At 44.3% G+C, this 72,089-nt stretch overlaps 1 protein-coding gene across 8 annotated transcripts; it reads left to right on the top strand.

Moving 5' to 3' along the window:
* The first annotated feature begins 20,223 nt into the window (after positions 1 to 20,223).
* Positions 20,224 to 61,630, top strand: LOC134919562 (E3 ubiquitin-protein ligase TRIM32-like). 8 transcript variants are annotated; one of them, XM_063920486.1, is made up of 4 exons: positions 21,130 to 21,542; positions 41,489 to 41,536; positions 44,105 to 44,644; positions 61,230 to 61,630. In XM_063920486.1, exons 3-4 carry the CDS (start codon positions 44,111 to 44,113, stop codon positions 61,590 to 61,592), a joined length of 897 nt encoding a protein of 298 aa, XP_063776556.1. In that variant the 5' UTR covers positions 21,130 to 21,542; positions 41,489 to 41,536; positions 44,105 to 44,110; the 3' UTR covers positions 61,593 to 61,630. The 8 variants fall into 8 exon arrangements, with proteins under 8 accessions (XP_063776564.1, XP_063776556.1, XP_063776538.1 ...); XM_063920450.1 differs by lacking the exon at positions 21,130 to 21,542 and adding an exon at positions 32,735 to 32,852; XM_063920476.1 differs by lacking the exon at positions 21,130 to 21,542 and adding an exon at positions 36,424 to 36,603.
* The last annotated feature ends 10,459 nt before the right edge of the window (positions 61,631 to 72,089 follow it).

Genomic DNA, 72,089 nt, shown 5'->3' with positions numbered 1-72,089 from the left:
ACACGGAGAGATCCGTGCTTAAAATCTAAGTAATCTGACTAGATTGCTTAGATTTTAAGCATGGATCTGTCATGTGTATACCCCCCAGCGATAGCGATGCGCAGCCCTGCGCATCGCTATCGCCAGTGCTAGATTGGCCTGCATGCACAATCTAGCACATCGCTCATTTCACCCGCTGAGTGAAATGAACGTCCCTCCCCCCCTCCCCTCGCTCAGCACACATTGTGCTGTGTGCTGAGCGGGGGGAGAGATGTGTGTTGAGCAGTCTGTGATAGATCGCACAGCACACATCTCCCTAGTGTGTACGGGCCTTTACTCTGAAGCATTCAGATAATATCAATAGGATCAAAATATAAACATAGTAAAAATCCATAACCACTAGTTAATATAGAACCCCCATACATCAGCAATCACACAAAAAATCTGCAGATTCTGACATTTTTTCCCAGATTTAAAGATTTACCAATCCACCAATCTGAACCCATACATTAAATTTTTTCAGTGATTTGCAGATCATTTTTCAGTAAATACAGATCTGCCAATCTTGAAAGGCTCATCAGTTTACTAGAAACAGTCTGCAAAACTGATGATTGTTACCATGCACTAGCAATCTACAGCCCCAATTAATATGTGATATCCTACATGATGGACAGTCTGATTTACTAATCCCAATCGATTTTTGGTCTGAACTGCAATCTGTGTACCCCATAAATTGCAAATGTATTTGCACTGGCGTGCGCAGCACATTTTATTAGGGGGTGCACTGTTGGAGGGGTGTGTCTAGCACCGCCTTTTGGGCGTGTTTAGCACCATCTATTGATGGTCAACGCATATAACATATCTACCTTTGTACCAATCCTAATAAAGCAGATACATTGTCAGATGTTGTGGTGTGCACCAAACACCCCTGATGGCACTCGCTGCAATTACACTGCTCCTCCTCAGCCTGGTCTGGCTCTCCCTCTCTTTCCCCTGCAAGCTGCAGCAGCTTACTTACAAGTCAGTAACTAAACTGACAGTCGCAGACTGGTATTGCTGCCGCTGCTGGAACGTGTCAATTCTGCTGCCATCCGCCTGCCAGTATTGAATTTGTCTTCCTAAGAGGAATGCTGGCTGCATGCTGCTCCTCATCAGTGGCTGGCGTTGGCATAGAATAGAAGGAGAGAGGTGTGTATGTGGTGGGTGTGACGGGTGGGCGTGCGAGCAGCATGACGTAATCACATCACATCACACTGTTTTTGTACATGGTGGTGGAGCTGGGAATTTGAAAGACGGTGGCAGTGGCACTCTCGATTAACCCAGGCGCCTGGTCAGTAATGCAGTCCTGACAGGGTGCAGCGCAGAGGAGACAGTAATCAGCCTGCTCTTCGATCGCTGCATCAGGCATGTGAGATCGGGGTGCCGGACATTAGGGGGTGCCTGTGCGCACCAGGCACCCCCCCTGCGCACACCTATGTGTATTTGCACAATCATCTGCAAAACACCAAACTGCCTCTATTGATTGCCGATGTATGGGGGCTTTTAAGTCTATGTTTTTTTTTTCCAGATTTGTTAGCAAACCAAAGAAGCAAACTAATGGGCAAAACCATGTGCACTGCAGGGGGGTAGGGGGGGGGGGGGGGGGGGGCAGATATAACATTTGCAGAGCGAGTTAGATTTGGGTGGGTTATATTATTTCTGTACAGGGTAAATACTGGCTGCTTTATTTTTACACTGCAATTTAGATTTCAGTTTGAACACATCCCACCCAAATCTAACTCTCTCTGCACATGTTACATCAGCCCCACCTGCACTGCACATGGTTTTGCCCAATAGTGTGCTTTTTTGGTTTGCTAACAAACCTGAATAAGACCCTACATCCACAATGTGTTAACATTCATTGCTCAATGAATAGAAGAGGTGACAGATCGCAATGTAGTCTTTATGCTCAAACTCTTATAGTAGCAAAAACATGGTCTTTGCATGTACTTTACATGAAATTAAACATTTTAAGTGTTCAGAACATTAACAGTAAACTTTGTGAACAATTAAAGTAATGCTTCCGTGAAACTATTCTTTGTTAGTCACAAATAATTCTTCTATTTTATTTATTTATTTATTTTTCAAATAATCATGTCAGCCTCATCTAAAGAAATGCACCATCTGTACAGCAAATAAGTAACCCAATAATACCGCTTTCAGACCGCAAATTCCGGATCCCACCCGGTAAAAGAAACGTGTCCTTACCGGGTGAGATCCGGCATTTGCTCTACTATGTTGGCTTTTCGACCCGACAATATACCGGGTCGGTTGCCATAGCAGCGTGGGGCGCAGCAGGGGCGGGGGTGGAGGCGGCGCTGGGAGATGAGCTCATCTCCTGCGCCGCCTCTCCCTATGCTGTGAATGGGAGCCGTGTTGCATCGACACGGCTCCCATTCACACTGCGCCTGACCCGGTATTCAACCCGGGTATAACCCTTCTTTTATACCGGGTTGAATTACCGGGTCAGGCGACCCGCTAATTCAACCAAAGTGCTTTCACATCGCACACTGACCCGTGTCAACACGGCAATATGCCGTGTCGATACCAGGTTATTTGTGCGATGTGAAAGGGGTATAAGTCACCTAAAGCTGGTGTCTGACCATCATTCTCCTGCAGTGAGTGCATTATGCACAGTTCATTGTTCTACAACAGAGTTCTATACAGCGTGAAATACAGTATTGGTGGACTAAGGAAGAGTACACAACAGGACACTGTGTTTTTTAGACGACGGCATGGCCGATGCACCGATATATCGCACAACTGTACACACTGCATAATCTGGGGAATGGCTGCGTGATATAGCGATGCATCCTGCATTGTCCTGCATGCGGTCATCAGTGGGGTCATCACATCTGACGTGCAGCATGCATGATTGAGCATTGTTCTGATTCACACCAGAACGATATATTATACAATATATAGCTTAATGTGTACCCCACCTTGGTCTGCCAGCACTTTGTTTTTTCAAGAAGGAGTTGTAGAATTTAAGACAACAGACTTATCTGCACATGGCACTGGGTTCAGCAAGGAGAGACAATCCAAAGGCAATTACTTTTCACCCAAGATATAGTACGCTTTGCCACTTACCCTATGAATTCTTAGCTTAATTAGCCTCCAATTGGCTAAATAATTGATACTATTGTGTTGTTTTCCTTTTTTTTTTTAAAGTATTTTTTTTGGTTTCCAAATACAGCCAATCAGTAACAGGAAAAAATTTTGTACAAAAGGTGTGTTGCTTTTTTAACATAATGCTTCATAGGAAGTCAGTGGCAAATGGGAGCAGAGAGTTCTTTCCCAGGTAAAACAGATCAGGTATGTGTGTCATTTCAGTACAAGTTCACAAGTAACAGGTTTCCAGGCCTTGTACACCCCTTCCACCAGTACAACATGCTTTCCATCTTCCCACTATTGTTATACGTATGTGTTGGATTCATTAATTGATGTAAAAACTTTCACAGCAAAGTAACAAATTAAGCAAAGATAACTGCAACAGTAAACTAAGTGGGAAGTTTGGGAGCATGAAGGGGCATGCTGGATGACTGAGTTCCCTCCTGCACTTATTTACCCTCTCCGCAGAACTGCTATATGTGCCCTTGTAACAAATTTACAAAATTGCAAAGTGGTTGGGCCACGTGACTTTTGTGCACAATTCCTCAAATGCATTTCATGTTTTGCATAAAACATAACTGTTAACCCGACGTCCTTGGTCAGAGCAATAATAATAATAATCTTATTCTGCTTTTCCCATTTACTTACCAATTGTAATAATTAATCAGAACAATGAACACAAGTTGAATGCATTTTCTTCAAAATATGGGTAATATCACACAAATCTTTAAAATGCTGGTTCTTAATGTGATGCTTAATCACTAAAGGACAGAAACAGTAATGACTAGAAACTCAGCACTAGCAATTGTAAAGTGCTAAACTTCTAGATTTTCTTTAAATATAGACATATAAATAAAATATAAGATATTACAGGATTAATATCACCACTATTTAAATTATAATACATTCAAAGTCACCAAGGAAATTGGTGATCATATTCTGTGACTTTACTTATCGACAGCTGGGGCATAATATTCATTTTTAAAGTCATAATACTATTAATTTGTGATAAATATGCTCTAATGACAATTTACATAAATTGCAGAACCTAAATACGCACTGTAATTTGAAGTGCCCTTAAAGTGAAAATAACAAAATATACAAACACATGCACACTATAGTACATTTGGGTATATCTTTTACTGACACAAAAGTAAAGTAAGAAGAGGTTTGACCATTGATCTGTTAAACTCAATTCCTACCTTACTGAATTTACTCTGGACTATTCTGGGTAGTACAGTCATTTGTCATTACACACACCGTTTAACTATCAGAGAGAATGAAACATAACTTATACTCTGCAATACACTTTACGTGTGTGTGGTACATACACATGTATGTGTAGCCACATCAGGCTTACCTGTGATAGTGAACATGAAAAACATTCATATGTATTTGTCTCTATCCTTGTATAATGTAAATGTCCTTACAACGATGAGTCAATTGGATTACTATGCAATTTACTAGCTTATCCTTTCATAAGCTAGCTTGTAATGTAATGTTTATTTGTTATTAACTTTGATCCTCTTTGGAAAATGGTGGAAATCTTTTATTACTGGCAGGAGAGGCCCTAACAGCTTTAGGGCTTGTTTCTCTAGAATGTGGAGACCTGTGATTTTTATCTGGATGTTGCCTTTTTCCCTGGTGTTGATAAGCAACCTTATCGTTAGATAATTCACTTGAATGGTCTTTCATATTTTGAGATCCAATGGATTTACTTTGTTGAGCTTTTTCTTTATTATATTGTAATAATTTCCTTACGTTAAGTGGGGAAAAGCTAGGTGAAGATGGGACATCAATGGATTGTGAAGATTGTTGCCTATGCTGTTTATGCAATTCCTCTATATTAGTATTAGTTGGTAATCCTATTTTTGGTACATGTGCATCTTTATTTCTTTGTACTTTGTTGGAAATGTCAGGGCTCTTTGGTCTAATCCTTCGGTGTGACGATAAAGGGGAAGATGGGACATCACTGGACTTAGAAGAAGGTGAAGGCTGGTGTCTATCATTTAATTCTTCTTTCTTAGGAGAAAATACTTTAGTTCTTGTGGCATTTTCTTGATTTCTTTGAACTTTGGGAGAAACGTCAGGACTTCTTTGACGATGCCTTGGAGGTGATGAGGAAGAGGAAGATGGTACATCACTGGACTGTGAAGAAGGTGAAGACTGGTTACTATGACAATTATGTAATTCCACTTTCCTAGAATAAAATACATTTGTTTTTGATGTGGAATGATCCTGATTCCTTTGAACTTTGGGTGACATATTAGGACTTCTGTGACGATGCCTTGGAGGTGACGAGGAAGAGGAAGATGGTACATCACTGGACTGTGAAGAGTGATAGTTTTGCCTTTTATGTACTTCCTCTTTATTTGCACCAGAAGAAAAGGTTGCCATTGGTAACAACTGGTCCTGATTCCTTTGAACTCTGTGAGAAGTATCAGGACTTCTTTGATGATGCCTTGGAGGTGATGAAGAAATAGCTCTTTTTCTACTGATAGGGGGTGAATGATGAAGTTTATTGTCCTGTCTAATTTTCTTTGCCCTTTCTGGTGATTGCGTGTTCGGAGCATGAGTAGGAAGGGCATCCACTAAATCTGCTTTCTGAGCGTAAGATTTGGGTGATTCAGAAACACCCTTATCAGTAGACAATGCTGTAATTTGGTGCTCATGTCTTTGATCATGTTTGTGACGTAATGCATTCTTTCTATAAGGCAAATGAGTTTTTGTATTGTCACTAACAAAGTCTCCGGAGTGCTGAGTAATTTGTATATCGCTTTTCTGAAGTCCTAGCAGTTTCCTTGCACTAACTGGAGAGGCTTTCAGTGAAATTGAAGAATCCTTGTGTACAGCATTTCGCGGAGAAATTTCATGTCTTTGTTGTAATGTAGATTTCCTGACAGCAGGAGGAGATGCAGAATTTGTATGTATCAAACCTTTCGCCCTCTGAAAATTTTCCTGGCTTGTTTGTGTTTGTTGTACTTGAATGTGCTTTCTGACATGTGCTGGTGATCCAGCAGGTGATCTGTGCCGCTCTGAACTTGCTGCTGCACTGGAACTATCATGATGCTCATGATTGTTTTCAGGTGGTCTGTCTGTCTGTGCACTGGATGAGTGTAAGGACTCCTGGGGAGCTTCCTGAGTTTTCCTTTTAAGTGATGGTGCCTGTGACTTTTCTGTACTTTGATGGTCTCTTGTGTAAGTCTGAGTGTTGCTAGGTGTTTCTTTTTGCTGGTGTAATTCAGGCTTTTCTGTGATAGAGGTAGCTGCATCAATAGAATCTGAAGGAATGTTTTCTGTTGTATTACTGCTATGTTGAGGAACAGCTCCAGATTTACTTTCTTGAATGTCAAGGGATGAATCCTTCTTATTACTACAAGCAGAGTCAGTGCTGGCAGGAGAAGGGTAGTCCTCATGTGGCACCTCCACATGATGAGTTTTATAATGCACTTTTCGTTCCCTTTTTGGACTGGCAGAAGATGCAATGTCATTTTCATCCTGCTTAGAGTGACCATTTTTATCATGGTCTATGTTCTCTGTCTCCAGAGGTTCTTCAGTAGCCTTAGGATCAGCTGATTCGGCACTTGTATCCTCATTGACGTTTACATCATTATTTGTCTGTGTCTGAGGTGCAATGTCAGGAATGCCATTCCCATTGATGCCACCATTGCAGTCTTCTTCTTGCGATATGTCCACAGCATTAGAGTCATTATCATGGATTTCTGCTGGGTCTAGTGAGGATGCTTGATGTGCTGGACTTTTGCCATTTATCTTTTTTGCTGTATCTTTTGGTGGCAGAGGAATGTCTGTTTTTCCCCTCACATCATTTAAGTTGGTTGTGGGAAAAGGTAATTCATTATGTATCCTGTAGCTAGGTGTGGTGGGCACCTGTCCACTTATATTAGGGTTGGCAAAAGCAGTAGGAGTCGTCCTGGGTGGCTTTCTGGAAATAATTTTGAATGATAGAGGCTGCATCCCGGGATATTTCTTCTCCACCCATAAACATGCTGCCACTAAAAAAAGTATTGCTCCAAAATAAACAACAGTTCCAACTCCTAATATAGCGAGCCCAACTGTTCCAAATGGATTTAAATATCCTACTGTAAGCATGGCTGCTGACCCCAGGAAAAGTAAACATGTGATGATACCGATACAGCTCAAGAGAATACGTGGGGGTTTTCTCCTTCTGATATATCTTCTTGCGGCTGGATAATTTCCAGGGACAATTTGAGGTTCTTGCTGTTTTCTCATATTCACTTGTTCTTCCTTGACAGCTCTTTCTGCACTGGTGTCTACATACTGAATTCATGAGATGTGTAATCACCAACCATACAGGCAGAAGTCTGCCCATCCCAGCAGAAAACACCTTCACGTGAAACAGGAAAAACTGGCTCTAGATCTAAGCTGGTTGATTATTGCAAAGTTGCTCTGCTACTTTCATGCTCTATAATCAGCGTAAGGGGTTAAAGAGACTACTGCTCAAGAGTACAGTATTAACAATTGTTACAAATGTGCATTATAGTTCAATATTAATCTTAAATGAGCACCATAGTGGAAATATATTTTGTTAATGTGTAGCATATGTAGGAGTTTTTGTTTTTTTTCCACAAAGATACAACACAAAACTTGTTGTGGGCAGGTCATTACAGTATATAATGATCAGTCAAGTCAATGAAGTACAAATAGGGGGGAATTCTATTAGGAATGAGGATTAGCGAGCAAAGAAATCTTGTGGACCACGCACCCAATTTTGGAATACGACAGGTACTGTATGCGCACTTATGATACCTGGGTATCCAATAAAAATAAAAGGAGCTGAAAACCCTGTTATGTGAGCAAAAAAATAAAATTGATGCTTCATTGGTCTCAGGTGGTCTCTGAGGTTCCTGGTGGCCTCCCCTCCATCTGTGCACTGGGGAGGGGGCTGCTGGGAGGCTCGGGGCTGCTGGGAATTGTAATTCCCCCAGCTGCTGCCTACACTCACACCAGGGATCAGGGGCCTAGGTTAGTCCCAGTAGGCTGGAGTCCAATTTGAGTTTGGTACCTTCCCCCTTTAATAAAAAAGAGAAAACAAATATGGTGTGTGTGAATGTGTCTGTGTGTGTATATACAGGTTGAGTATCCCTTATCCAAAATAATTCTGGTACCAAGCAATTTGGATATCAGATTTTTCCGTATTTTGGAATAATTGCATACCAAAATGAGATATCATGGTGATGGGACCTAAGTCTAAGCACAGAATGCTTTTATGTTACATATACACCTTATACACACAGCCGGATGATAATTTTAGCTAATATTTTTAATAACTTTATGCATTAAGCAAAGTGTGTGTACATTCACACAATTAATTTATGTTTCATATACACCTTATACACCAGCCTGAAGGTCATTTAATACAATATTTTTTATAACTTTGTGTATTAAACAAAGTATATGTAGTGTACATTGAGCCATCAGAAAACAAAGGTTTCACTATCTCACTCTCACTCAAAAAATTCCGTATTTCGGAATATTTGGATATGGGATACTCAACCTGTATATATATATATCTACCGGGACCGGAGCCCATGGTGAATTGTCAGGGCTCCAGTTACACCGTGTGACAAGGGACAATGGGTCAGAGTCAGACTCACCAGATTCAACCATCTGCAGCATGCAGGATCAGCGTTCACTGGAGGGTGCAATCTCGCAGTCCAGCAGCAGGGGCGGGTGCACCATTGCTCGCTGCAGTACAGGCTGAGCAGTACTTTATTGCAGGTGTTAGCAGGGCTCTTGGGATAATACAATACAATTAACTATGTAGCAGCAGCGGGTGCGCCGCAGAGCTCCATTGGAAGTGCAGCGGTCACACTTGGATCTCGCTGTACATGCAGGTGCCCCTTCAGGCCTTGGAGCCCGGAGGCAGGTATCTCCATTGCCTCTGGGTGTTACACCCCTGCCAGGAATTACACACACTTATGCACACACAAGCACTCACACACACCTCACATACTGCTGCTGCAGGAATCCGGTTCCCGACACTGTAGGAGAAGACACCACTTCAGAAGGTGAGCAATTATAGACTACTTAAGCTGATTGAAATCTTCCAATTGCTTAATTAGTCTTCTGGGGGATGTCGCCGGGGTGTCAGAGCTATGGCCCTCATTCTGAGTTGATTGCTCGTTGCCGTTATTCGCTGCGTAGCGATCATTTAAAAAAAGGCAAAACTAAGCATGCGTTTGAGCTGCAATGTGCACGCGCGTCGTATAGGTACAAAGAGCATTGTTTTGCACTGCTTCTAGCGACGATTCTATTCGCACAGCTGAATGCAAGGAGATTGACAGGACGAGGGCATTTATGGGTGTTAACTGATCGTTTTCTGGGAGTGTTTGGAAAAATGCAGGCGTGGCAGGGCGTTTGCAGGGTGGGTATTTGACGTAAATTCCGGGACCTTTGTCGCAGCAGGCATCGCACAGAATAAGTAACTACAGGGCTGGTCTTGTTTTGCACAAAATGTTTTTGTACCGCTCGGCTGCACAGGCGTTCGCACTCTTGCAAAGCGAAAATACACGCCCCGTGGGCGGCGACTATGCGTTTGCACGGCTGCTAAAAGTAGCTAGCGAGCGATCAACTCGTAATGAGGGCAAATATCCGGTGATTTTTCCTAAAATAACGATATTAGAAAAAGACATGCTCTGGAGATGCGAGAAAAAAGCTGCAGTGATTTTTATAGAAATTACTGCATCTAATTTTCTCTCCTCTAATTGAATAGCAAAACCCAGTAACTGTGAAAACCCAGCGCAGTAGTTTTTTTTTTAAAGATGCTGCTTTTAATTGGAATCCCCTATATGGTACAAGCAAGTTAACAAGACATTTTACTGATATATGTCACATCCATCCTCCAGCGTATAAGAATACTAACATATGAAAAAAATAAGCAATGTTAAACAAGGAGTAGTGCAGAAGGTGTGTAAGGGGGCCCGATGACCTCAATGGTAGTAGCTTTATAGTGAACGGGACACAAAAGAGACATCACCAATAAGGATTCAAAGTAAAAAGAATAGGATTTTAGTTACCTACCGGTAAATCCTTTTCTCGTAGTCCGTAGAGGATACTGGGGTCCACATTAGTACCATGGGGTATAGACGGGACCACTAGGAGCCTTGGGCACTTTAAGAAATCAATAGTGTGCACCGGCTCCTTCCTCTAGGCCCCTCCTACCAGACTCAGTCTAGAAACTGTGCCCGAGGAGACGGACAGATCCTGAGGAAGGATGTAAAATAACAGTGGTGAGATTCAAACCAGCACGCACAAACAAGAGGAAAGCCAAGCTAACCAAACTTGAACAGGAACAGCAACAGCTGAACCAAAAACATTACTTAACAAAGTAACAGTGCATGAAAAACTACGCACTGGGCAGGCACCCAGTATCCTCTACGAACTACAAGAAAAGGATTTACTGGTAGGTAATTAAAATCCTATTTTCTCTTACATCCTAGAGGATGCTGGGGTACACATTAGTACCTTGGGGATGTACCAAAGCTCCCAAACTGGGTGGGAGAGTCCTGAGATCAGCAGAACTGATTGACCAAACTGAAGGTCCTCAGAGGCCAAAGTATTGAACTTGTAGAACTTAGCAAACGTGTTTAAACCCGACCAAGTAGCTGCTCGGCAAAGCTGTAAAGCCGATACACCCTGGGCAGCCGCTCAGGAAGAATCCACCGACCTAGTAGAGTGGGCATGTACTTTAGGAATGGCAATCCTGACGATTAATAAGCATGCTGGATAGTAAGCCTAAACCAGCGAGCAATAGACTGCTTTGAAGCAGGACACCCAATTTTCTTGGGATTATAGAGAACAAACAGCGAGTCAGATTTTCTGTGACGAGCTGTCCGCTTCACATAGATCTTTAAAGCCCTAACAACATCCAAGGACTTTGAGGTAGCAGAAGTGTCAGTAAGCACCGGAACCACAATAGGTTGATATGAAACGCAGACACCACCTTAGGAAGAAATTGCTGATGAGTTCTGAGTTCATCTCTATCTTCATGAAAAATCAAATAGGGGCTTTTGTGAGACAACACCCCCCAGTTCCTTCCGACACACGCCTTGCAGAAGCTAAGGCCAACAGTGTAACGGTCTTCCACGTAAGAAACTTTATGTCAAGCTCCTGTAAAGGCTCAGACCATTCCGATTGTAGGAACTGCAACACCACATTAAGATCCCAAGGTGCCGTGGAAGGCACAAAGGGCGATTGGATGTGCAGAACCCCCTTCAAGAACGTCTGAACCTCAGGGAGGGAAACCAATTGTTTCTGGAAGAAAATGGATAAGGCTGAAATCTGGACCTTCAAGGAGCCCAAACATAGGCCCACATCCACGCCCGACTGTAGAAAAAGGAGAAAATGTCCCAGCTGAAATTCCACTGCAGGAAATTTCCTGTTTTCACACCACGAGACATATTTTTTCCATATACGGTGGTAATGTTTAGACATTGCCCCTTTCCTGGCTTGGATCAGGGTTGGAATAACCTTGTCCGGAATGCCTTTCAGGGCTAAAATTTGACGCTCAACTTCCATGCCGCCAAACGTAGCCGTGGTAAGTCTTGATATTCGAATGGCCCCTGTTGTAGAAGATCCTCTCGAAGAGGTACAGGCCACACGGGTACTCTACGAGCATCTCCAGGAGATCCACGTACCGGGCCCATCTTGGCCAATCCGGAGCAATTAGAATTGCTTGAACCTTTTCCCTTTTTATTCTTTTGAGGATTCTTGGGATCAGTGGAAGAGGTGGAAACACGTAAACCATCTGGTAGACCCATGGAGTCACCAGAGCGTCAACCGCCAATGCATGCGGGTCCCTGACCTGGAACAATGCCGATTTAGCTTATTGTTGAGACGAGAGGCCATCATGTCTATTTGTGAAATTCCCCACCGATGTGTTAAGGACTCGAACACCTGCGGGTGAAGGCCCCACTCTCCCGGGTGGATGTCATGTCTGCTGAGGAAGTCTGCTTCCCAGTTGTCTACTCCCGGAATGAAGATTGCCGACAGCGTCACCGTGTGTCTTTCTGCCCAAAGGAGAATTCTTGTTACCTCTGACATTGCTTCTCTGCTCTTCGTTACGCCCTGTCGGTTTATGTATGTTACTGCCGTCACATTGTCCAACTGAACCTGAATGGCTTGATCTTGAAGAAGATGCGATGCCTGTAGAAGGGCGTTGTATATGGCCCTTAGTTCCAGAATGTTGATTGGAAGAATGGCTTTCTGACTTGACCATTTTCCTTGGAACTGATCCCCCTGGGTGACCGCTCCCCAACCTCTGAGGCTTGTGTCTGTGGTTAGCAGAATCCAATTTTGAATCCCGAACCTTCAACCCTCAGTCAGGTGAGAAGTCTGAAGCCACCACAGTAGAGAAATACTGACTTTTGGCGACAGACATATCCTCTGGTGCATATGAAGATGCGATCTGGACCATTTGTCCTGCAGATCCAGCTGGAAGGGCCTCGCATGAAACCTTCCATACTGCAGAGCCTCGTAAGAGGCGACCATCTTCCCCAGAAGGCAAATACATAAATGCACCAATATTCGGGCTGGTTTTAGAACATCCCGTACGATCGACTGGATTACCAATGCCTTTTCCAACGGAAGGAATACCTTCTGTTCCTCTGTATCCAGTATCAACCCCAGGAACAGAAGCCTCCGTGTTGGTTCCAGGTGAGATTTTGGTAGGATCAGAATCCATCTGAGATCTGAAGTAGTCGGGTTGGGAGGGCAATGCTGTCCAACAACCTCTCCCTGGAAGGCGCTTTTATCAGCAGGTCATTCAGGTACAGTATTATGTTCACTCCCTGCTTGCGGAGGAGATCAATCATCTCTGTCATTACCTTGGTGAATACTCTAGGTGCAGTGGGGAGGCCAAATGTCAGGGCCTAAAACTGGTAGTGACAGTCCTGTAGTGCAAACCGTAGATAAGCCTGATGAGGCAGCCAAATCGGAATATGAAGGTACGCATTCTTGATGTCCAGAGACACCAGGAATTCCCCTTCCTCCAAACCTGAGATCACTGCTCTCAGAGACTCCATTTTGAACTTGAACACCCTTAAATATGTGTTCAGTGATTTAAGGTTTAAAATGGGCCTTACCGAACCGTCCGGTTTCGGTACCACAAACAGGTTGGAGTAATAACCCTTGTTGTGTAGTTGAAGTGGAATTGGGACATAGACATGAGTCTGTACCAGTTTTTGAATTGCTGCCTGTAAAGTCCGGAGAAGCTGGTAAGCCTGATTTGAAGAATCTGTGAGGTGGGAGTTCCTGAAACTACAGTCTGTATCCCTGGGTGATAAAGTCTGTGACCCAGGGATCCTGGCAAGATGTTGCCCAAACGTGACTGACATACCGTAACCGAGCTCCCACCTGCCTGTCTTCCAGGCAGTGTGGACCACCGTCATGCTGAAGGCTTTGAGGAAGCAGACCCGGAGGTCTGTTCCTGAGAACCTGCAGCTGCTGGTTTTCTGGGTTTACCTTTATTACCTTTGAAGGCTATAGAAGAACCTTTGGATTTGCCTTTGAATTTCGCTGTCTGAAAGGACTGCGGAGTTGGAGCAGATTTTCCTAGCTGGGGGTGCTGCGGAAGGAAGGTATGTAGAATTACCCGCCGTAGCCTTGGATATCCACTTATCCAGTTCATCTCCAAAAAGGGCCTCACCTGTGAATGGTAGGTTTTCCACGCCTTTCCTGGAATCCGCATCCGCAGTCCGCTGGTATAGCCACAGGCCCCTGCATGCTGACACTGCCATGGCAGTGGTGCGTGCGTTGAGCAAACCAATTTCCTTTATGGCCTCCACCATAAAGTTAGGAGAGTCTTGAATATGCTGCAGGAGTAAAACTATTTCCCCCCTGGGTAAGGTATCCAATCCATCAATTAGGTTACCTGACCACTTTGCAATGGCTTTAGTGATCCATGCACAAGCAATAGTGGGTCTCTGGGCCGGGATCCGGTCTGAAGATCGACAGTGTCTAGGTCGACAATGTTTAGGTCGACCACTATAGGTCGACAGTCACTAGGTCTACATGGATGGAAGGTCGACAGGGTTTCTAGGTCGACATGTGCTAGGTCGACAGGTCGACACGACATGAGTTTTTCACATTTTATTTTTTTTATTTTTTCATACTTAACGATCCACGTGGACTACGATTGGAACGGTAAAGTGTGCCGAGCGAAGCATGGCGAGCGAAGCGAGCCATGCGAGGGGACGCGTTGCACTAATTTGGGATCCCGGCCACTCTACGAAGAAAACGACACCAAAAAAAAAAAATTCCTCATGTCGACCTTTAGACCTGTCGACCTAGCACATGTCGACCTAGAAACCCTGTCGACCTTCCATCCATGTCGACCTAGTGACTGTCGACCTATAGTGGTCGACCTAAACATTGTCGACCTAGACACTGTCGATAAAACGAACCACACCCCTCTGGGCCACCCCAGCAGCAGTGTATAACGATTTGAGAGTGTTCTTAATCTTGCAGTCAGCTGTGTCATTTTTTACCTTACCTTTAAAAATACATCTATTTAAAAGAGAAAAGTAATTACTTTTCTCTTTTAAATAGATGTATTTTTAAGTAATTGTATTTTATTGCCTATTTTGCATTGTATATATGTCTGAATGTATGTCACTATTTGTTATAAGCTGTCCCTGATCTATGTAGAGGGCTACATATTATGAGTTGTCTTTATTAGGTAAAAAATGTATCGGTACTATGCTGCAATACTGCTATGTGAAGTTATAATGACCACAGCTGTTTTTTAGTAATTAAGCATTGTGCCACAGGTCTGGGCTATTTAATCCGGGACCAGCGTCAGACAGGCCAGCCTCCTGATGAAGTAAGATACGAAACGCGTTGGAGCGTGGCTTGTCTGACGCGCTACTGTCCTCCTACTCAGCTGCTCCAACTGTCCGATCCGGAGAGGTTTCCCGACGAGTCACGGCTTCACCAGAGCCGGCGGCGCGGTGTGTGGTCCCAGGCGGCGGTCAGAGGGTGTGCAGTTTGTGATGGGGGATTTTATCTTAACCATGTGGTAACCAGCCCACGGCGTGGGCTATATGGTATGAGTCACATAAAAACCTGTTTGTATGTTCTGTCACTGTTTTGTAATCTAATAAACAGTCTGCACTATGAGCGCCTTTTCCCTTATATCTTACCCATAGAAATATATATATATATATATATATATATGCACACACACACACACACACATATATACAGAGAGAGAGTATATACACACATACTGTAAATATGGGTGTGGTATGTTAGAATAGGCTTAGGTCGACATGGTTTCTAGGTCGACAGGGACTCTAGGTCGACATGTACTAGGTTTACATGAAAAAAGGTCGATATGAGTTGTACATTTTTTTGGTGTCGCTTCCTTCGTAAAGTGACGGGGAACCCCAATTAGTGCACCGTGTCCCCTCGCATGGCTTGCTTCACTCGCCATGCTTCTGGCAAGGTGCCTCGCTCTGCTACCGCTGCGCTCGACACAGTTTACCGTTCCCAATTGTAGTCCACGTGGATCGTAAAGTATGAAAAAGTTCAAAAAAAGAAGTGAAAAACTCATGTCGACCTTTTGTCATGTCGACCTAGTACGTGTCGCCCTAGAAACAATGTCGACCTACTTAAAGTCGACCAATAGTGGTCGACCTAGACAGTGTCGACTTAAGTCTTGTCGACCTAGAGACCGGATCCCTGTAAATATATACTTATACAATATATATTTAAAATATGGAATAACAGTTACGCCAGCACTCTATAGATACAATGCAGTGATAACTTTACCGAGTGCCCTCCATAGCAGTTTCGTCATAGTTGCAATAGTAGATAAACAGACCACTGATTGGCTGTTACTACACTGACTGTCAATCGTTAGCCAGGCTGGTATTGATTGAAAGTCAGTGCAGCCACAGCCAATCAGCAGCCTTTTCCCACAGTAATAGGTGCTGATTGGCTGGCAGCTCTGCAAATTACAGAAACCAGGTGGGTGCCGTCACTTATGGAGAAGAGTTTGGCTGGTTTGGGTGAGTCTTTTTTTATTTTTAACCCCCTGAATGCCTGCTGGACAATAGGTCCGAGCACCACAAGAGATAGCTATGCATAGATTCACTGCACCCACGTAGTTGATACCACTTGAAGAAATGGACCGAACACATCGGGAATAAGGTGAGTATATGTGAGTGTGGATGTGTGTATTAAAGTTATACTGTCAACAGTGTATGTGTCCTGTCTTTATTTTAATATTTCTGTTACAGGAGGACCATAGGTAATAGCGGGCCCTTAATTCCCCACATGCTGGTACTTGTGGTTCTACAAATACCGCCATGCGGGGGAGGCTTGCTGAGACCTGTAATCCTAATGTAAAAGACAATATTAATCTACCTTTAACTGAATGCTATCAACCTGGCACCGCCAATGGGGTTCTGGGGATTACCCGGGCTTCAGTCCAGGCTTTGGATGCCCTGGAGATGGGGGACCCCTTTATTGGGGTGCCCCCTCTTTCCCAGGAATCCTTGGCCTGGGCTGACTAGTAGAGGGAGGTTAATTTGGCTGGTGTGTCCCCTGGCTGTGGCATCCCCCCCTCACTACTAAGAGCCCGGTGCTGGGTGTTGGAAATGCAGGGGACCCCTATACATTCCCCCCGGTATTTATGGAAGCAGGGTTGGCTCAAGAGCTCAGTGCTGGTTCAATGAAATACAAAGGACCCCCACGCCGCCCACTGCTGGTCTTCCTTTTATGGGGGGACCCCTCTCCATTTCAAAAAATATATATATCTATAACTCTTTACTACACTAATAACACATACGCCTGCACGTATCTAATCAGTGCCGGTTTCACACCAAACATGCTGCTTTACTAAATTCAGACCTCACTTCACAAACACTCCACAACTTGATTCAATACACCATCAATGTACAATACGCCAGCCAAAACAATTGTTAAGTAAATGTGTGATTTGCGGGACAAATTGTTCCGGCGATAAAGGATCGCACCCAAAAATGGTTGTTAGTAAATTTCCAGGTCTCTATCTTTCTCTCTCTTTTGCTCTCTCACTCTATATATATATATATATATATATATATATATATATATATATATATATATATATATATATATATATATATATAATTAACGTTGTGGCTTTTGGGGCACTGTGAGCGACATCGCAAACCCAGATCTCTGCATGTGCAGTTCTAGAAACCACTAAGTTTAGTGCAGATTCTAAATAGCATCCATAAAAATTTTAAATTGTGAGAAGCAATGAATAAAAATTTACAGCTAGCATTTAAAAAAGTTAGTGGCTTCATATGATTAATATTAATCAACACTCAAGTAGAGCATAAGTTTTCTTTAGCCCACAGGGTAAACAAGTATGTAGCAGTACCTCAATGGAATCCTTCTTGGCCAATAGGGGAGAAGCAGTGAATAATCGCTATTCAAATTCCATTTATTTCAAATTTGTCCTTTTTTTAATATTTTTATAAATGTCCAATAAAACTAGTTTATAGAACTTCACCTTAGAGGAAACAAAGATACGTTAACCCCACCAAGCACCAATCCACTTGTTTTCCAGTGGAGGCTATTGGAGAATTAGCATTACCAACATCTAATCAATTCAGAGCAAGTAGAGGCATCCATATAGAAGAAATCCACAGCTTCATTAATGATGTCTGGTTGTACTCCAATTCACCTATTAGTTTAAAAACATTCATTTTAAAATACATACTGTATTACACACACTATGTATTTTTCTTTATTTTCATGAACTTATAAAATAAATCTCAACAAATGACGCCAAAAGAGAACTGGCCTCTACCTGGCTTGGATAAGTATAATCTCTATTATACCATTCTTAGTGAGGGGAAAATATAGTAGTAAAGTAGTTAAGTTTCAAGTTGTATTGGACAATTCTCCAAAATCCTAATAAAATCTTGTGGGCAATTTCTATGCAATGTAAATATTAGTTTGATACTAATGAGTCATTATCATGCTCTGCACACATTAATGGGCGTGACGTATAGTTCCTCATTGTCAGTAGGAAACAGATACTAAAAAACATAAAACAGGCTGCATGTTTCAGCATCTTGATTGCCTGTACTAACACATGTAAGCTTTGTTTTGGAGTAAATGCAAGCCTTGCCTTTATCAATTTGAATTTGCTTCCAGTTTGCCATAATACATTAAGAACCAAATGCCTTTATAATTAAGTAACTTTGACATGCCTGTATAACTTGTATTTGTTCAGCAGCTTGATTTTAATCACTGCCTTCAGTGTTTATGCATTTTTACTAATATGCAAATGTTATTTTGTTATAAAAATCCCTGTCCTGATTTAGGGTTGCACTGAAGCCCACTCTGCAGATGGATCTAGAGACATTTTTTTACACTGTGCATGCGTTTTAGTCGAACACAAACAACTTTGAGCTACTTTCAGACCCAGCTGTAGCTGAACAGGTGTAACTGGTTGTGGATGCATAGAGAGCATTGTGGGCTGTTTAGAGTTGAGCAGATGCATTGCAGACGTCCATCTGATATCAAATTGAACGCTTGCACCAGGTATAGGGTTGGCACCAGGATTGCCATCAGAAATGGTGGGACCTGGGCCTGACAAAATAGGCTCTATATATATATATATATATATATATATATATATATATATATATATATATATATAAAATAAATTCCAATGCACATACGAAGCACCACCATATTATGCCCCTTGCCCTTGCACCATATTAAGTCCCCACAGTAATGCCACTGACACCATATTATGCCCCCACAGTTATGCCCCTGTCACCATATTATGCCCTGCACAATAATGCCTCTGACACCATATTATGCCCCCACATTAATGCCCTTGTCATCATATTATGCCCCACACAGTAATTATAACAGTACCTGCTTGTTGTCAGGGGATTCCCCCCCCCCCCCACCCACACACACTCCCGCTGTTCGCGCCTGCCTGCTTAAAATTACAACTATTGATAACATCTATCCCAAAATGGCCACTGCCTCAGAGGAGACAGTTATTACAGATACTAGAGGCACCATCTCTAGTATATTTAATACTCTCCTGTGGGGCTGTGGCCATTTTGAAAAAGACCAGGCCCTGCCTTTCTGTCAGAGAGGCGGGGACCGGGTCTGCTGTGCCCCCAGCACCCCCTGACCGCAGCCCTGGCTGGCACAAATGCGCTCTGACAGTGATAATGGCCACTTTCACAAGTGGATGGACAGGGCAGTGTGGCCCCATAGATGCGCCAAACTTCGAAACATAACCGCATTTCTGAGCATGTAATGTGGTTTCACCCGTGGCCAATTTTCACGCAACTCTTTACCAAGTCCTATAAATTCAAAACAAAATAGTATACCTGATAAACTGAATCTGTCCAGTTTATTATAAATTATCATTATTACCAAAGCTTTGTTCTCCTCTTTAATAAATATAAAACGCTTCATAGGAAATTGTTTTTTTACTGTCATTAAATGATAAAGTCATGTTTAAATGATATCTATAAAAAATTTAATTTTACCCCATTAATGCAAAAACATTATATTGTTTGTTATTGCGACCCTAATCTTTCAGAATGTCCGAGAGCCCACAAGCCAAGACATGCTCTACATGGCTTCGGCTCTTACTAACTGCATGTCCTGAGATCCTCCAATTGGGGCTCAACACAAATTGCTCTAAGGCATGTGGGAGGAATAAGGACATACTTGCCTACCTGACCCTCTCCATGAGGAAGAAAATGCTCTGTTCCTGGACTTTCCTGGTAATGTATGATTGCCATCACCTGTGGTGAGCTAGTTAATTGATAAGAAAGGTGTTTCACCACAGGTGATGGCAATCATACATTACCAGGAAAGTCCAGGAACAGAGCATTTTCTCCCTCATGGAGAGGGTCAGGTAGGCAAGTATGAATAAGGATAGAGGAGAAAGAGAAAGATTAAGGAGGGAAAAAAGAATTTAAGCATAGGAAAGGATGAATGAGAAAAGGAGGAGGGTAGAGAAGGGCTGTGGAGGGAAAAGGAGGAGAAACAGAGAGAAGGATCAACAGAGGAAAAGGGAGGAAGAGAGTTGAGAAGGATTGATAAGAATGAGGATAGAGGTAGAGAAGGATGAAGGAAAGGGAAGAGGTGGAGGAGGACAACTTAGCCCACGGCTTTTAGCTCCCATTGTGTGACTTAAGTGAGTACCATGGTTTGTGTATAAATATGAATTAGGCCCTATGTTCATTTTTTTTTGGGCCGCGCATCGTTCATCGCTGGTGCCTCCACACTCAAAGATATGAATGGTATCTCGTTCATTAATGAACGAGATCGTTCATATTTTTGAGTGATGTCGGGCAGTGTGTAGGGCCTATAAGAAAGGTGAACTGCATTTGATTAGCTAGGGATCACAAAGAGAAAGGTGGATGCGTGTTTAAATATTGTTTTCCATCCTGACGAATAACAAGAACATCATCTTGAAGGCATCAATGTAACAATAAATATGTCTTAGTTTTTTTATTTTGTTGTAGCATTGTTTTTGCATGCTGTAAAATAATAAACTCCTATGCCAATGTCAGATGGGCAGTTTGAATGCTGTAAATGGAATAGCTCTGGTGTTCACAGTGCCAAAATCATGATAACATATTGAAGTGAATAGGCAAGGTGTGCCCACATGGCACTGGCCACAGCCAAACACTAGTCAGACCTTCTCCACTTCTCACAATAGGTCTTTGATAATTTCAAGCCCCGGGTTCAGCCCTATGAATAGGCAAAAATAATCCCCTATCACAGGGCAATTAAGCTCTAAAGCATAGGTCTGCAAACTCGGCCCTCATTACACCACACAGTGCATGTTTTCCAGGTAACCCAGCAGGTGCACAGGTGTATTAATTACTCACTGACACATTTTAAAAGGTCCGCAGGTGGAGTTAATTATTTCACTTGCGATTCTGTGAGGACACCTGCAAAACATGCACCGTGTGGGGTCCTGAGGACAGAGTTTGCAGACCTATACTCTAAAGACATAGGAGCAGATGTGCAGTACTTAAGCCTTGAAGAGAGATAAAGTAGAGAGGGATAGCAGCTTATCAACCCCTAACTAATTTTACAAACATAGCCTGTAGCATGACAGTAAGGAGCCGATTGGTTGGTACTTTATCTCTCTCCAAGGGCTGCTTCCATTAATTTCATGGGCTGGTTTTCCATCCCAATCCGCCCCTGGGAGATGCACTGTGTAGGAACAGGACAAGTTCAGCATACCCTCCAGCATTCAGCAACACACGTGATCACCACATTTATTGGAAGGAGATATCCTGCACAATCATGATCATAGAACTCCTCTTCAACTGTCACTGTGGGGAGCACTGCTAAGCTATGTAATAGAAGAGGAATTCTCAGTAAGTGTTCACAGACAGTTATAATAGTTACTTATGGTTTATGCTATTTTGGACAATATGCTTTAAATTAATGGAAAAAACCTTATTGAAAATAATGACAATTTAGAAGCAATCTGCATTCTGTCACTTTACTCTTAAACGCATGTCATTCCAGCACTTTAGTCACATCTTACCTCACTGCGACCTTGTAGACATCACACATCATTCTTTTCTGCAGCTATGTAAACTATTCAAGTATATAGGGTGTGGTGTAACTAGCATCATTAATATCAACTTGATTCAAGGATGTCCACGTGCAGCATTGCAATTTGTAACATGGGAAGAAGTCTTTAAGAAAACGGTACGTGACTTATTTCCGATGACACATACATATTAAGTATCTCACGGGAATATGTGACACTACTGGGATTCTCCAGCTGAATTCCATACATGTTTCTAACAAGCGTCGTAGTATCTATACTCTATGTAGGTTAAATACTAGAATGCTGCCATGTGTGCCTGAATTTGAATGAATAATTGGCAAAACACAGACTTCCTTTTCCAAGGTGGCTGCCAATACTTAAGGGCCGATTTATCACCATCCGCATCCTCAGATGAGCATGGGATGTAATAAAATCGGGAAAACTCCCAATACGATTATTGTATACATCGCATGGATGTATCAATAATCACGTGCAGGGAAAGAGCTTAGGAGCAAGCTCTGTCCCTAGAATGCCCTCCACAGCATTATCAGGGTATTTTCTGGAAAAAATACCCCAACTTCCTTGCTGCGCATGCGCCGCTGCCGTTACTACCACTGTTGCTGCTGCTAGGTGCCCCCCTTGTCACGACTACCCCCAGCACCGCGACCCCTCCCCACTGGTAAACCTACTTACCAGTTCCAGGAGCCAGTGATCAGTGCTCCTGCAGGGCTGCCAGGCATCGGATCCTGTGCGCTGCTGTGACCCCCAAAGCTGTAAAGAGAGCTGCTATTTTGCAGCAATACTGTACTGCACCGGGGGTCACAGTAGTGCACAGAAGGTCCCGATGACCAGCAGCCCGCACCTGAGCACCGATCACCGGCTCCTGTGACTGGTAAGCATGGGGGGAGGGGTGTTATTTTTTTTTTTTTTGCAAACTGTGATCAGCCTGTGATCACATAGCTGATCACCTGAGCCCAGTTCCCGCACAGCTTTCTCTGCCGGGGGCAGAGAAAGCTGTGCTAAAGGCTGCATATCGCTGCGCTGCCCTGTGATAGCTAAAGCTGGCATAATTATAACAGGGCTCATTGCTGGGGGGTTTTAACAAATTTTGTTTTAGTAAATTTGCCCAGATCGCATTTCCCATTGTAAGCACGGGAAATGTGATCCGATTACTGAAAAATTAATTAAAGGGTTTGGAGCTCCAAAAGTCCTTTAATACATTTAAGTGATACTAAAATAATTACATTTTTGTAGTAAAAATAATGTTAATGAATATGCCCCTTAGTCTGCTCATGCGTTGTGCCAACTTGTCACTGTGTCTGAGCACCACAGTGCTACATACATGGCTCTTGTCCCCCCTCTGGCTGCAGTGTGTACAGTATGTCTCCATGTTCCCCCTCTTCCCCCGACACCAGTGAGTATCATACCTACCAACATGACCCAGGAGGGACAAAATGCTCTGTTCCTGGACCTCCTTCTTAATTTTTAATTGTTGTCACCTGTGGTGAAACACCTTTCTTATCAAAAAGAGATTAATACAGGTGACAGCAATTACAAAATAAAAGGGACGTCCAGGAACAGAGCATTTTGTCCCTTCTGGAATGGGTCATTTTAAGAGCTATGGGGAATGTCTCCATCATGTACTCCTTCCAGTTCCTGTCCTTACCCCTAGCCCTGCACTCTATACAGTACCCTTACCCCATAACCACTACCATTTGCTTACCCCCTAACCCTGCACCCACTACTGTGTTCTTATCATTCAACACTTTACCCAATAATGTACCCTCATCCCCTAACCCTGCCACAAATACTGTACACTCCACCTCTAACCCTGCACACAATATTGTACCTGTGCACCCAACTCTTCACTCACTACTATATCCTTTCCTCCCTAACCCTGCACCCAAAACTATGTCCTTATCACCTAACCCTGCACACACTACTGCACCCCTACCCATACTTGCCTACCTGACCCTCTCCATGAGGGAGAAAATGCTCTGTTCCTGGACTTTCCTGGTAATGTATGATTGCCATCACCTGTGGTAAACACCTTTCTTATCAATTAACTAGCTCACCACAGGTGATGGCAGTCATACATTACCAGAAAAGTCCAGGAACAGAGCATTTTCTCCCTCATGGAGAGGGTTAGGTGGGCAAGTATGCCCTTACTCCCCCCCCCCCCCAACTCTGCACTTAACACTGTGTAATTATCCCTTATCTCTGCATATACTACTGCACCCTTACTCCCTAGCCTTGCAGACACTACTGTACCCATACCCAGTGGCAGAACTTGTGAGTGGTGGGCCCAGGTGCAAAAATATAATCCCCCCCACCCCCCTCCTTCACCGCAACCCGAGTTCACAGTGTGCCAAACGGCAGTAGGTGACAAGGAGGGGCAGAGGGTGACAGTGAAAAACAGAGGGAGGCAGAGGGTGACAGGGAGAGACAGTGGGTGATTGGGAGAGACAGTGGGTAACAGGGGTACAAGCACAATGTCCTAAATGGTGTGGAGAACAGGGGGCATTAACACAGGTGGAGGAAGGAACACAGGGGCCTCTGTTCTGCCTGTGCTTTCCTCAGTTTGGCACTCAGTCAGGCAGACTCTGGCAGTGGGTAGGATGCAACCAGCATCACACCTTGCTTGCGAAGGCATCCTGCCAGTCTCCCCATGCATATCAGCTTTTACTAATGCCGTATACATGAAGAAAATCACAAAGGACAAGAGCTGTCCTTTGCGATAATAGGACCCGGAGTCCTATCGCGCATGCGTCGAGTCATGCACACTCCACCGGCGGTGCTGGGAGGGATCTGGTTGGATTCCTCTAAGAGGGGGCAGTGTAATAGATGCCCATAAGCTTCTATGGCGTTGCCCAATGCATTCAAGTCCCGGAATATATTGCATTGGTGCTTATGCAGCCAAACCTCTGGTAACTGCATTTTCGGAGGTTTGGATGCTTTTTTCCACTTGCTGCATCTTGTCCTGTGTCATTTACACCGGGTGTGAGCTGCCTTTAATTCAGACAGCAGTGAAACAGAAATAATGTACAGCTGTCTGTTAATTATAGGCAGTAATATGGCTGTGATCATCAGCACTGGTCTGCAGGGAAGCCAGGGGGTAATTCATTGCTGGTCTGGGCAGCAGTGGGCTCATTAGTCCTCAGAGGCCCTAGTGCAATGCACCTGCTCCACCAATGGTAGTTCCACCTCTGATTCTCCCAACCTCTGACTCGGGAGGCACTGGTTAGTACTAGAGCCAGATTTACACACAATATATGAGCTAAAGGGTGCATGTGAGCATCAGGGATGTGCGGTGAGCTAAATGGCTCAGGAGGCACTGGCTAACACCAGAGCCAGAATTACACACAATACTGTATATGAGCCAAGGGGTACATCTGGGCATTATACACAGGTGCAGCAGTGTAAACTCCTGGTAATTTGGTTAGTTTTGATCAGAGATGTGTGGAAAAGATAGGCAGTGCCTTAGACATTTTACTCCAGAGTTTTGGCTATAAAAATGATTAGATACAAAAAATAGATTAAACAAAAAGAAGATATTTCTAACATATTCTTTGTAACTTTTAATATACTTTATATAGCGAAAACTCTGGCACAAACGTCACCCCACCGCACGTCACTGGTGGGCATTATGCACAGGTGCAGAAGTATATAAAGTATAGTAGTTTTGTTCAGCGATGTGCAGAAAATATAGGTGCCTCACCTGCCATATACTTTTTATTCCAGAGTTCTGACTATGAAAAGTATTAGAATAGTACAAAGAAGATGTATGTTTTTCACATACTTTATATCAGAGGTTCTCAAACTCGGTCCTCAGGACCCCACACAGTGCATGTTTTGCAGGTCTCCTCACAGAATCACAAGTGAAATAATTAGCTCCACCTGCGGACCTTTTAAAATGTGTCAGTGAATAATGAATACGCCTGTGCACTTGCTGGGTTACCTGCAAAACATGCACGTTGTGGGGTCCCGAGGACCGAGTTTGAGAACCACTGCTCTAGTGTATATGTTAGTGTCATGCCTTCAGCATTTGCTTTGTGTAGATCTGATTACTTTTACTACAGAAAGTTGTATTATTGCCCCATCTAGTGGTCAGTCCCATCAATTAATTTGACCCTCATAGCCTCTTGTAGCCAGTCTTGCAATGCATTCTGGGATGAAGAAGCTGGGATCAGCCTTTCTACTTCCCTCATGGTCCCAGACAGTCATGCTTTACATGGGTCCAACTCTCATATAGCATTCGATGGTGAGTTTGTATATTAAATGTCTCATCTCAACCTGTTTAGCCAGTGAGTAATGTTAGCTGCACTGTAGTTTATACTTGCACATGTAATCACATGTTTGCACAGCCCATGTTATATGTACTTGTGTATATCCATTTTGCTTTTCACATGCATATCATAATTGCATATTCTTGTTTCATTAACAGTTTTACCTCATTATCACATATCATCATATCGTATTGTACATCAAATCAACGCATCATATCTGTGATCCCTTTACTGAATAATAAAACACCGTTCTACAAACACCTCTTCTGAACAGATTATTGAAAAGTAAAGGTGGTTATACTGTAGGCTTCAAATTTGCCAGAAAGGGCTTAGTGAGAGGCTGAACAGTAAAACATCGAATGCTACAAGCAGATGGACTCTCTTACACTGACTCCGTCAGTAAATCATTGCCTGTCAGCAGTGGGGACATATACTGACTTACAGAGCCGTTACACTGCCAGCCACAGCTATCTGCATATGACAGCCACACAGTTTCTATACAGTCTACCAACTATGGCAGCTCAGCAATAGGAGTACCGCCATTTGACTACACAGAAACCTGTACAAGTCAGTGCAGCCACGCTTATAAGGCAACACAACAGTCTCTTCACAGTCAAGCAGCTTCATAACAGTTCAAAGATACTGACTCCTCAGAGATCTGCGACACAGTCTGAACAGTTACTTGCAGACAGCATTACAGCAGTCTCTACACAATCAAACATCTCTACCAGATCACCATGTCACAGAAAACGATATCCTCATACAAAACAAGGTCCCAAGTCTCTGGTTCCTCCAAATCCTTGTCTGTCAGTAATGCAGCCATCATGGCACGTGCAAAAGCGGAAGCCGCAAAAGTAAGGGCTAACTTTGCCGAGCAGGAGATGCAATTAAAAATCGAGAGCAAACGCTTAGAAGCAATCGGCGAGAAGCTCGCTGCAGAGAAGGAGGCAGCGGCTGCCATAGCTGAAGCAGAAATCTTGGAGACTGCAGAACTCCCTGATATAAGAAGAACCAATGTACTTGACACAGAGAATGGATCTCAGGATTCACTGCAACGCACATCAGAATACGTACGTCAAGTCTCAAAAAGGAGTAGCAACCCTCCATCTTTACAAGGTACGCATTCAGACCTCATGCAAACAAATCAAGTACACTCTACAGCGCCACCACCAGTGGACAACAGACCACACATTTGCAAGCAAGAGAATCCTAGACACTGTGAACCTATGAGGGACAACTCTTCCCCACCTCAGATGTCTGAATCTGCAAACTCCAAGAAAGACACAGCCTACTTCACACAGAAGCGGTGTGATACCAACCGTCGGGAACCAGACAACACTAACAGGTATGACTACACACCATATACCTACCGTGTTAATGTACCGACATCTCCAAGAGCCAATCAGGACACATTAGACTTTGCTAAATTTCTCACCCGCCGTGAATTAGTCACGATTAGTATTTCAAAGTTCAATGATCGCCCTGAGAACTTCAGAGCCTGGCAGTCCTCTTTTCAAAATGCTATCAGAGGAATAGACCTTTCACATAGTGAAGAGATAGACCTCTTAATTAAATGGCTTGGGAATGAATCTGCAGAACATGCTAGAAGGATAAGAGTGATTAACATTAACCACCCTGAGAATGGACTTAGGATGATCTGGGATAGACTTAATGAGTGCTATGGCTCACCAGAGATAATAGAGAGTGCTCTGTTCAAAAGAATAGACGATTTCCCCAGGTTACCCAACAAAGGCTATCAGAGACTCAGAGAACTAAGTGACTTACTAAAAGAACTTCAAGTAGCTAAATGTGAGGGAGATTTACCAGGACTTGCCTTCCTTGACACAGCCAGAGGCGTTAACCCTATAGTGCAGAAACTACCGTATAATCTGCAGGAACAATGGATCAACCATGGCTCCAAATATAAGCGGCAGAACAAAGTGCAATTTCCACCATTCTCAGTTTTCGTGGACTTTGTACACCAGCAAGCTATGACCAGGAATGATCCTAGTTTTGCCTTTACCTTGACAAATACTGCACCTATGGTACCTAACCCCCGCAAAACATCAGTTGCAGTTCACAAGACTAATGTGCATTATTCAGATTCTTTCCGCAGGTCTACCAGCTTTAATCGCCAAGAGACCACAGACAAAGATCCAGCCAAGCAATGTCCTCTGCATCACAAACCGCATCCTCTCCTGAAATGCAGAACCTTCAGAGAAAAGTCCCTGGAGAACCGCAAAGCCTTCTTAAAGGAGAATAGGATCTGCTACAAGTGCTGTTCCTCCACATCACACCTCGCCAAGGACTGCAAGGTTAGTGCTAACTGCACAGAATGCCACAGCACAGACCACAATACCGCTCTACACCCTGGTCCTCCCCCATGGGCTTTGCAACACAGTTATACCGATACAGAGCATGGCGGGGAGCACAGTGTAGAACAAAAAGACACTGTTGCAGTCACACCAGAAATAACTTCACAATGTACCGAAGTCTGCAAAGATGCCATTAGCGGTAGATCCTGCTCCAAAATATGTTTAGTCAAAGTTTACCCCAAAGGCCATCCAGACAAAGCCGTTAAACTTTATGCAATCCTAGATGACCAAAGTAACAGGTCTCTAGCCAGATCAATCTTCTTTGAGACCTTTAATGTTAAAGGACCCAGCACTCCTTACTCCTTAAGATCCTGTGCAGGGAGTTTTGAGACAACAGGAAGGAGAGCAACTGGCTATCAAATTGAGTCCTTGGATGGGAAGACATGTCTCTCTTTACCAACTATCACAGAGTGTGACGAGATTCCAGACAATAGGAGTGAGATTCCTACACCAGATGTAGCTAAACACCATACACATTTGAAACGCATAGCACATCTGATACCAGAACTGGATCCACATGCCCAAATAAATCTACTCATTGGGAGGGATATCCTACAAGTCCACAAAGCCAGAAGTCAGATTAATGGTCCACATAACGCACCTTACGCTCAAAGACTGGATCTGGGATGGGTAATAATAGGAGAAGTATGTCTTGGAGATGTGCATAAACCAGATTCTGTCAACAGCATGCTTACCTGTACTTTAGAAAATGGACGCCCTTCTCTATTCCAGCCATGTCATAACCATTTCCTCATAAAGGAATTACCACACTGTACCTTCATAGACTCAACTAGTGACAACCATATCTGTGACAACTATCAAGATCATCTGGGACACGCAGTCTTCCAGAGAACAAAGAAGGATGACCAGGTGGCAATGTCCATAGAGGACAAACTATTCTTGGAAATAATGGAGAAAGGACTAGTCAAGGATGATGCCAACAGCTGGGTTGCTCCTCTACCCTTTAGAACACCCAGACAACGCCTTCCTAATGACAGAGAACAAGTACTCAAACGCTTCTCTTCACTTAAACACAACTTTCACAGGAAACCAGAGATGAAAGATCATTTCTTCTCCTTTATGGCTAAAATATTTGAGAATGGTCACGCCGAGATAGCTCCCATTCTTAAAGACACAGAAGAATGCTGGTACCTGCCAATGTTCGGAGTATATCACCCGAAGAAACCAGGTCAGATAAGAGTGGTGTTCGATTCCAGTGCCCAGTTTGAAGGTGTTTCTTTAAATGACGTACTCCTGACAGGACCAGACCTTAACAACAAACTCCTAGGAGTACTCATCCGTTTCCGAAAAGACTCTATTGCCTTCACAGCTGACATTCAACAAATGTTTCATTGCTTTCTTGTGAGAGAAAAAGACAGGAATTTCCTAAGATTCTTCTGGTTCAGAGACAATGACCCCTCAAAAGACATCACGGAGTATCGCATGAAGGTACACATCTTTGGTAACAGCCCTTCACCTGCAGTTGCCATCTATGGACTCAGACGTTCAGCTCAAGAGGGTGAGCTAGAGTATGGTTCTGATGTTAGACAACTTGTAGATAAAGACTTCTACGTGGATGACTGCCTAAAATCTATGCCAACAGCCGAGACAGCAATCAGCCTCCTCAAAAGAGCTCAGGAAATGCTTGCTTGTTCAAACCTGAGGCTTCACAAAATAGCTTCCAACAGCAAAGTAGTGATGGAAGCCTTCCCTTCCCAAGATCATACCAGCGATTTAAGAGACTTGGATTTAGGAACCGATTCCCCACCAGCTCAACGTAGCCTTGGACTCTTGTGGGACTTAAAATCTGACACCTTTACCTTCCAAGTAAACAGCGAAGAAAGACCCTTCACTCGCAGAGGTGTTCTCTCTACTCTAAACAGCTTGTACGACCCCTTAGGATTTGCAGCTCCTGTCACTATCCAAGGTAAAGCTTTGCTCAGAGACCTAACCTGTGAGTCAATTGACTGGGATGCCCCACTGCCTCCCCAGAAAAGAAACTTGTGGCAAGAGTGGAAAGATTCTCTATCTACCTTAACCAACCTCCGCATTACACGTCCATATGCCCCCGTGCCTTCTACAGCAGTACAAAACCAGAGACTATGTGTATTCTCTGATGCCTCAACCCAAGCAATTGCTGCAGTTGCATATCTTAAGACCATGGACATCAAGGGACAATGTCATATTGGATTTGTCATGGGCAAAGCAAAGTTAGCTCCACGTCCAGAACACACAGTGCCCAGACTTGAACTTTGTGCTGCAGTACTAGCTGTAGAATTAGCTGAGCTCATTTCATCTGAGTTACCAATTGGACTCTCTGAAGCAGATTTCTACACAGACAGTAAGGTAGTATTAGGCTACATATGCAACGAGACCAGACGGTTCCATGTTTATGTCAGCAATCGTGTGCTAAGAATCAGAAGATCCACCAATCCAAAACAGTGGCACTATGTATCTACTGCTCACAATCCAGCAGATCACGCTACAAGAGCTGTCCCAGCCAGTATCCTCAAAGACACTACATGGCTCAGAGGACCTGAATTCCTGTACAAGGCAGATTCGAACAATCCTGAAAGTAGCATATTCAAGCTAGTAGACGCAGACTCAGATGTTGAAATTCGTCCACAAATAACTACAATCCATACCGTAACTTCAGATTGTCAACTTCAGCCTCACAGATTCCAAAGATTTTCAACTTGGAAATCACTTGTCAGAGCCATTACCTGCTTAACTCACATAGTCCATTCATTTAAACGCAACGCATCTGTAAGTGTGAATGGATGTAAAGGTTGGCACCACTGTCAAAATATTTACGCACCAGAAGAAACACAACGATCCAAGAACCTTATCATCCGTGTTGTGCAGCACCAAATCTTTTCCGGAGAGATCGACTGCATTAACAGTGGAAATCCTATTCCCAAAGACAGCACCTTAAAAAAGCTAGACCCTTTTCTTGATGAAAATCATTTATTGAGAGTAGGAGGCCGTCTTCAAGAAGCAAACTTGGAGACAAATGAGAAAAATCCTTTAATCATTCCTGGGAGTCACCACATAGCTTCTTTAATTGTGCAACACTATCACAACGAAGTCAAACACCAAGGACGATTGTTTACCGAAGGAGCTCTACGATCAGCTGGGTTCTGGATTATTGGAGCGAAAAGGTGTGTAAGCAGCACAATCTTCAAATGTATCATTTGCCGTAGACTTCGTGGTACTTCCCAAACTCAGAAGATGGCTAATCTTCCAACAGACAGACTTAGTACAGACCCTCCTTTCTCCAATGTTGGTCTTGATGTATTTGGTCCATGGACTGTCATCACACGACATACTAGAGGTGCGAATGCGAACAGCAAGCGCTGGGCGGTTGTATTCACTTGTATGAGCATCAGAGCTGTTCACATCGAAGTTATAGAATCAATGGACACTTCAAGCTTCATCAATGCCTTTAGACGCTTCATTGCTATCCGTGGCCCAGTAAAACACATCCGGTCCGACAGAGGTACCAACTTCATTGGAGCAGCCAAAGAATTACAAATTAATTCGAACATTGACACTAAAAGCATAGAGAGATATCTCAGTGAGCAAGGTTGTACATGGACCTTCAACCCGCCTCATTCTTCTCATATGGGAGGTGCCTGGGAAAGGATGATCGGCATGATACACAGAATCCTTGATTCCATATTCTTGCAAGTGGGAACTGCAAGACTTACTCACGAGAGCTTAACAACCTTCATGGCTGAAGTCTCAGCTATTGTCAACGGAAGACCATTGACTTCAGTGTCTAATGACCCAGAAGACCCACTTCTACTTACTCTGGCCACTCTTCTTACACAGAAGACCGGGATTACCTATGCTCCTCCTGGAGAATTCAATACCAAAGACCTGTTCAAACGTCAATGGAGACAAGTTCAAAGCCTTGCAAACACCTTTTGGGACAGATGGAAAAGACAATACCTTTCTACCCTGCAGTCAAGGAGCAAGTGGCAAGTTGCCAAACCCAACTTAAAACCAGGTGACATTGTGCTCGTCAGAGATTGCCAGTCACAACGCAACGAATGGCCTTTAAGTCTTGTCACCAAGACGTTCCCAAGCAAGGATGGGAAGGTTCGTAAGGTTGAGGTCAAGATCTGTAAGCGAGGAGAGACTAAGTTGTTCCTCAGACCAGTGACTGAACTATTCTTATTGTTATCTGTTTAGAGTTTAAAATATGGTACCAGTGATACCAGACGGGGAGTGTCATGCCTTCAGCATTTGCTTTGTGTAGATCTGATTACTTTTACTACAGAAAGTTGTATTATTGCCCCATCTAGTGGTCAGTCCCATCAATTAATTTGACCCTCATAGCCTCTTGTAGCCAGTCTTGCAATGCATTCTGGGATGAAGAAGCTGGGATCAGCCTTTCTACTTCCCTCATGGTCCCAGACAGTCATGCTTTACATGGGTCCAACTCTCATATAGCATTCGATGGTGAGTTTGTATATTAAATGTCTCATCTCAACCTGTTTAGCCAGTGAGTAATGTTAGCTGCACTGTAGTTTATACTTGCACATGTAATCACATGTTTGCACAGCCCATGTTATATGTACTTGTGTATATCCATTTTGCTTTTCACATGCATATCATAATTGCATATTCTTGTTTCATTAACAGTTTTACCTCATTATCACATATCATCATATCGTATTGTACATCAAATCAACGCATCATATCTGTGATCCCTTTACTGAATAATAAAACACCGTTCTACAAACACCTCTTCTGAACAGATTATTGAAAAGTAAAGGTGGTTATACTGTAGGCTTCAAATTTGCCAGAAAGGGCTTAGTGAGAGGCTGAACAGTTAGCATGACAGGAAAGGCCAGGGGCGTAGCCAGAACTTTGTGGGCCCTATAGCAACATTTTGAAGGGGACCACATCCCAATGCTTCTAGAGACAATTCTCTGCAGTAGTTGTTAATTTTATGCCCTATTATAGTGCCCTAGTTTCTTTTATGAATTGTAGTAGTGCTCAAGTTCACCTTATGTCCCATTTCAGAGCTGCTAATACACATTATGCCGCACAGTACCCCCAATTCACATTATGATATATAGTGCTCCCCATTTATATTGCGCCTCATTGCAGTGCCCCGGTTCATATTATATAACATTAAAATGCCCTCCAGTTCATTTTATACCACACTACAATGAGCAGGTCCAGGGGCATACCTACATATATTGCAGGCCCCAAGGAAAAAGTTTGAAAGGACCCCTGCGTACCACCCAGTAGCAAAAAATGTATATAAAACATGTAACTTTGACAGGAAAGGAGGGCCCCTCTCAGCTCTGGGCCCCATAGCAGCTGCACTGTCTGCACCTATGGTAGCTACGCCCTTGGGAAAGGCTCTGCCTCCCCTGCCTCACCCCACCACACATCACTGCTCTTAATCCTACATACTAGGCGGTATTCAATTGTTTTCACCACCTTTCACACCCGTTCTGTTTCTGCTGACGGGTGTGGTATAATCACTTCACCTTGCTACCCCCGGAGTAGCGAGGGTGCACAATCCTTTACGCAGCTAAACCTGATTACTGTGAGCACAATATGCGCGATAATGGGGATCACTTTAGAACAGAGGTTCTCAAACTCGGTCCTCGGGAGCCCACACAGTGCATGTTTTGCAGGTAACCCAGCAGGTGCACAGGTGTATTAATTAGTCACTGACACATTTTAAAAGGTCCACAGGTGGAGCTAATTATTTCACTTGCGATTCTGTGAGGAGACCTGCAAAACATGCACTGTGTGGGCCCCCGAGGACCGAGTTTGAGAACCTCTGCTTTAGAAAGTAGATTGGGCGTGATATATCATTTGAATACCGCCCCCTGTGTTAGTTCCTGCCATCACAGCAGGTGCAGATGCTGATCTGCACACAATTATGTGAAGGCAAAATAGTTACTCATTAAATTATAGGAATGATTAATTTGAGCTACTCAGTGTAGATCAGGGTTAATACCACATTATGTAAAGACAGTAAGTACTGTAACACAGATAACAAATGTACAAAGAATAAAGATACAAGAAAAACTTTGAATATGCTCTTAAGCAATATAGATACTTGATAGGTCACGTATAAAACTAAGTCGTTTCCAGGAACTGTCCCATCATTATTTATGAAAGTATTAAATGTCAAATCCACTCACAGGAGGAACTTGCAGATCATTTAGCAAAGTAGATTGTCACCAGATATCTAGATTAGCTTTTAAACAGGATCCACCCGAGTAGTGTCTACTTGCTTACCGCTTACCTATTCAGCCATGTATAACCTTTGACTTTCTTTTGGTTAATGAACCAAAACAAACTGATGCTGCAGTGACCAGTGTATCCTACCCTAATGCCATACTTGTTGTCAGATAATGGTTGCTATGACTTAAACCTCTCCTTTGAAAATAATATAGGCAGTCCTGTATGTCAGACCCATACTACACACATGCGCAGTACGGGTCTGTCGCATGCTTACAGTACCAAACATCTGTACTTTGCAGCATGGGCATCACTACCATCAGGACCTCAATTAGGCCTGGGGTTCTGCAAAGTGACCTAACTTATATTAAGTGATAAACTATATTTCCCAAATAACTTGTTTTGTGGGAATTATTGTTTAACTACCATTCAATTTATTTTTAAAAGGAATAAAGTATGAAATAATGCAGATACCACAATCTAGATTGTCATAACTAATTACATTGTTTATTAAAGAACTACTGTGCTTCAATATTTTCTAAAGAAGACATGACTATGCAATTGTAGTTCTGTTATAAAACATAAATATGATGCTTTTTGTTATTCAATATAGTTGAAACATTGTAATTTATATTATTAGAGCAAATTAATTATTCGTAGAGTCCTGTTAGGACAATCTTTAATATTCTTCAATACGTTGGAAGAAATGTTTTCATATCCTACTTTTCATTGACACTTAGGGGTACATTTTCTAAGATGGGAGCTCTATTTAAGATGGGCTGTTGCCGATAGCAACCAATCAGATTCCAGGTATTATCTTCTAGACGGTGCTAGATAAATGAGAAGTAGAATCTGATTGGTTGCTATGGACAACATCCCATCTTAAATAGAACTCCCATCTTAGTAAATTTACCCCTTAACCACTTGCCTGGCATGGTTCCATCAGATGCGACCATACCAGCAAGTGCTTTATCTGACCTGGTCGCACAGGATACGACCAGTTAGATAACATGTGTTAGCAGCGGCAGGGAAGGGAAACTTCCCTCCGCTGCTGCTGTCAGAGGCCTCTGCCTCCCTGCACTCTCCGCTACTGATTGCCATGCTGTCGATCATTGCTGATCGGTCAGCACGGCAGGATCCCCCACCCCCAGCGGTTGCATACAATAACAGCCGCTGGGGAGTGTAAATTAACCCCCCCCCCCCAAGCCCCATCTGTGTACCTGGAGGCTGTCCTGGCTTTCTAAATGAAAGCTGCAATGGTCGCGTTGTTTCCTATGTTCCGATGTTTGTGATGTTTTCAATTGATGTTCCGATGTTTAAAAATATTTTAAAAAATATATTTTTGCTCTTTTTTAACTAAAATCATTTTGCATAGGGTTAAATTCATGTTCATCACCTAATTCACTCATAAAAAACCCCGTCAATTTCTGAGCGGTTTTGGGGGGGGGAAATCGTCAGTTAAGTGGTTAAGGACCACTAAACAGACAGCGCTGTAACACTACCAGCCATTGCTCGTAGATACAGTGAGTGGAGTGCAGGAGATTAGCATGTAATAGATCAAGACAATGAAAATATCGTAGTGTACTTTGTTTGTATAGAACATTAAATCCCAACACATAGTAACAAGTCACCGGCACCGCCCCTTGTGGTTTATTATTCTTAATTGAAAACTTCACCCAGGTAGAGCAGTGTTTCATGCAAATATTATATTGTTGACATTTCATCCAGCAAATACAACATTGTGGGTTTCCAGGGAACCTTGTCTCGACAATAACACAATAAATTGATAGTCTGTCAGTGGGAAGTGTTATTGTGAAATATATCTGAGCTGAACAAATTGGATATCCTGATGTAAAGCAGCACTCAGCAATGCTGGTCTCTCATGTATTGCTCCATGGTAACTGTGTTGGGAAAAGACTGAGATAGTGGCTGGCTGCTTCTGCTCAGGTAAACTGGCTTCTCTCACGTCTGTGCTCTGGATGAGACACTGGCAGCAGACTAGGTGAGTAAAATACCTTAACATAAAGAAAAAATGCCACTTGGACTTGTGTGAAGTTATTTTAAGGTCAGTGTTAAATATCTTTACACAGAAGCAGTCATACAGTAGTTTTGTGAGTATGAAAGCATGCCCCATCCGTTAGCACAGGTGTGAGAGGAGGAGTTTGGGAAGGCTAGGCTATTGGGTTTTAAGTCACTGGTAGTAATGTTTGGTAGTGGTTTATAGCTTAATTTGTGCAAAAGTATCTTGATGTTTGCTAAAGCCTTCAGGTTTAGGGGAAAGGTGACAGCAGTTGTACAGATTTTTGCAAAGGCTGATGGGACGAGCTGGGTGGAGCACAAACATTTCTTATAAAGTACAGTGTAGGCTAGTTTGTTGAAGCAGTGCGAAAGGGTGGCGAGGGCACATATTTTTGGGTAGTCCTCTGAGGCTCACGCCCATTTCCACTCCACAAAAGGAAAGTATTTGTTCACCAGCTGTGGACTGACAGAGATTGGGTTTCATTCTCTATTTTCACTGGGGCATATCTTGTGGCTTCCAGGTGAACTTCAGTAGAGAAGCCCATTTGCAGGTTGGAAGTTGGACTTTTCGGGGCGTATGTAATGGAGTGCGAGACGGCCAGAGTACCGAGATTCCGGACGAACTTGTAAGTTTTTTTTAAATCAGCAAACATTTGCAATGCAAAATAAACCTGATTTACCTTGTAAATGGTTGCTGCTTTTAAAAAATGTACCAGTTCTGCCGAAATCTCGGAGCTCCAGCCCAGCACTTGATTACATCCGACCCATGATGTGATAGTTACACTTTTACTCAAATAGGCCCATTTTGATGTGCAATGTAGGTGCATTGGTGGAAATCCAAGGTGTTTATCCAGGGGCGTAGCCAGAACTTTGTGGGCCCCATAGCAACATTTTGAAGGGGCCCCTGTCCCAATGCTTATAAATAGACACTTCTCTGCAGCAGTTGATAATTTTATGCCCTCTGATAGAGCCCTAGTTCATTTTCTGGACCATAGCAGAGCCTTATTTCATGTTATGCCCCATAGTAGTGCCCTAGATTCTTTTATGAATCCTAGTAGTGCTTAATTTCACCCTACAATATGTCACTGTGTACTGTCACATTTCAGAGCTGCCAGTACACATTATGCCGCACAGTACCCCCAATTTTTCACATTATGATGTATAGTGCTCTCCATTCATATTGTGCCTCATTACAGTGCCCCAGTTCATATTATATAACATTAAAATGTCCTCCAGTTCATTTTATACCACACTACAATGAGCAGGTCCAGGGAATACCTAGATATATTACAGGCCCCAAGGAAAAAGTTTGAAAGGACCCCTGCGTACCACCCAATGGTGAAAAATGTATATAACACATGTAACTGTGACAGGGAAGGTGGGCCCCTCTTAGTTCTGGGCCCCATAGCAGCTGCACTGCCTGCACCAATGGTAGCTACGCCCTTGTATTTAGCACTGCCAATACACTCAGAATATCATGAGTGATCAGTAAACATCATAGTTTGAAGTCTCAGTTTCCCTAGACTTTAATATTCTGCTCCCTCTGAGTCACTTCTGATGGCTTGTGAGCCACTGATGCTGTTAGTAAGGTGCAAATAAAGGAATGTAATTTCATTAATAGTGTGATACCATAACATCTGTGTACCAATACACCTGGGTCATATCAATCCCTTAAATGGTTTTTAGACTTACAGGATGCAGGGGCCCTTGTACACTGCATAACCTGCTGCACCCATTGTAAATACGCCTATAATATTTACAAATACATGAACAGAAAAATAGACAAAAAAATAAAATAAAAAAGAGGCAGTTGGGCCATTTCATAAATAAATAGGACAAATTTGGTAAAAATTTCTTCAATATACATTTTCTGTGTCCCACAACTTAGGTCATAGATGGAGCAACATTAATCATAAATATAATGTTGATATCTACATTATTAAGTAGAGAGAACATTGGGCCTGATTCATTATGGATTGCTATTGAGGCTGACATACTGATGTTCACAAATCTGCTGCTGTGAAAAATCGCATGTGAAGAGCCGCCCAGAAAGGATAAAAGACGCCCACCGATGCATTCACAAATCTACGTAGGCAGATTCACAATGCATACGCAAAAAATTAGCCCCATTGATGTTTGTGGCTGACCCCAGCATACTCAAATCAATGAGAATGCAGTTGCAACAGGTGCCATGTTTTTAAACGCATTCACAAATGATATCAGACACATGCCATGACATGCCTTCGTTTTCTCAACCACTCCCCACAATTGCCATGTTATCATCCACGAACGGTCACTTCCTGTCAATCAAAATGAACACTCTTTACAAAACATAAGCGTTCGCAGCGCATGCGCAGTCTGCCAATAATCACTTACTGCATGCAATCTCACATTTGCAAATGGTAGAAAATCAGTCCCATTATGGAAAGTTAACATAATTCTTAAGAAGAAAATGTTGATAAGGGATGCAATTTAATATCTGATTTTACCACACTGTTCCACAATTTATAACTAGGTGGTGTTACTATTAGTATCTGGTGGTTGATCAAATATGTTCCCATGCAAGAGCAAGCAGTGTTTGAAGCTGAATTTTGAAGGTGAACATCGGAAACGCCTCCAAAATGCCCGATTTCATCCGATATACCGGGCCGAATGCCCAAAATCAGATGAAATCGGGCATTATCGTTCTAGTGTTTGGGGCCCTTTACATGTGTATTTAAGTCAATGGGGGTAATTCCAAGTTGATCGCAGAAGGATTTTTGTTAGCAGTTGGGCAAAACCATGTGCACTGCAGGGGAGGCAGATTAAACATGTGCAGAGAGAGTTAGATTTGGGTGGAGTGTGTTCAATCTGCAATCTAATTTGCAGTGTAAAAATAAAGCAGCCAGTATTTACCCTGCACAGAAACAAAATAACCCACCCAAATCTAACTCTTTCTGCACGTTATATCTGCCCCACCTGCAGTGCACATGGTTTTGGCCAACTGCTAACAAAATTCCTGCTGCGATCAACTTGGAATTACCCCCTTTATCATATGCTAAATAAATGTTATTATCTAATACTTTGTCCTTTTAGAAACCTACTAGGTGTAAAGCAAATTGAGTGTGAAAATACAACGGACTTTAGAAAGTTGTAGGATTTGTTTTTAATGAAATCCAGAAATGTTAAAATAAACAAAAGGTGGAAGCATAGGTAGGATGATGATCATTTAAGGGCAGGCGACGGGTAATCCTTTGGACATATTTTTGTGCGTTTATATTTTTTTTGTTGGCAAAGACAGAGCAAGTAATATACGGAAAATTAAATTGTAACACCGGCTGTTACTTTTAATCACTCATGACATGTAATGTTAGTCGGACCAAAATTTTTAATTAAATGTCAAACTAAGTTTTTCAGCAAAGAAAGTAAATTACACTTATAAAAGCACATAAAATTCCTCTTATCTTGTAATAATACATTTTACACATCTTTCATGTGTTGGAAGTTATGCAGTATTGTTCACATAATAAACAGTAGGTAAGTTACTTTGAAATAGCTCAGTTGTTATGTGGACAGAAAAACAGTGGGTGGAACTATGGAGACTTGCAATAGCATAAGGTAGTAAAACTGGCTTTCCACTAATTGTGGTGTGCTGTATAATGTTGTCAAGTCTGTGGTAGTGGCACATGGCATATGTTCAGCTAGGATCCCAGCTCACCATAATCCACAAATAAGGTAGGTGGATATATGAAAAGCACTTACACCACCATACCATTGCAAAGGTGCCACACAATCTTTTGTTGATTAATGGTATTCCAATGTGCTTTGTTTCTTAAGCTAAAGACACAGCTGTGGGTTCCTTTGGGTTGAGTGCAATATCCCGGTGCTCAGCATGGTGGCGGTCAGAATCCTGTCGATGGAATTCCGACGTTCACCGTCCCAACGAATATTGGGAAGTAGTGTAACCTTATCCCTGATTCCAATCCTTAATCCTAACCCACCCCTCCCACAGCCTAACCCTAACAGTCCCCTTTGCCAGCCTAACCCAAACTGTTACCTCCCGCAGCCTAACCCTAATAGTCCCCATCGTCAGCCTAACCCTAACAGTCCACTTCGGCAGCCTAACCCTAACAGTCCCCTTTGCCAGCCTAACCCTAACTGTTCCCTCCCGCAGCCTAACCCTAACCCACCCCCTAATGCCTAACCCTAACCCTTCCCTTAGTGCTGAACCCTAACATTAAAATTAACCCTAACCCCAATTCTTATTATCAGGATCCGTCTGGAATTTGAGCGTCGAGATTCCGCTGCTGGGGTTTTGCTGCCGGGATTCTGAACAACATTATGCTGAGCGCCAGGATAATGACTACATCGCGTTCCTTCAGTAGTGTTTTGTGAAAATGTTGAAACATTCAAATATTTTTCTGTCAGTTGAAACAACTGCAGATAGAAAGGAAGAGATTTTGTGAGAGTTCTCCTGTTGTTGTTGTTTTTTTTAAGTGGCAATCATTTACATAGCATAATCAACCTGGTTTTCCATTTTAAAAAAATAGGAGAATTCTCAAAAAATCTCTCACTTTCTGATTCTCACACCCTATTACATTTCCCCCATAGTTTTGCAGTGTGTATTATGCATGCAGGTAAGTTGTAATAATAACTTTTTGCCTCTTGTTTTTTTATTCCTGCTCTCCATAAGGAAACTATGTTACATGCTTATTATTTACAAGAGCTGGATGATGAGGAGGTACTATGTGTACTTTGTCTGGTGCATGAGTTTTTCTTTTTTCTTTTAGATATAGTTTTGTTTTGTTTTGTTTTGTTTATAATATGTATGCAGGTAAGTTGTATTAATAATTTGTTGCCTCTTGTTTTGTGTTCCTGCTCTCCATAAGGAAACTACATTAGATGCTTACTATTTACAAGAACTGGATGATGAGGAGGTATTATGTGTGTTTACTCTGCTGTATTAGATTTTCCTTTTATTTAACCTTTATAGCAATGGTCATGTTGTGGCCCCATTTAAGAACGAGTCATAACCCCTTTAGCACTCGCTAAAGGGGTTATGTCCTCCTTTCAGTATTCAACAAACAGCGCTAAAACTAAGATTACTGCTGTTTGTCTCTTTGTCACTGTCACCATCTATAGATGGTGCAAGCAATACTGTCCCCATAGTCAGCCATGGGGACACTGAGCTGCCTTTCTGGCTTTTGCGAAGTCTTCTGGGCAAAGACTGGTCACCGCCATGTGATGCACATAAGAAGATTGGCCATCTTGCGTGCACATGACCTAGCAGCCCCTTGATGGCAATGGTAGGCTGCCTGCTGTGGATCGCATGATGCCACTGGAGAGGGGGACTTTGCTGATCCTTACCAGCGAGGGCAGTATTGCTGATTACCAATGGCAAATTCATTAGTATCACTGTGATACTAAATGAAATATGCCGCTGGTATTATTACTGTTTGTCAAATGGGGCTCTAATTCTTTAGTTGTCTTTTTTTTTTAACTGTGTTTTGTGTTTTAAAAGTATATATTACATTTATAGGACACCTATATAATTATAGCAGTACTGTATTTATAGAGCAAGTAAATATAACAGTATTAATGAATTTTGCAATGCTAAAGTGGTTGCCAACACAGACACCTAATCTCTCACACTGGCAAGGGTGCTTTAAGAGAGGAGGAGACCCGGGTGCAGCCTCCTCTGCTCGGGCCCCCTCCTCTCTGCCAGCAGCGCTGAGAGTCTGAGCATTAGAGCGCTCAGACTCTACTACGCATGCGCAGATCTCCGGGAAAATGGCACAGTGGCCATTTTCCCTGAGCTTTAATACCGCCGTGGACGTCGCAGTGGGACTCCGGAGGGGTGAATATTTAGAAAATGGGTGCAGCGTGTGCGGTGGGGGCCCCCTCTCCCCCTCTGGACTCAGGGGCCTGTGTGCACCACACACACTGCACCCATTATAGAAACGCCAGTGCACACTGGAGTCCATACTCAGGTAGAGAATCTGCACCTACAGTAGCCTAGGGTTGGTGCAAATTTCGATGGTGGAACTGATGGTTGTGTCTAAAGATGGACCAAGCACGATTGCAGTATCTGGAGATACTGGAAGTGGGCGGCTCAGTCCTTACACATTCATATGCATAGATGTACACCAGGGAAGGGATTGTAGCTGCATTAGCATAAAGACGTGGACATGCGACCAGGGCCGGATTAAGCCTTGTGGGTGCCTGGAGCACTTAAGACAGGGTGGGCTCTGGTGGAAGGTGGGTGATGTATATTAGATTGTGCATACCTCCCAACATGTTCCATTCCAGGAGGGACAAAATGCTCTCTACCTGGACTTCCTTCATAATATATGATTGGCATCTCCTGTGTTGAACTATTTAATTGATAAGAAAGGTGTTTCAACACAGGAGATTGCAATCATAAAATAAAAGGGAGGTCCAGACAGAGACCATTTTGTTCCTCCTGGAATGGGTCATGTTGGGAGGTATGGATTGTGTATATTAAATTTAAACCAATGGTGTATATTAGATTTAAACTAATAGTTTAATAATGCCTGGGTACTGTTTATAGCTCCACCTGATTGAGAGACCACTTTTTTATAAAGTTTTCTTGTAGTCTAACAAAGACAACTTAAACAACCTTAAAAAACACAGAAACATTTTTTTTTATAATTTATCTTGTGACATGCAAGAATAGCAGCAGCCACTATACTACTTACACGCTGGGACAGGATTCAGGAGGACTCTCTGTGTGCGTCTCTCTCTAGACCCAAATGCTGTCATTAAATAACAGGTTACACAGGATCTCTACCCCCTCCTATCTCTCCTCTGGTCAGGAAGCTCCATTCGTAGTTCAAGAAACCTGATACTCCTCTGTCTCTCCTGCACTGCATATTGTCCTGCTCGCATTCTGGCTATATGGTTCTGCTGTATAAGAGGGAAGCTAATGTCAGTGTGTTCCAGCAGGGAGGCCCCCTGACAGAGGGGGGCCTGGAGTACAGTATCTCCTGCGCCCCCCACTTAATCTGGCTATGGTGTTGTGTATTCTATAGCCAGTTACAGCAGCCTGATTCTGCTTGCAACCCATAGCCTGGGAGCAGAGTCAAACTTCCTGCAGCTTCCGCGGCTAGATTAATCTGGCCAATAGTGTCAAGTCTGGCTATATAATCACCAGAGAGTGTGGATTTTATTATTTATAGTTCTTTATACACTGTCATCCTACTCCATACTAGGGTTGTTCATAGGAAGCCTGGCATAGAATGTCTGTCAGGCTTCCAACATCAAATCATGTGATGCGCATCAAAACCATTCAATACATAATAATTTATGTATGTAATTTAAAGAAGGAAATGTTAAAGAACTGTAAAAAATATAGTATGTGCTTGATGCTGCACAAAAATTTTAATGTGTGTTTTGGCACTTAGTTTATAATAACTTCATAATTTTGCTGTCAGTAAGTATAATTTAATGTTTATTGCTTATTTCAAACCCTCTTTCTGCTCTAGAAAGCCATGCACGAATTCCGAAAAGAATGGAAGCTTTCAGGTATACAAAGGATTTTCTACAATAGTCTGGTTAAGGAGCTGGGAGGGTTTGGCTCTGAAGCTGGAAAATTCATTTGGCCCACCAGTGTGACTAATACTTTAGATGATGATCTAGCCATTAAAGATACTGGCAATCAACAAATCCAGATCTTCTCTCCTGAGGGCCAGCACAAACAAACATTTGCATATGGTTCAGAAACTACCAACTGTCTTGGTGATGTGGCTTGTACAGAAGATGGTCTTCTTCTGGTATCTAATGGACGCAAAGGTATAAAGGTATTCTCTAAGGAAGGAGAAATGATCCATCTTTTGAAGTCATCTAAGGCCGATTGGAAGCATTCCTATGGGTTGGCGGTAATGAGATCCAACACTATTGCAGTGACCGACTGGACAGACGGGGGTAAAATACACATCATTGCTGTAGATTGGAGAATGAATGCAGTTCTGAAAACCAATGTTGTTGATGGACTTCAAAGACCAGAGCATATTGCAGTTACTGAGGTATGTCCAGCTTATGAATGCATATCCTGCTTATCAGTTTTAGATTATTGGTATAATAACTTAAGTAAATAGAATCACAACAAAAGTATAACTACAAATGATCACCATCCTATTCATTTCCAGACTATGGACCTTAATCAGAGATGCACACAGATCGCCACCTCATGATGCGTCTGCAATTACATTGCGGACGCATCAAACTAAGGTAGACCCCTGGCATCACAGCCTAGCTACGTTGTCAGGCAGTCCGCCACCATTTTTTTAATCGAAACAGCTACACGTGACGTAATGCAGCCGCCCCGAAAATGCTCCCAACACGCCCCTGTTTGGCCCGTCACGCCCCCTCAATGCCGCATCACCGCCCCGTGACCACCCGCCAATGTCATTCACAATGCGGCCGCATCCTTCCGGGATGCGTCCGCAATGTTTGAGGCCACGCAGATGCAATGTGGCTGCTGCGCTTGCGCAGTTTGCCGATATAGGAAAACTGTGCTGCTGGATGCAGCAACATCCATCTCTTAATAAAGCTTTATGTGACATGTCATGTAATCATGGCTGTTTCTAAGCTGGAAACTTTTTTAGGTGGTCAATAGCATATTTAGGGCTCTGGAAAAAATCCCTGCAGTGTGGGCAGTCAACAAATAACTAGAGCAAGGGTCTTATAGCAGTTGATGATAATATTTGAGTAATTCTATATACTCTGCGTGGGATCACATTGGAGTGTGATCTTATTTTATGTGATGTGTTTTACTCTACAGGTTGATAGTTTTCAGAGGCTACCTTTGAACTTAACAATTCTATGCTTAATAGGGGGCTGATTCTGAGTTGAGACTTTGGAGCAAAGCAAGGAAGCAAGTAATTTGCACAAATTATGTTGCACTGCAAGGGGTGAAAATATATATTTTTTGTATGAATGGCAAATATTACCCGCTTACACATGTAGCCCACAAATGCTGAGCAGCTTTATTTTTACACTGCAATTTATATTTGAATGTGGACAAACTCTTCTCAAGTCTAAGGGCCTGATTCTGAATCACACACAAAAACGTATGAAACGTTTGCAGCAGTCTATTGTCAGTTGTCCATCTGCGAGTGCTGCTACAAACTCCTTCCCTTGTGTACATCCTTGCATATGATTGTGCAAGGACTGAGACCCCCACTGGTTCCCCCCTACCCTTTATTATGAATAAGGACAGCACAAAAGGGTCATGGTCTCGTGGGGGAGGGGCATGGCCACACAATAGTTCCCCCAATTCAAATTACGCCACACAGTATAGTGCAACCTTATTTACATTACACCGCACAGTATGGTCCTTTATTCATCTTACATCACACAGTAGTACTCTTAATTCATACTGTGCCGCCCAATAGCACCCCTTATACATGTTATGCCACACACTAATACCCCTTATACATGTTATGCAACAGTAATACCCCTTATACACAATACACCACACAGTAAGTACCCCTTATTCACATTACACCACACAGTAGTACCCCTTATACACATTATGTCACATAGTAGTACCCCTTATACACATTATGCCACACAGTAGTACCCCTTATACACATTATGCCTCACAGTAGTACCCCTTATACACATTATGTCACTTAGTAGTACCCCTTATACACATTACACTACACACTAGTACCCCTTATTCACATTATGCCACACAATAGTACCCCTCATTCACATTAGGCCACACAGTAGTACCCCTTATACACATAACACAGCACAGTAGTACTCCTTCTTCACATTATGCCACATAGTAGTATTTCTTATACACATTATGCCAACTAGCAGTACCCGTTATACACATTACGCTGCACAGTTGAACGCCATATAAATGTTACATCACACAGTAGTACCACTTATTCGCATTACGCCACGTAGTAGTAACCCTTATACATGTTACGTCACACAGTAGTACAACTTATTCACATTATGCCACACAGTAGTACTACTCCTCATTCACATTCGGCCACATAGTAGAACCCCTTATACATGTTCACATTATGCCACGCAGTAGTAACCCTTATATATGTTACATCACACAGTAGAACAACTTATTCACATTCTGCCACACAGTAGTACTACTCATTCACATTCTGCCACACAGTAGTACCCCTTATACACATTACACCACACAGTAGTACCACATATACATGTTATGCCACATAGTAGCAGCACTATACACATTATGCCACAGGGTCGTACCCCTTAATGACAATAAAAACAACTAGTCTTGCTGCTATATTAGGTTTAGGCAAGGGAGGGGGGACATTATAATTCAAATATGGAAGAACAAAAAAATAAAATTCTTCAATAGTTGAATTTTAATATCCCCATCTGGCTAAGCTTGATCTAGTGTTATGTGGTCTGTAATTTAACTGACTGGTCAGTCCCCCATGCTACCCCCCAACCAGCCATGACCCTGCCTCACAGTCTGTCCGTCAGTGAGTCTGCTGCCAGTCTGCCACTGCTCCCACCACACAATGGCTCCTCAGCACTGTGGGAGACAATTCATGATGTCTCTCCCTGGAGCTGGAAAGCAGAGCTCCAGAGTGAGCTCTGGAATTGTGCTGCTAACCTCTGAGAAGAAACCAGATGCACCGCTAATAAAAATATTACAATGTGTGCTTGGCAAATGGACCCTGCAGCCGCTGACGGTTCTGCACCCAGGGCAACTTGAGCTCTGTGCGTTTGCATCGGCTGCACCACCCTAGTTACGACCATCGAAACATGCACCAGCCCTGTAGCAGGTGCAGTTTCTCTGTCTGACCATGGTCTTCTGTACTGGTGGCTGTGCACCTGTGAATGCATCCACTTGTATATACACACTGCTACACTCCCTTAACATGCCCACTGAATGGACCAATTTTGTGTGCACTACTAGTCACCTCCCAGTCACTGTCCAGGGACGCGCATCACTATTCCGCCATATTTCTGATACAGGGCGATTCTCCATGTTGCACAGGACTGCTACACAAATTCAAATGACATACTTCTCCAAAATACCAAGATTTTAGTAGGTCTTAAGTTATAGCTACTAAGTTATTGCTACTAAGAAATTAAGGGCCAATTCAGACCTGATCGCTGCTGTTCGTTTTCGCACAGTGGGCAATCAGACACAAACTGCGCATGCATATGCACTGCAATGCGCAGGTGCGTCACATGGCTACAAAGCGTTTGTGCGAAAGATCCATTCGCACGGCCGATCGCAAGGAGATTGACAGGAAGAGGCCGTTTGTGGGCGGCAACTGACTGTTTTCAGGGAGTGTCTGGAAAAATGCAGGCGTGTCCAAGAGTTGGAAGGGAGGGTGTCTGACGTCAAATCTGGTCCTGGACAGCCTGAAGTATTTGCAGCGGCAGAGTAAGTCCTGGGCTGCGCAGAGACTGCACAAAATCTGTTTTTGCAGCTCTGTTACACATCTGATCGCACACTTGCACAGCTAAAATACACTCCCCCCATAGGCGGCGGCTGTCCGATTGCTGCAAAAATCGCTGCCCAGCAATCAGGTCTGAATTACCCGCTAAGTTTTTATAGAAGAACAATTTCTTGACAGACCAGTATAAAAGGCAAATAAATTAAAAGCGTGTGATACATGGGACTTTATGTTCACTTTCTGGAGAATTGCCCTGCAGTCTGATTTGATCAAACCTTTGTGTATACATTATGTAATGCATGCACCATAGGGGATTACAGAATTTTGGGTGATCAGTACTTCTTTCAAATACGGTGGTGATGTTTAGACGTTACCCCCTTCCTGGCTTGGATCATAGTCGGGATAACTTTGTTAGGGATCCCCCTTCTGGCTAGAATCAGCCGTTCAACTTCCATGTCATCAAACGTAGCCGCGGTAAGTCCTGATAGACGAACGGGCCCTGTTGCAGAAGATCCTCGCAAAGAGGTAGAGGCCACTGATCTTCCATGAGCATCTCCAGAAGGACCACGTACCAGGCCCTTTGAGGCCAGACTGTAGCAATGAGTATTGCTTGAACCCTTTTCCCTGTTTATTCTTTTGAGATTTCTTGGGATCAGAAGAAGTGGAGGAAACACGTGCACCATCTGATAGACCCATGGAGTTGTCAGAGCGTCTACCGCCACTGCCTGTGGGTCTCTTGACCTGGAACAGTACCGCTTGAGCTTCTTGTTGAGACGAGAGGCCATCATGTCGATTTGTGGATATCCCTACCGATGTGTCAAGCACCTGAACATTTCTGGGTGAAGGCCCCACTCCCCCGGGTGCAAGTCGTGTCTGCTGAGGAAGTCCGCTTCCCAGTTGTCTACTCCCGGAATGAAGACCGCTGACAATGCCACAGCGTTTTTTCCTGCCGAGAGGAGAATTCTTGACACCTCTGACATTTTGTTCTGCCCTGTCAGTTTATGTATGTCACTGCCGTTACATTGTCCGACTGGACTTGAATGGCCCGATCCTGTAGAAGATAAGAGGCCTGCAAAAGGGCGTTGTATATGGCCCTGAGTTCCAGAATGTTTATTGGAAGGACAACTTCCTGACTTGACCATCTTCCTTGAAATTGCACCCCCTGGGTGACTGCTCCCCAACCTCGGAGGATTATGTCTGTGGTTAACAGGATCCAGCCCTGAATTCCGACCCTCCGACCCTCGATGAGGTGTGAGGTCTGTAGCCACCACAGAAGGGAGATCCTGGCTTTTGGTGACAGACAAATCTTCTGGTGCATGTGAAGATGCGATCCGGATAATTTGTCTAACAGATTGAGCTGGAAGGGTCTTGCGTGAAACCTTCCGTATTGAAGCGCCTCATAAGAGGCCACCATTTTTCCCAGAAGGTGAATGCATAGATGCAACGATATCCAGGTTGGCTTCAGGACATCCCAAACCATCGACTGGATTACCAATGCCTTTTCCAATGGAAGGAACACTTTCTGTGACTCCATGTCCAGTATCATTCCCAGGAATGGGAGCCTCCATGTTGGCTCTAGGTGAGATTTCGGAAGGTTCAGAATCCACCCGTGATCCTGGAGAAGTTTCATTGAGAGGCCAGTGCTGTCCAGCAACCTCTCCCTGGATGGCACCTTTTATCAGAAGATCTTCCAGGTACGGAATTATGTTCACTCCCTGCTTGCGGAGTATAAATATCATCTCTGCCATCACTTTGGTGAACACCCTTGGTGCCGTGGAGAGACCAGATGGAAGGGCCTGGAACTGGTAGTGACAGTCCTGCGGTGCAAACCGTAGATAAGCCTGGTGAGGCGGCCAGATTGGAATGTGAAGGTACGCATTCTTGATATCCAGAGACACAAGGAATTCCCCTTCCTCCAGACCTTGAGATCACCGCTCTCAGAGACTCCATCTTGAACTTGAACACTCTTAAGAACGGGTTACATAGTAACATCGTATCTAAGGTTGAAAAAAGACAATTTGTCCATCAAGTTCAACCTATTTGTGGTCTCCTATGCAGGAGTGTTTTGGTTTACATTTTGTCTGATGCTGATGTCAGCCGTTGTGTTTTATTTCTCTTTTCATAGTAACTATACTGCGCGACTACGCTCCATAACCCTGGATATCCTTATCCATTAGGAATTTATCTAACCCATTCTTAAAGGTGTTGACTGAGTCCGCCATTACAACTCCCTCAGGCAGGGAATTCCAAACACGTATTGTCCTTACTGTGAAAATCCTTTACGTTGCATTGTGTGGAATCTCCTTTCCTCTAACCTAAGCGAGTGTCCATGTGTCCTCTGCGCTGATCTTACAAAAAACAGGTCCCGCGCAAGCTCTGTGTATTGTCCCCTTATATATTTGTAGATGTTGATCATGTCCCCTCTTAGTCTCATCTTTTCCAGTGTAAACATGCCTAGTCTTGCAAGCTTTTCCTCGTATTCCAGCGTCTCCATGCCCTTAATTAGTTTGGTCGCCCGCCTCTGAACCTTTTATAGCTCCAGAATATCCTTTTTGTAGTATGGTGCCCAAAATTGCCTTCCAACTACCGATGTCGCAGAAGAAGAAAGGGACTGGTCTGAAGATATTGAGATACCTGCGTTCAAGTCTCCCAGGAAGAGAAAGCCGGTAGTCACCTCCGATCCTGTTACCCCCACTGCAGGCCTAACACCTGATGATGCTCCATCGGACAATCTTGAGTTCGACTGGAAAAATGTGCAGGAAGTGAGTCCTATATTACAAGACTTAATGGGCCTCATTCGCAGAAAGAGTCATCTTACCAAGTCCCAGAGAGCCGTTGCTGATCCTAAATTGATCAAACTGTTACGCCATCGAGACTGGATCAGCCTCCAATAGGGCCTTGTCATCCGAACCAGCCTTGATCCCGGTACCCACCAGCTCATGTCTCAAATTGTAGTGCCTAGACAACAAGCTGAGCTGTTACTTACTGCCTACCACAACCAGTCGGTGCACTTTGGAATCCAGAAGATGGAGGTGGTACTCTGGCAGAGATCTTTTGGATTGGGATGAGATCTGCTATCGACAAGTGGTGTCATGATTGCAGGATATGTAACCTGAAAAGACCAGCTGATTCATCTCAAAAGGATCCTCTACATCTGATACCAAGTTCCTGTCCTCTCAAACTTGTTGCTTTAAACCATGTGAAACTTGAGCACAGCTCCGCTGGGTTCCAGTATGCCCTGACCATCACAGATCACTACAGCAAATTCCTGGTGGTGGTACCAGCACATGACTTGACAGCAAAAACAACGGCTGAACTGTTCCTCAAGCACTTCGTCCACCCCTACGGTTACCCCAACAAAGTTCTCATCGACCAAGGCCCTGCATTTGAGTCCCAGTTGTTCCAAGAAATCTGTTCTCTCTACGGCTGTAAAAAACTGCGGCATACGGCCCATCACCCGCAGGGAATGGCTTCTGTGAAAGAGCCAATTGGAATGCTCCAGAGCCTCTCAGCAGAGAAACGCACCCAGTGGCCTAACCTTCTTCCAGAACTGATCTACTTTTATAACAATACAGAGCACTACTCCATGGGATTCACCCCATTTTATTTAATGTTCAGGAGACAGGGCAAACTACCAAAGGACTTGGAGCTGACGCCAATGGTGGATGAGCCTGACATTGTGTGGACTGACTGGGTGAAAGAACATCAGCATCAAATAGAAACCGCTCGGCAACTGATTGAACAATGGATGGAAATGGTACATCACCCCCAGGAGCGAAATTATAACTCTGATGCCCGGCCAATGCCCCTCAAGATCAGAGAAAAAGTTTGGAAAAGGAAAAATCATCGGGCCAGTAAACTAGATGACATGTGGGAGGATGTGCCCTATGTTATTGTGTGAGTTCCAGCTGATGGATAATATACTTACCAAATCCAAAAACCCGATGGACATTTAAGTACCGTTCCTCATGACCAAGTAAAACTCTGCAACGTTGAAGTCCCGGCAGTAGAGGAAGACTCACCTCTGGCAGAGGGACGGAGTACCCCTGGGGACATTCCATTCCATGACCCCATAGAGCTCTTATTATTTATGGGTAGTACAACTCTGAGCTCAATGAAACCTGCAGCCCCAGGACCCAGGGTAGAGGTACCCACTGCATGTTATGATATGCCTTGTAATGTGTCTGATCAGGCCAAAGGGGTTCTTATCCCAATTCCTAAGAGGCCAGAACGTAGTACAAGAGGTACATTATCTCTAAGGTACCGCGATTAAAAAGTTTTAACACAGTATGTTTTCTTACCTGCTGTTCCTGTATACATGTACCTATGGAAATGTGTATAATGTGTATGTAGTTATCTTGAGTATAACGCTTATGCTCCCCCTTGTTATGCCACATCAAAGACTCAAGTGTGAATTTGCAGAACTGTTGCTCTGATCTTTCGCCTTCGGCAACGTTGCGTGAGGACACACATGCTTCTAGTGGAAGAATATGTGATACTCTGTAATGGACCCCTGATATATGGACATTTGGGGGTCATATATACATGCAGACACCATCACCCAGATACTTGAGACAACCTGGGTGAGACACCTAAACTTTCCCTAAAAGGAACCCTCACTTCTCACTCGCCGCCACAATGCAGCTTCCCCTTGGTTAGGTTGCTAGGCAATGCCAGCAACCAAAGGACAGCAACTTGTGGAGCGCTAGGACCCAGGTGCAGACCTGCAGAGCAGGAGGATTCAAAGCTGCTGATTGGGTGGTGCAGAGCGGGAAGAGTAGGAGGCGGGGTTACCTCCTGAGAGGATTGCTGAAGAGTCTCCTGAGGTGACAGGGAGAGAGAGGCATGAGGGAGCCCTGAACCGCCACCTGCTGTCACGACTGGGGCCGGTAAGAGCCGCAACGCTGCTGAGAGGAGCGCCAGTGGGGTGTCACCGTGACATACTGTATTGGAGGAGGAACTGGAGAGCTCTAATAAGGTATCCTGGTTGCATGTCTGTAACAGCCCCATCAGGATAATTGCAGTGACTGATTTCATTGCTGCCAACATACATCAGTGATAGCCTCACACAGACTTATATGTGAACCGACTTCTATATGCAGCTCCTCCTATTAAATGCAGTTTAGCGAGCATTCTACACTAAAGCCCTGAGTTATGCCCTACATAATACAGAGACATTCAGCTAATAACTGAGGGCTGGAGTAAACTACAGTATTTACACATACTGGAAGGAACAGTGATTAACAGTGTTAGTGAACTCTAGCTACATGGCTCTGATATTACACTCTCTTTAAGCATCAAACAGGATTATAATACTACTGGATTATAAAATTATTGTCTTAATTCTCATCTTCCCTGAGGAGTTTACTGCATGTTTAGTGAGAGGCAGCAAGTGACTTAAAACGGTGGAATCTAATCTTTCAGGATGTGATATTGCCCCATTTGTCTCAGAGACATATCATATTTATATAAGAGAGACTCAACAAATCTCACTGGTACCAGTAGGACAGGTTTCTTCATATGTGCACCAACAAGGTAGAGAGCGAGGAAAGAGTACTCAGATAGATGCAATAGTAACGTTGTAGTGTGACTTTGAAAAGTGATATTACTATTAGTCTAGTTGAGTTTAATATTATCATAGTGTTTATTGCATAGTGGACAGTGCATATTGTGAATCTTAAAGAAATAGTACTAACCCATTATACCTAGGTTCATTCAGTTAAAGTGAAGAAGAAACACAGCAACAATGTGTTCCAGTAAAATAAAATATGTTCTTTTTATTGTGTTGAATGTACAAGTTGCACTGTATTTCAGTATTGTAATTTCATTTGAATAGCTTATGATTGTGAGTTCTTCTACTCATTGACTCCTTAAGAAAGGGACAAAAGTTAATAAAATTTGTTGTGTAAGAAATCCCTCAGGCACGGTATTTGGGTGAAATTCTTCCTCGTCTCTCTGTGAAGATTGAAGCATTAAAGAAAGCTAGAAGGGAGAATAAAGGCCAGTACTCATGGCCCGATGCTGGAGAGATGTGTGCTGAGCGGTTCGCGATCTGTGCTGAGCGTGCGGGGGGAGATGGGGGCCAATCTAGCAGCAGTGATAGCGATGCGCGGGGCTGCGCACCGCTATCGCTGTTAGGGCTACACACGGAGCGATTTTGCTAAAAATCTAAGCAATCTAGTCAGATTGCTTAGATTATCGCTCCGTGTGTACTACCCTTAAGACAAGGTATAATTAAAAGTAAATAAGTACTTACCTGGGAAACGCAGTTATATCTATTTTAACTTACTACTTACCTGATTACATGCCTGCGCAGGTCTCCGGGAACATGGCACCCTCGCCATTTTCCCAGGGATATCTCTATTGCGCATGCATGAATTACCCGGGAAATAGCTGCGGCGCCCATTTTCCCAGTGATTTCGGCAGCTCTGCAGCCAGTGCCACACCAGGCGGTAAGTGTAATTGACATTGTAATCACATCATCAAGCCTCCCACCTGGGCATTGCCTAATGCTGGCCAGTGATTTTACAACTGTCTTTCCTTTCTTACATTATGAACATGGATATTACATCATCAGGTTGCGCAAAGAGAAGACACTTAACAATCCCATGATACCTAAATGACCAAAATCATGCAATCGGTAATCAGACGGAACAGCCTGGCCTATCCTTTCATAGACAGCATTACTCCTACATGACCGGTCCTGGGTGTTGCCAGACTAGCATAATGATAGTACTTGTGGTTTGCTGTTTTCTGTTGTTTTGCCAGGTTCATGTTAATTGAAGAAACACTCGACACAACATGTTTTGTTTACATAGTGTACTGTGCAGCAGTTCTATGTTGGCGGGTTAATGTGCTTATTTTGCACAATACATTCTTGGGATGGGCTGCACACATTAAGGGTATTGTGTTTTATTTTAACGCAAACTGTCACCTACTGTATGTTGAAAAAATCTGGATGAATTTTACATTTCACAGCTTCTTATTCTGGGGCTGATACAGAATGAAAACTACTCAAGCTACTTGTTTGAAATTGCTTTGCACATACTCACAAAGGGAAAGGATGCATATGCGTACATACAGGCCATTCGTATATGACAATTGAGATTCCATCCTACCAAAAAGGCAGAACATGGCAGAGAAGGTTTAGGAAGGAAGTATGCATACAGCTGAGGCTTATGCCGATAAATGTCTGTTTAGGAGGCATATCATTTTTACCTGCTAGGGGGCAGATGAAAATACTTCCTGTTGTTGATGAATATGTAAGCAAGGCACACATTCTGCATTGTTGCCAACATCCTAGTTGAGCCCTTCTAGAGGGGACAGTCAGGTGGGAGGCCCAGGGGGTGTGCCACAGAAAGGTGGGCGGTGCAGGGAGCGTGGCACTGTGATCACACCATCTTGACCCTACATCCACTATATACAATGCTGTTATTCTTGACATTGTAATCACATCATCAAGCCTCCCACCTGGGAAGCATTGGGGGTTCTCCTGGACACTTGCGCTTTCTGGCACAGAAAACGTTGGCGGGTCTGGGCCATTCTTGGGGGGCTGCATGATGTTACTTGCAGTCGCTGCAAAGAGAAACATGGCTCCTCTGCGTATGCCTTTGCAGCCAGGGGGCAACCCTTATTTTCTTGTGTCTGTGATTCAACCGCAATTGAATTGTGAGCGCATCCCTGGCGGCCACTAGCATGCTGAGTGGCCTTGCCCTGTGCTGGTCAGCTCCCAGCATGTGAGTGCTAGCAGATGTAGGTTTGATAAATTATGAAAACTGCACCTGATGCTGAATAAGGTCCCATATATATATATATATCTTTATATTATAAGCTGTCTTAAGCAGGGCCCTCTTCATCCCTGTGCTTTTCCTTCCCTCACTTCTACCATCATCACCTCCCCACTGTCTACAATAGCACTAAACGCCCTGCTGCTTGGATACTATGACTGCTGATGCTGCAATACTTATAAACCATGTCCTGCTATATTCCGTACTGCCGCCCCCCCACCACGATCACGCAGCAATTAGTATGTGGACGCAGAAATTAGGGAAGCCTTCTGCCGGCACAGCCTGAACGGAGTGGCTCCGTGAGACGTCACGCAGCTGCCCCGATAACTGCGCCACACCCCCATTCAGAAGCCGCCGCCCCCACAATGCTCCGCCTTGGAAATGGAGTATTACTGCCCTGCGAATGTCTCTGCCTGTCAATCAGACAGAGGCGTTTGCAAATACTGCAGGGTGCCTACAGTATATGCAGGCGCATGCGGAGGACAGGCCCTGTGGATGCGCCCGCATCGTCATTGTAATTACTGCGGTTGGATTGCAATTTGTGATCCAACCTGAATGAGGTCCTATAAGTCACTTTGTTTCTGTTTATGTGCATTTGTAAAGCGCTGCGAACCCCTTGTGGTGCCATGTAAAGGATAATAATAATAATAATACTAATTATAACAGTACACACTGTTAGAAAATCACATACAAAGCTAAAGCAAACAGATAATTCCAGCAACATGAGTGTAGCACAGGGGCCGTCAAAATATGGCCCGTGGGCCATGTGTGGCAATCAACGCAATTGAGTCCAGTCTGATTGATGCAGCTCATGCACTGATACTGTTGCCAGTAGTGATGAAAATGAACTACAGCTCTTGCTCTTGGAAACCAAACACAGTCGAACATAGGGGGTAATTCAGACCTGATCGTAGATGTGCTAAAAATAGCATGTGCATTGCGGCCGCTCCGCTGGGCGTGCGCACTCCAGAAAGGGCCTCAGGCTGCTATCGCTGTTGTAGCAGTGAACGGGTCTGAATTAGGACCATACAGATCTCTTAAACGGTCTGTGCAGAAGAGAAGAGAGCGGAAGGTTATGAGGCAGGACAGAGTGAACAGAGAGAACTTGAGCTGCAAAGGGGGAATGCAAGTAAGGTTGTAGTTGGATAGTAGAGAGAGGAAGGAGGATCTGTGTTAGAGGGAAACAAAGAAGTATTGTACAATGGGGAGGAAGGCACAGGAAATGTGCAGTTTGATAAGAGAGCAGTAACACCAGTGCTGTTTTTGTAGCAATAAAGGTTCAGGAACCCGAGAGGGTGGGCAGCGGTGGGCGGAGCTGTGGGTAATGTGGGAGGAGCTACAGTGGCCAGGGCACCTTTGTAAGAAGAAAGACTTTTCCTATGTAAGAATAAAGAATTTGCTTGCGCCTAGCGCGCACCCAAAAGGGGGATGTGACCTCACTGTGGGTGGCGCGACCTCACTGTAAGGGGCGTGGCCTTTCAGGAAAAGACTACCTTATACCCCAGTTTTGCAACCTGCATGCCCAGACATTGGCCACTACAGGAAAAATAAAAAATCCTGATTCAAGATCCTAACATTTGTCATTTTTCTTCCTTATAGTAATTTCCCTTACACATTATTCCACACACTGCAATGCCCGTTACACATTATACCACACACCGTAATGCCCCTTACACATTATGCCACACACTGCAATGCCCATTACACAATAATACACCATAATGCCCATTACACTATTTGCCTCACATCATACCGCCCATTATACAATATTCCACACACCGTAATGCCCATCACACATTATGCCTCATATTGTAATACCCATTACACGTTATGCCACACACCGTAAAGCCCTTTACACATTATGCCACACCGTAATGCCCATTACATATTATGCTACACAATGTAATGCCCATTACATGTTATGCCACACACAGTTATGCCCCACACACAATAATGCCCCTTACAAATTATGCCCCAAAGTAAGGCTTTTAATTACTTTTTGCTCGGTGTCAGGGGTCTCATGCTCATTGCCAAGGGTTCCATGCATGTTGACAGGGGTTTCATGCTCTGGGCTCCATGCTCATTGCCAAGGGTTCCATGCATGTTGACAGGGGTTTCATGTTCTGGGCTCCATGCTCGTTGCCTGGGGTCTCCTGCTCATTGCCAAGGGGTTTCCATGCTCGCTGCCAGGGCCTTCATGCTCGTTGCCAAGTGATTTCCCTGCTTGCTGCCAGGTGTCTCATGCTCATTGCAAAGTGGTTTCTTGCTCGTTGCCAAGGGGTTTCCCTGCTTGCCACCAGGTGTCTCATGCTCGTTGCCAAGGGGTTTGTTGCTCTGCAAAGAGCTCCAGGAGCAATGGAGGAGTCTGCAGTGTAAAAAAAAAGCCCACCTAAAATGGCTGCCGTGGAGCAGGAGACAGATGCTAAAGGTCAAGTAGGACCTCTAGCGTCTGTCTCCTGCTCTGCAGCGGCCATTTTGGGTGGACTTTTTTTACACTGCAAACTCCTCCACTGGTCCCGGAGCTCCCAAGCCACTGCGGGGGCTATTTTTCTGCCAAGCCCACACCTGTTCAAATACAGCGGCTAGAACGTTCCGGAACACCGTTCCCGTGATGTCATTTTCCACAAGACCTTCAGGAACAGTGTTGTGCCTGAAAATTAGCCCTGAGTAACACTGACAGGACGAGATAAGTGCTATTGCTATATAGAGAGGCAGAAGAGTGGCAAGTGTCATGGTAATCTTCCACTGCACTAAACATGGAAACATCTGTAACCTGCCAGCAGTGTTGTAAATTCATGTGAAAATGCAATAAATGCCATAACGATTTTATTCATACATAGTGTACATAGAACTCTTTGGCTTACTGTCCTTAATAGTTAATAATAAAACTTGCTAAGTGGTCCCTGAGCTGAAATAATTGCCAACCCCTGGCCCTGGGGAGAATGCCTGTTTTTGTACTCCCAACAATATTATGAATTATTATCTTATTCATTAAATCAGTTGAGACATGTTATTTTACTATCCATATAACCAGATAAGCCCTAATTTACATCCACCCACAGCAGCATAATTTATCTACTTTACAACCTTACATCTTACAATGGATACATTTAGTCCCATTAACTGCTTACATGGGGTACTCTAATGTATGATTATACCACTAGGGAAGCCGTTAGTTTCCCGACGGTCGGGATCCCACTGAAGCCACTTAGTAGATCTGTGATATGTAGAAAAACATTTACATTTTTTTTTTGTCAAATTTGTTAAAGTCCTTTATAGCCACACAGTGAGATGTGACAGCATGTCACTTGTGCGATCGCCTCTGCCTGACTGACATGCAGAGGCGTTCACGGGATGGGAGAGGGCGTCGTTAAAGGGGCAATGATTCAGCGCTGGGGAAGTGCGGTATGGGCAACGCAGGCGTGTCCGGACTATTTGCGAGGTGGGCCGTGGCAGCTGCATGATGTCACACGCAGCCGCTGTGACCCAAAACACAGTGGGTAGCCGCCTGCCTTCGCAGCTAGGCTGCGTAGGCAGAGGGCTACTCGAAACATGCGAAAGCATCTCCGCTGTGTGATGCTTTCGCATGTCTGCGGGTGGGGGTGGGGGGGCTGGATCTGTCATGTGGGGCGGACTTACCTGTGTGGGCTGTGGGAGGGGTGAGCACAGTACACCGCCCCTCTGTCGGCGCGCAATATATATATATATAAAGCAACTGAACCAGTTATCTGCCTCCTCCTCACCCACATCATCTGCATCCCCAGCACCGACCCCTCCTCCTCCCAGTCACCGCACTGCTCACCTGACACACGGTCTCACCTCTTCCTGCCATACTGATTCACCTTCTTCCCCCAGTGGTAAGTAGCCACACGTGTCCCCATTGCCTCCACTCTGAGTGCTGTGGGACTGTCTGGTGGTTCCTGTATCCGTTTCCTGGTTACTGCTGCTACTTGTTGCCTAGTCCCGGGATGGCAAGTAACCTGGGTCTGCAACCATACTTGCCTACTTTTGAAAAAGAATTTCAGGGTGATTGTGAAAGTAACACCTATCAGTGCGGACGTGTACTGCTACATCTAAGAAGCATGTTATGAAAATTACTTACATCCAACGTAAATGAGTGCCAAAGTTAGTATACAGTATACGCATATACTGTAAGTGGCCATGATAAAACCTTATTTAAAATCCATGTAGCCATAGGATCATTGTGCCTTATAACCAATACATGGAAATGGCACTGATGATCCCATTTGAATGTACATATCTCTGATTAATTCCCCCCCCCCCCCCCCCCCAAGAATGTAACAGCTATATAATGGGGGTAAGGTACAATCAGGGAGATTGATGGTCTATTCAGGGAGTCAGGGAGATTGCTACTATTTCAGGGAGTCTCCTGCAGAATAAGGGAGGGTAGGCAACTATGGGCTGCAGCATAGTACATGGAGGAGGGGGTGCAGAGTATGTGGTATATGGCAGAAGCAGTATATGGAGGAGGGATGTGCCCTGTATATAGGGGGCAGTATATGGAGTGGTATGGGGGTGCAGTGTGTATATAAGGGTGGTATGTGGTGGGGGTGTGGAATATGGAAGAGTATAGGGTTGCAGTTTACTGTATATAGGGGCATTATATTGTGGGGGGTGCAGTGTACATATGGAGTGTGTGTGTGTGTGTGTGTGTGTGTGTGTCCCAGTGTCACACAGAGATTACTCTAGTGAAAAAATCTGCATCTCTCTCCGCTGTCCCTATCGGCCTCTACCATTCCACTCTCTCCCCAGTACCTTTCTGCCCAAACCTCCTGCCCTTTCTTTCTCCCCCAGTCCCTATCTGCCCCTACCCCACTCTCCACCCCCCAGTCCTTATCTGCCCCTACCCCCACTCTTCTCCCCAGCCCCTCTCTCCGTATGCAGCAAGTGTGAAACAGATCAGTATTATTTATTTCAGCAGCAGCAGGGGAGGAGGCTGTAACATCTTCCTGCAGTATTAGTTTCACTTTGAGCTGTGTAAGCTTCCAGTACACAAAGGAATAATTTGGTCCAAGTGCTGGCCTCTAGTGGCCGGCAGCACACATAACAGAGGTGGGGAGCAGACTTGGCTATTATTATATAGGCTTGGTGGAGGTACATTGGTATCCCTACAGAAGAGCTACATGGATGGGCAGGTGTTACATAGATTGGGGAATCGTCTAGGTCTAGGATCAATGCATCTACACTTCTGAGATGTCGCTAATTTCCTGTCCCTGGCATATTTTATAGCTGGCAATGAGCCTGATTATTAAGAGTGACTAACTGCACGGTACTAAGGCTATTGGAAATTGTATTCAGGAGTTACCAATCAGTTGGGTGAACATCGGTTTTATTATTTGTGTATGTTAACTACAATATTTAGCAACATTTTAATGTTACTTCTCTTGCAGGATGAAGATTTGCTGCTAACAGAGGGACAGCTTTTTGGACAAAACACCGGTTGTTGCCTTAAGATTATAGATAATGAGCGAGCGATTAAAAAAACAATAGGACCTACATATGGTGACCATTTACATTTCATAAACCCATCTGGAGTTTGTGTAGATGCGAACGGCAACTTCTTTGTGGCAGATAAAGGCAAGAACACCGTCACCATGTTTAATCCAGACTCATCTCTGACAGCTCTGGTGGTGACACGTGACCTGGAGGGTCCCTGCGGGATTACAGTAACAAGGAATGGGTTTCTGGCTGTTACTGACTGTTACCATCACAGTGTTAAAATGTATAAATACAAAAAGGGAATAGCATTCTAATGGAAAATCAAATAAATGAATAGAAGATGAAAGAGAAACTTTGCAGCATGTCTATTTAACTTTTACCTGCTACCTGCAGGCAGTGAAGGCACTCTTTCTGTGTGCTGTACCGAGATTCATGACCAGCTTTCATTTTAAAACAAAACAGACATTTTAAAACCCCATAAATAATTGGTCACCACTGCTCTAGAGATTAGATGGATGGTATACATTTATAGGTTAATATATTTAGTTCTTTTACAGGACACTGTACTGTATATCTACTTCCATCCCTAGTCTTAAAAATATTACTACTGTGAGTCACCACATGAATTGATAACATCGCACTGTGGCCTGGAGTCAGAAGCCGGCTCATAAATAGAGTAGACTAGTACATATAAAAACAAACCAGAAAAACAAGATAAGAAATGAATGTGTAAAGTACTGACAGATCTAGATTCTGCATCCTGAGAGCAATGTCCTCCTAAACTCAAATACATGCGGTGCGATGTAATGGAGTCCAAGATCGCCGGAGGCTGAGAGACTGAATGAAGGAGTGCAGGCTGAGAGACAGGGAATGATGAAGGGGGTAGGCTGAGAGCAGGGGCGGATTGGGAAATGAAAGTGGCCCTAGAAAAATTTCTAGAAGTGGCCTCGTGTGGGCAGCACCAAATCAACTGTAGGCGGAACCAATACCAAAGTAGGCGGATTACTACTTCAAAATGTAATGTAGGTGGAGTTACACCAACAAAAGGCAGAGCATGTCATATAAGCTGGACCTAACTCATTAAAACTTTTAGATAGCATTGTGTTGTAGCAGAAGTATTTAAGCAATTGAAACTGATTTGACATTTAATTCTCTGCACACTAACTAAATACATTTTAAAGCAATTATAGCTATACTCAGGGACCCCAAACAGCTCACGTTATCCAGGTCACCCAACATGTGCACAGGTATTTTCAATACTCACTAAGGCTTGGGCCACACATTACGTTTTAGAGGGTGCCGTTCAGTGGAACCCGCTTGGCAGGAAGGAGCCTGTACATTCATATTACACCAGACAGTATGAGCCGAAATTCACATTATACCACACGGTATGAGCCAAAAATCACATTATACCACATGGTATGAGCCGAAATTCACATTATGCCACACAGTATGAGCCGAAATTCACATTATACCACACAGTATGAGCCAAAAATCACATTATACCACATGGTATGAGCCGAAATTCACATTATGCCACACAGCATGAGCCGAAATTCACATTATACCACACGGTATGAGCTGAAATTCGCATTATACTACACGGTATGAGCCAAAATTCACATTATACCACGCGGTATGAGCCGAAATTCACATTATAGCACACAGAATGAGCCGAAATTCACATTATAGCACAAGGAATGAGCCGAAATTCACATTACAGCACACGGTATGAGCTGAAATTCACATTATGCCACATGGAATGAGACAAAATTCAGGGAGAGTGACAGCAGGGACACAGGGACAGGGAGAATGACAGAGGGACAGGGGGAGTGACAGCAGAGACATAGGGACAGGGAGAGTGACAGCAGGGACAGGGAAAGTGACTGTAGAGACATTGGGACAGGGAGAGTGACAGAGGAACAAGGAAAGTGACAGCAGGGACATAGGGAGAGGGAGAGTAACAGAGAGAGGGACAGCAAGAGCATACAGTAGGAACTAGGGAGAGAGGCAGCAGGGTAAGATAACCTATCTAGCAGCGGCGGTGCTGAGGATGCTGTGGTCTGCGGTGCGGTGGATGAGGAGGCTGTAGTCGGCGCGGGGTGGAGGAGGCTGTGGGCCTCGTAGATGGTGCGGAGGAGGAGGCTGTGGGAGTTGGCCTGAGATGCAGAGAAGGACTGAGGGCGGCGGCGACGGGGCAGAGGAGGCTGAGGGCGGCAGCAGTGCAGAGGAGGAGAAGGCAGAGGGCGGCGGCCTTTGGTTCGGCACTGTTGCTCCTATGACCGCGGCGCTACTATTTTAAATCTGCCACGGACCGGCAGCCAATCAGGAGCGGCTGTGAGTAAGCTCAATGCGGTAGCGGGGTTCTTCAAACTCAGTGCTCGAAGAAGTGCCGGTATACCTGCCCACTTTGAGCACTGACCCTTGGCAATAGCCCCCTCAGACAGAACATCTCCCTAGCACAAAATAGCAACCCGACCCCCCACCCTGCTGCAGATCATCTCTTCCTAGCATAGAATATCCCCCCGTTAGATCATCTCCCCCCAGTACTAAATAACCTTCCCCCTCGGCCTATGGAATATCTTCCTCCCTGTTCTATGGAATATCTCCCCCCTCCCAGGCAGATCTACATGTCCCCCTATCAGTCTTTAAAAAAAAAAAAATGTCCTGTAAACTGCTTTTTTTTAGACTGTCTGCAGCAGATGCCAACAACAGTGCAAGCAGACTCACTGTTTCCCCTGATCAGCCCTGATGTCCCCTCCTCTCACCACAGGCTGGCAGAGCAGGCTGCAGCTGACAGCGGCCCAGGGAGCAGAGAGCAGGCTGCTGGACGCACCACCCTCTCTTCTTTTGAAGTGCGTGACGTCACTGGCGCTTGCGGTACGCGCATCTTCTTTCTGCTGGGTAGCGCGGGCCTCTACTTAGGGGCCGCACTAGTAGTAGCCTTACAGGCAGCCGACGGACTGCCTGTCATGTAGAAAACCTGTGACGGTGACATGCTGAGGGGGCGGAGCCACAGATGGCAGACGGCCCCTCGTGCCGGCTGGCCCACCGGGGATCTCCCCGGTGGATGTAATGGCCAATCCGGCCCTGGCTGAGAGACACAGAGTAAGCAGGATTGTGAGAGATACAGGTGGGAGATGATGGTGTGACAAAGAGAAAATGCGGGAAGAAGATGATGGTGTGGCTGAGAGAGAATGCAGGTAGGTGATGATGGCATGGCTGAGAGATGATGCAGGGAGGAGATGATGGTGTGGCTGGATGGCGATGTGGGAGGAGATGATGGTGTGGCTGAGAGACAACACAGGAAGAAGATGAGGGTGTGGCTAAGTGATGGCGTGGGGAGGAGATAATGGTGTGTCTGAGTGACGACGCAGAAAGGAAATAATGGTGTAGCTGAGAGATGACTCAGGGAGGAAATGATGGTGTAGCTGAAAGATGACTCAGGGATGAGATGATGGTGTGAGTGAGAGACAACGCAGGGGGAGATGATGATGTGGCTGAGAGACATTTTATATTGCACTGAGTGCCAATAGGTGGTGTTAGACACTCCCAATAGGTGGTGCTAGATGTGCTGAATAGGTGGTGCTAGACACGCCCCGCCGATGGTGCACCCCCTAATAAAATGTGCTGTGCACACCTATGCCTGCCATACAGATCCTGCATAAACCTGGCAATGTAGTTTTGGCCCCTTGGAATAATCAGTGTAGAAAGCAACTTTACAGTATGTTCATGGGCGCCGACCCTTTTCCCAAAGAAAGCTAGGTTTTGGTGTAATTGGGTTACATGGGGTACATTTATATGGGGAAAAATTAAAGGGGGCACTTTTAGAGGGTCCCATTGAAAATCTCTAGCATGCAACCATTGACTAACACTTTAAGGGGGAATTCAATTGTTTGAAAAGTCGGTTGGGTGTCAGTTTTTTCCTGTCTATTAGAATTGGTCTTTAATTGCCACATAGAATGAGGTCTTTGCCCTCCTTATTGATTAGAGTGAACATAGTAGCTGAAAAGGCTAAAAAGAAGGCTTGTCACTTATAGCACTGAATAGGTTAATGAGCTGAGGTGCAAGGACACAGCTAGACTTCTTATAGTAGAGAACCCAAAACCATCCAGACCAGGTGCAGAAGCTAATTCAATTGATATAATAGAAGCTATAGTTTCTTCAAACATTAACTGGTTAATAAGGGCCATAACAGCCTCTGGGGAAGATGGCAGTCAGCTTGGTAACTGGCCATGCAGTTTACGGTATCTTGTGGATTAGAGAGGGGGTTCAGCAAGTAATAGAGGCCATGATAAAAAGAGTGAAATTCAGCCTCTGTTTTCCAAGGATCGTAGGTCGGGGAACCAACAGGTATGCAAATGAAGCCAATATCATTATGATCATGACATTGTTGGAGCCAGTAAGCTAAAAGAGAGTTTGCCTTGTCACTCTTCTCATAAAACTGATAGTGCAGCCGCTTATACTTTTTACCTACCCTCTCTGATAAGATTGTGCTGAGCTGGCCCTTCAAAACCTGCAATTCACTGATCGTCATCAGAGGGAATAGTTTGGTGTTTTTTTGAGAGACGGCTATTGCGCTTCAAGGTCCACAATAAGGGTCTGGTCCCATCTCTTCTTGGCCACAGAGAGGCTAATCTGTTTACCACAGATGGTAGCATAGAAGGGGAACTATCATCAGCGGAATTACTCTCAAAGTAATCTACCATGCCTTAGCAGACTCAGAGCAGACCAATGACACATACAGTATCTAGCCACAAAGAAATTAAAACTTAAATGGTTTGTCACATATAAAGAAACAAACAAACAGTATAAACAGAAATACAATTACATGCTAGAGAAAAATCAACACCAGAGAAACAGAAAAGTCACGCTTTTGTCTATTCCCAAGGAATCTGCCGAAGGCTGAATGCAGTTGAATCACTGGAGCAAGCCGAAGAGTTAGAAAAACTGTAGCTTTGTTACCAAGCTTTCCTAGAAAAAGAGCACCATCCTTAAGAGACCTGCCGTCGGAAGGGAAAGCTCCATGCAATAAGCATGTTGTCGCAATGGTTAAGTAAGGGCTTAAGGGCTTTCTTCTGTTGCATGGTGGTGGGAGCCAGGTCACTGACGAGGATTTTTATAGCAAACTGAGATAGAGATACGAGAAGCCTTTATCAGTCTTGCCTTTATATGACAGAAGTGCATGTCAGAAATGACGTCTCACTGTTTAGCAGATGGGCGAAGGTGGAAGGTCCTATGGGCTCTATACAAAATTAGATCAGACTCAAATGCTTTAAGGAGTATGGATCGAAGGAGAGCCGCAGAGTCAATGAATATCAGGAATGTCTTTGATACTGATGTTATTTCTGTGGGCTCTCTTTTCCATATCCTCCTACTTGTTGGCCTTCAGTCACATGTCAGATCCTAAGGATGAAAGGTCAGTCTCAACTGCAGCAAAATTCTCACAAATGTCATTGGTCTTATGTTCCTATGTATCAGTCCTGGCGCCCAGATTATTCAAGTCTGAGCAAAAGTTTTGAATGAATGAGACTCCAATTAGAAGGAATTGTAGATGGCTGGATTAAGGAGTGTCGTCCTTCTGCAAACGTAAAATGGAAACCTTATCAATAGAAGAATAAGTTGTTGTTCTAGGGAAGAACATGCATAGACATTCTTTTTAAGTATCTAATATTTTAAGTAGCGAGTAGCGACAGATCACCACCTAGTTGTAGAGTCTGATATACAGTACAATGAATAATGCCTTGTATCTTTTAGAATGGGTAAGCTTTTGCAAACACATAAATGACGTGGGGTTTACACAGGAAAATATGGTAATTACATTTTAAAATTTTCCTTTTTTGACTATTCATGTAATCTATGATTTGAGAAAGAGACCTCAGTGCGGGGCCCGGGAGAGACAGCGAGAGATATATCAGTGCAGGTGATCACAGAGAGTGACATCAGAGCAGGATCTGAGGTAGAGTAGTTGGCAAAGTTGAGGTTAATTACTGTAAAATAGAGAGTGCAGAAAAGAGCATATTTCTGGCAGTGGCGTTTAAAGAGAGGAGGGGACCCGCGTGCAGCCTCCATCATGGACCCCCTCCTCTTCGGCAGCAAGTAGACTCTGGCATAATGCCAGGAGCTCACGGCGTCAGCGCGACTTCCGGGGGGTCAGGTGTCCGGTCCCGGAAGTCGGCGCAGCACCAGCCTGCGTATGTGCCGGTGGCCAGGGCGGTAGTGAGTGGTGTCAGAGCCAGGAAGCTCACGTGATTGCCGCGACATCCGGGTCAGGTGGCAAGCCCGGAAGTCTATGTGTGCAAGTGCCCAGGGAAGTCTGTTAAAAGAAGCTGAAGCAGGATGCATGTCAGCACTGTGGGGATTCATGTCAGCAGCAAGCCGCATGGATGAGCCTGTGTCCCAAAAGTCCGATAAGGTCCAGCCGAGGCAAGTCCTCATAGAGGGCTGATTATGTATGTACAGTATGTATGTTTCTGTCAGTTAGTTAGGTTGTGATTAGGTCTTTTTAAAAAAAAAAATTTGCAGTGTGTCTGAGCCGGTTAGGAAGAGGATACGCAAGAAAAAGAATGTGTCTAGAAAATGCCCTGCGTGTGATCAGTTGTTCTCAGGGAGTCAGGAGGATACTATGGCCCTCATTCCGAGTTGATTGCTCGCTAGCTGCTTTTAACAGTAGTGCAAACGCTAAGCCGCCGCCCTCTGGGAGTGTATCTTAGTTTAGCAGAAGTGCGAATGAAAGGATCGCAGCGCTGCTACAAAAAAAGATTGTGCAGTTTCAGAGTAGCTCGTGACCTACTCCTAGCTAGCGATCACTTCAGTCTGTTTAGTTCCTGTTTTGACGTCACAAACACGCCCTGCGTTCGGCCAGCCACGCCTTCGTTTCCCCAGCCACTCCTGCTTTTTTATCCGACACGCCTGCATTTTTACACACACTCCCCGAAAACGATCAGTTACCACCCAGAAACACCCACTTCCTGTGAATCACTCTGCGGCCAGCAGTGCGACTGAAAAGCGTCGCTAGACCTTGTGTGAAACTACATTGCGCGTGTGCACTGCGCCCCATACGCATACGCAGAAATGCCGATTTTTAGCCTAGCAGCTAGCAATCAACTCGGAATGACCCCCTATGTGCAGTGGTTGTATTAAGAAGCCTGCACCTCCAGTGAAAGCATCTGATCAGCTGGTTGAACTGATGGAATGGATGAAAAAATCTTTTGTGACCAAGGATGAATTCATGCAGGGGTCTAAGCGTTCTAGGTCACAATCCAGTCTGGATTATGATTATGAAGCGTCTCCAGATTTGTAGTCGCAAGATGATTGTGATAGGGACTCCAGCGCAGAATCTGGAGAGGTCCAGGAGGATGACAGATCATATAATATTGAGTTAGTGGACGTCATGTTGGAAAATATTTACAAAACAATGAAGTATAAGGAAGCTGTTCAGTAGGGTGAGCAAGATCCCTTGTTTGAGGACAGAACAAGGAAAGCTTGGTCCTTTCCTATGCATAAGGTGGTGAAGGACATTATTCGTAAGGAATGGCAGCAGCTGGATAAAAGGGTCAGCAGCTTTAAGAGGATTGTATCGTATGTATCCGATTGTCGATGAGGAATTTCTTACTTGGTGTAATATTCCTAAAGTAGACCCACCTATAGCGGAGGATGACGACTAGAACTACAATACCTCTTGAGGATTGTGCTGTATTGGAGGATTCAATGGAGAATGCATTAAAGAAGTTGCAGATTTCTACATCCATTTCCTTGAAGTCTGGTGTGGCTATAGCCTCTGTCTCCAGGGCCTTGAGATTGTGGTGTTCTACTACGCAAACAGATATACAAGACAATATTTCTAGAGATTATATTTTGAAGAATTTAAATATCATGCAACGGGTGTGGCTTGTCGGCCATCGGGACCAGATGAGTCTTACAGGAGCTCCTGTTAGGAAAGGCTTTCTGGGATGATATAAGCCTTCCTGCTTCAACCAAACCCGCCCTGTCAGCACCTCATTGTCCCGCTGTTCTGGCTGTCCTACCGGGGTGAAGGCTCGCAGAGTCGGGAGAGGCCTCCTGCCTCTCTGCAGGTTGCGGCCTACCTTCCTCCCACAAGCCAGGGACTAAATTCCTCACCGAGTCCCGGTCCTCCGGCCCTGATTGGCGTGATGAGGCCCGCTGCGATCCTGCTCTCTGGACCGTGCCCCCCTTCAAACGGCCTGCCTTTGACCCCTGTCGGGATGTCGTGGAAGCCGCTGCCTGCCCGCGCGGCTAGGGTGACTGACGCCCACCGTCTCGGGCCATGTCTGCAGAGTGTTGCTGGCGGGGCTACGCTGGGACCGGACACACACCGCCTTCTCAGAGAATCTGTCTCTTGAGCCTCCAGGTACACGTCCAGTCCTCTACGCTCCTGGGGCCCCTCTCTGTGGCAGTGGCGAGTGTATATCTTAACTGTGCCTCACTAGTGTACACTAGATAGGCGGGCTCTTCATCCACCCACTGGAGCTCCCACACAGTATAGGGGGTTGCTATGTGGTGGCTAATTGACCCCCCTCCTGGAATTATTGTGCTTTCATCTCTTCCCTACACTGCCTGAGGGAATTGGCATTAATGCAGGCTGGACCTGATGCTACAGTGAGAGATTCCTAGCCACAACTTTTTCTGAGGTCACCTGCTTCCCCCAAGTTGCACCTTGCTCACCTTGCTCCTGTTTGCTCCTTCCAGTGTACATTTGGCTGCTCTCTGCCCAGGTCTATGGTTCCTATACCGAACTTGGGCGTGCCCTCAGGCCTGACCCCAACACACTAACGGAACCCCCACTGACCCATCCCTCTGGACCACCCATTCATTTAGTGTCCTTCACCCCTGCAGGACTTTTCTATCCTGGTGTGCCTTGTTTGATGTTCGCTGGGTGGAGACAGTCCCAAGTTTAAGGCCCTCCATGTGACGCTGTCCTGATTGCTATGCCGAGTCGCTGACAGGGGGCTATGTTCCTCGACCCCTCATGTAAGTTTTAGTGATGAATAACAATATGTCTTTGCCCTCTCTGCTCTTCTAATGGGAAGGGGCAGGAGGAGTTCGCAAGGGTAGGGTCCTAAATGTGTCGTTCCTCCTAGATCTACCCTCTGCTCATTTCTCCCTGCCACACAATTCTGAGACTCTTCTTCTTCCACCATGGGGACTGACACGCCTCCCTCACCCGTTATGGCTCACTCTCCTTCTTCTGGGGACCTTCAGACTCAAATGTCCCAACTACGCAGTGAATTTGGAGTAGTCCTGACGCATATCCGCTCTTTACCCACCAAGCAAGATATGCAAGCACTCGAGTCTCGCTTCAGACCCAGATCACCTCGGTACAATCAGATATTAAACACTTGGGGTCCAGAGTGGTGTTATTAGAGGAGGAGAAGGAGTCCGTGGATGACCAAATCACGCATCTCCACGAAGTCATTTCTCAACAGGCTTCAGACATGTCGGCTATCCAAAGTAAACTAGAAGATTTGGAACACAGGGGACATCGGAACAACATCCGTGCCCGTGGTCTCCCTGAATCAGTTCCCCCGACGGGTCTCATCGATGCTCTTAATAAAATATTTGGAGAACTTTTGTGTCTTGACCCTAATGATTCCATTATGTTTGACTGTGCTCATTGGTCGCTCCAACCTAAAGGATCTGCTTCTGATCACCCGAGGGATGTCTTATGCAGGCTCCACTACTTCTCGCAAAGGGAGACGATCCTCCGCAAGGTTCGGGAGTTGGAGGGAGTTGAGTTCAATGGTGCTCGAATACAGATATTTCAGGCTCTTTCGTGGAGAACACTTGAGCAGCGGAGACTGGTGAAGCCCCTGACAGAAGCGTTACGCAAAGCTAATTTGAAATACAGATGGGGCTTTCCGTTTTCCATCCAAGTCATGCATGCTGGCAAGTTCCTGTCTCTTCATGCCCCAACGGATCTCCCTGCCTTCTGCTCTTCGCTGGGCTTGGAGGCCATTGCCCTTCCTGATTGGCAGGCATTCCATTTGCCTGATCCGGCTCCTCCTGCCTCTTCCTCTGCTAAAAAACCAAGATGGCAACAGGTTTCACACGCTAAAAAGAAGTCCTCCACTGAGGATTCCACTCGGATCTGTGATCCCACTTGATGGACTCTGGCTTATCCTCACCTTACTCTTGTTCTTATACACGGGCTAGTTCGCCCGTTACAAGACTTCCTCACAGGTCCTGCTATGGAAGTCAACCTACCAACGGACTGGCCTTTAGATCTCCACAAGATGTTTCTTCCTTTGTGCCTGTTTCTATGTTGTTCCATATAGTGTCTACTTTCCTTATGCTCTGTTACTCCCTGCCATTAGTAAGATTATTTGTTTAATGTGATTGGTTAGGGTTTCCCCCCCCCCTCTATTTTATATTTCTCTGCCCTCGATGTGTTGAGTATGTTATAATTAGTTTACTGTGGGTTTCGTTGAGGGCGGCGATTGTTTGCGATTGTATGCAACTGTCTTCTATTGTTATTCACTAAATTACTGTTTTATTTTTTATGTTTAGCTACCAACTATTGAGTGGGTCGAGATGCACGTTCCCCTAGTGTGCCCTCCACCGCCTAATTTTGGATCTCCGAGACATGGGAACTTTACTGTTTCCTTTTTTGTCCGGAGTCGTTTTTTTCTCGCCTTGACTTCAAGGCTAAACCGTTTCTTTTTTGGTTCTATTATTCTGTGTTTTCGCTCTTTCTCAGTCTGTCAGTTTTTCCCCCACATCTCCTCCTGGCCTCTTACCCCTCTTTCCCTGTCTGTCCTCCTGGTCCGATCCTTACCATTGCTCGATTTTGC

Source organism: Pseudophryne corroboree, chromosome 1, assembly GCF_028390025.1.
Source record: "Pseudophryne corroboree isolate aPseCor3 chromosome 1, aPseCor3.hap2, whole genome shotgun sequence".
Lineage (NCBI taxonomy): Eukaryota > Metazoa > Chordata > Amphibia > Anura > Myobatrachidae > Pseudophryne > Pseudophryne corroboree.
Note: the sequence above shows the minus strand (reverse complement) of the source record. Positions and strands in the feature narration are given on the sequence as shown.

What these genes read in the sequence shown, in the direction of transcription:
- LOC134919562 (XM_063920450.1), top strand. An exon ending in AAGAACTGGATGATGAGGAG is followed by an intron (nt 41,537 to 44,104) that starts GTATTATGTGTG and finishes TTTCTGCTCTAG; the next exon opens with AAAGCCATGCACGAATTCCG. An exon ending in AGCATATTGCAGTTACTGAG is followed by an intron (nt 44,645 to 61,229) that starts GTATGTCCAGCT and finishes CTTCTCTTGCAG; the next exon opens with GATGAAGATTTGCTGCTAAC.